The 72089-nt window shown below is 36.0% G+C and overlaps 3 protein-coding genes and 1 pseudogene across 5 annotated transcripts; 1 reads left to right on the top strand and 3 right to left on the bottom strand.

Annotated features, from left to right (window-relative positions):
- Window positions 1-7238: 7238 nt before the first annotated feature.
- Window positions 7239-7892, top strand: LOC116107771 (annotated as a pseudogene).
- A 21331-nt stretch (window positions 7893-29223) lies between these two features.
- LOC116107760 (vacuolar-processing enzyme-like) lies at window positions 29224-39890 on the bottom strand. Its single transcript, XM_031394054.1, has 9 exons — window positions 39615-39890; window positions 39382-39546; window positions 31010-31166; window positions 30670-30755; window positions 30397-30596; window positions 30186-30234; window positions 29871-30080; window positions 29560-29763; window positions 29224-29470 (listed from the first exon to the last, which is right to left on the bottom strand). The coding sequence occupies exons 1-9, from the start codon at window positions 39798-39800 to the stop codon at window positions 29288-29290; spliced, it is 1440 nt and encodes a 479-aa protein (XP_031249914.1). The 5' UTR covers window positions 39801-39890; the 3' UTR covers window positions 29224-29287.
- Window positions 39891-40989: 1099 nt separating this feature from the next.
- LOC116107758 (NADH dehydrogenase (ubiquinone) complex I, assembly factor 6-like) lies at window positions 40990-42581 on the bottom strand. Of its 2 annotated transcripts, none has more exons than XM_031394052.1 (2): window positions 42385-42581; window positions 40990-42308 (listed from the first exon to the last, which is right to left on the bottom strand). In XM_031394052.1, exon 2 carries the CDS (start codon window positions 42246-42248, stop codon window positions 41343-41345), a length of 906 nt encoding a protein of 301 aa, XP_031249912.1. In that variant the 5' UTR covers window positions 42249-42308; window positions 42385-42581; the 3' UTR covers window positions 40990-41342. The 2 variants fall into 2 exon arrangements, with proteins under 2 accessions (XP_031249912.1, XP_031249911.1); XM_031394051.1 differs by having other exon boundaries at window positions 40991-42270.
- Window positions 42582-43451: 870 nt separating this feature from the next.
- Window positions 43452-49662, bottom strand: LOC116107754. Of its 2 annotated transcripts, none has more exons than XM_031394045.1 (4): window positions 49259-49662; window positions 47509-47835; window positions 45833-46736; window positions 43452-45663 (listed from the first exon to the last, which is right to left on the bottom strand). In XM_031394045.1, the coding sequence occupies exons 2-4, from the start codon at window positions 47755-47757 to the stop codon at window positions 43625-43627; spliced, it is 3192 nt and encodes a 1063-aa protein (XP_031249905.1). In that variant the 5' UTR covers window positions 47758-47835; window positions 49259-49662; the 3' UTR covers window positions 43452-43624. The 2 variants fall into 2 exon arrangements, with proteins under 2 accessions (XP_031249905.1, XP_031249906.1); XM_031394046.1 differs by having other exon boundaries at window positions 43452-45570.
- Window positions 49663-72089: the final 22427 nt, after the last annotated feature.

The following is a 72089-nucleotide window of genomic DNA, read 5'->3' as shown; positions in this document are numbered from 1 at the left end:
GATGCAAGAATCGATAGTGTCCTCTAGTGGTCTGGGGTTCGGCTTGAATTTTGTAATGATCATTGTTTTTGGGTGCGGTCATTTCTGTACGACGTTTATAGCTCGATTGCAACATTCTCGAGATTCCTTGGTGCAGCTCCTAATCGTCACGACTCTCCCGAAAGTCAGAAATCTCGTCGCTTGACAGCGCACCGATGTTACTGTGCTTAAATCATCCAAGATTGGCCTTCCAAGGATGATATTATATGTGGTCAGGTAGTCCACCACCAGGAATTCAATCATCACAGTTCTAACCTTCGGCTCTACCCCTAGAGTTACAAGAAGGTCGATAGTACCCTTAGGAACTAGGTTGTCCCCAGTGAACCTATAAAGTAGCGAAGGGCACGCTCGCAAGTGCCTTTCTATGAATCCCATTCTTCGGAAGGCTCCCAAGAAAATGATGTTTGTCGCGCTCCCGTTGTCGACCATAACCCTTAACACCCTTGCGTTGCCAATCCTGGCCGCGATTACAATCGCGTCATGATTATGACGAGGGCATGTTTCGCACTCGTTGACTGTGAACCCCACCTCGCTTTCCTGTTTGGGCCGCTTGGGTGCCTTCTGTTCACAACTCATTATTTGGGGAATCGAGTCTATTCCGGCCTCTTGAGCGTATTATTCGCGAACTTGTCTCAAGCTTCCTGCCATATCCGATCCTCCGTAGATCATATTCACAAAGACCTCATTGGGGTTTGACAGGGCCTGTTAAGCAGGGGTCTGTACATGACTTGGGACCTGGCTACTTTGCTTGTCATGATTCTCTCGAGCTGGTCCTGCCTTAACGAATTCTTTCAAATGACCTCTCCTTATTAGGTCCTCAATGACATCTTTTAGAGCTCGACAGTCATTCATGTTGTGCCCGACATCCCTGTGGTACCGGTAATATTTTTGTCGATCTCTTCTGCCTGATGCCCCCTCATCCTTTCTGGAATGGGTAGCCTCTTTGCCTCTCGAGATACTTCATAGATGTGGGCGATGTCTTGAGTGAGGGGGGGTGTACTCTACATACTGCAGGAAAGGTTACCTGTCTCCGCGGTTATCTACTCTTTGTTTCTTTTTAAACCTGTTGCGATCCTTGTCGCTGTGATCTTGGCCCCCACGCTTATCCAAGAGGCGATCTTGTCTTCTGTCCGGGCCCTCCCGCGTTGAGCTTCTGGCTAATGTCGCTACCGAGCTTTCTACTCGTTGGTATTTCGCGGCCATCTGGTAGAATTTGGCCAGGCTCACATGATCTTCACTCAGAAACTCTTTCCACAGCTTCATGTTAGGTATGATCCCTGTAATCAGTAGAGTCTGAATGGATTTTTCAAGGGCATCAGCAACCTTTGCCTGCTCATTCTGGAACCTCGCTAAGTACAAGGTCAATGATTTATCCAGCTCTTGGCGAATGTTGCTCAAGTAGCTAAACGGCATTACGAACTGTCTCCTTGCCTGGAATTGTTGTAGGTACAGTGCAGAGAATTGTTGCCAAGAGTTGATAGAGTTCGCCCTAAGCTGTTTGTACCACCTCTCGACATCTCCGACTAATGTGACTATAAAGCACCGACATTTCGCTAAATCACTAACCTGGTGTAGCTCCATCAGGTCATTAAAATTATTGAGGTGATCATTGGGGTCCCTTCTCCCATCGAACTTGCTCTCTGGAACCTTGAACCCTTGCAGGAGCGGGGCTTGGCGAACTTCCTCCGCAAAGAGGGAACTTACTATCTCCTCCGCCAGATTGTTCTGGCAAGCTTTTAGATCGTCGAGCATCTTTTGCATGCGATATAAGTCTTCACTTTGGTTGCCCTAGTTGGCTCTGTTAAGTTGTACCTCAAGCAAATGAGTTCACAAGTTTGTTGCTTGCGAAGCTCCTCTGACGATGCACGAGGTTAAGTCATGATGGCTAGGTTGGTAGGTGTTGTCATGCTTGTCAGTGCATTGCTCACGTCGGTCATAACCAGAACTTCAATCATTACCAGATTGTCAGACATGGCTCGCTTTGCGAGCCTATGAAGATTGATCTTGTCTTGAGCATGGGTTAAAACCGGCACGTTGATGCTGGGGATATCGTCAAGGTTCTCGGTTGTGTCTATCGCCTTCGCTTTCCCTCGGCGGCTGCTTCCTTGGTCGCCTCCTAGGGTTTGTTTGCCCGCAGGACTCACGCTCATGCATGGAGTGCTACTTGCAAGGTTGGAGGTGTTAATCGCCCCTCGGCGATGATGAAGTGGATTGTCCACCTGCAAAATTCATACCTGTTGGGGTGGCGTTGGCGAAGCGCGGCTGGTAAAGGTTCTAAACAATTGGTTGTTGGTTCCTCAGCTCAGCCACGTTCTGTTGCATCGCCTCTGCAACCATTGTCCTAATCATCTTCATCAGTTTTCCGTTCTCAGGATTTGACATCCCTAGCCTCTGGTTGTTTGCAGCGTGCTGAGTTGGTGGCACAAGTGGTCAACGTCCAGTGTTCTCCTGTTGCACCTCCTGATGGGTGGTTTCCACGTTCTCATGATTTCCGATGGTAGTTCTTGTCAAGTGAACACCATTTTGGTCCTGGGACAAGTAAATTGCGATGAATGTATGTCAGAATCTTCGAAATATTGGCGGAGGCCCTCCTTCTAGCACCAAAATATTGATACAGAAATCTGCACCAACCAACGAGATCCAATCAACCTTGCCGGGATCAGAATTGATGTGTGCGTGATTAAGAATAATTAGCAATGTATTTAAAAAAAATGCAATAAAGTAAAGACAATGAGAGTTTTAAAGTGGTTCGGTGAGGTTTACTCTGAAGCCTACATCTACTGTTTTTGTATTTGCTGTGAGAGCTTACAATAAAGTTCCTATATGAAATTTGTAATCCTTTCCTCATCGTTTGAGGGGGTTTATATACAAGATTTGTACAAATAAAATAGCAAAATTAAGGGGATTACAATTGATCTAAATCGCAATTCCGATATTCTCGCAATTGGGCACTGCGATTGCGCAGTGATCGCAGTTGATCTAGTCATTCCTATAATATCTGGGATCTGAAGTAATTTGGAGGATGATTGAATGATTCCTTGAACTGTCCACAACTAGCTTATGCTGGGTCGAGCTTCGGCTCAACGAGCTTATGCTGGGTCGATCAATCATTGTTATCGAGCTCATTCTTGGTCGAGCTATATCCTCACGTTGGCCCGAGCTTGATGGAAAAGCCACACACAACAACCACTATGGGTGCACGATCATTAAACAAAACATGTTGTATGTGAAATAAACATGGAAACTATTGAAATAACAAAGAAAATAAGCAACTTACTTTAAACTAAAACCATATAAAAGTTATTGAAATTGAAATTATTGATTGAAAATATGAAAATTATTAAAACTAAATACTCTCAAAAGAAATTTGATTAAGACAAACAAATAGTTTTATTGAAGGTTAAAATATTTTACAGAGAATATTTTACAAGGATTTTAGGCAGAGAAAATAAAAAAAACACACACCCTAGGCTAGAACATAAAATTGTTTTTATATTAAAACCTAAATTAAAGTTAAAACAGGTTGGAGTTTGACATAATTTTAGAGATATACAAAATAGTCAAAAGTAATAAAGAAAATTATATAGAGGATAGACATCCTTATCATTTCTATCTTACTTTTACAAAAGTAATGAGAATAATTTGAGACAATGAAAGTGACAAAGTGAAGCTAAGTCATTGTTCTTGATAATATAATTATTTTCAGTAAACTCATCATCTTGATAATTGTCACCCGAATCTTGTGTACTGCTGCCACTATATTTGATAGCTTTTGACGAGCTAATTATCATTATAATTTTGTTGTGTTGTTGAGGTGTCTGGCATTGTGCTAATTTTGCCATAATTTTTTACCGCTGAGTAAGGGAAATTGATTTAATGATTGCATAATTCTTTACTTGATTTTCTTTCCGGTGAGTTTTTATGGGGAAAGAAAAATTTTAAAAAGATTGGTAGGCACTCCTATCAAGAAAGGTAATTTCAAAATTAGTCAAAAAGAAGCAAAAACTTCTCCCCAACAAAAATCGTGTTATACTATCAATTTCAGCTATCCTATCACTCCTCAGCCTCTATCAAAACCATCCAAAAATAAAGATAAAATTAAAATGTTTTGAAAATATCATGAATACAAATCGATTTCAATTACTTGATGAAGAATTAGTTCTATCTCCTCCAAATTATCAACAAGCCCTTCATGCTCCTCCTCAATTACCTTTTTACCCTCCTTCTTCAAAACCAGTTGTTATTAACCAAGTACCTCAATATTTCAAAAAAGAAATTTCTCAACCTATTTGCATTATTGAACCAGAATATTGAGGAAAAATCCAAGAAGAAAGGATATCAAAAACCTTTACCTCGTTTGTTAAAATGCAAAATTAAAAGAGTTTTGAGTCCTATAGACTGACAAATTAATGTTTTCCAAAAAAGACACCTTTTCTCACCCTTTTATTCCACAAGATTATTCTTACAAAGATTATCAAAAAACTTGGTTCAACACCTTTTGCTTATCGAACTTAACTCATTCATAGTTTTTATTTTTGAAAAATCTATGTCCAAAATCATTTCCAAAATGGTTTCATTATTTTGGATTAAATGAATCTACTTTACCCCCTACTATTATAGAGGGAAATCAAATTTTTGTCAAAATTTTAATCACAATGAAGAGCCTTTATTATCCTTTGCCAACAACTTTTTGATTACTTGGATAATGAGTTGGCAATTTAGTATTACTTCTACGCTTGCTCCACAATTCAGAAAATTACGAAGAAAGTTTCTTATCAAATGGTGGTCCAGCTTCTCAATTCAAAACATTTGTCCTCCAACAATTCAAAATTGGATTACAACTCATCAACAATTATGTGATCAGTCACGTCAATTAACTTTCCTTAATAGTAAAAAATTATGGAAGAATTAGCGGAATGCCAGAAAATTAGTGAATTAACTCCTTCGACCTCAAAGATTAATGACCTTACAAAAGTAGATTTTATAGATGAATTAGAACAAGAATTTCAAAATTGATCTCTTTATAAGATTAAATCACAATCTCATCAGTATCCCAAACTTAGAAACTATTATAGTAGGTCAATTATCCCTCTGATTTATTATATGAAGAAAGATCGCAATTGACACAACAAAATATGATGGTTTAGGGATTTATGAATGGAATTTTGATGGTTTAGCCGAACATCAAATAATGAATATATTACAAGAAATGACAGAATTAGAAATTCAAAATCGGATTATAACGCACCTGCAATTATACTATCAATCACATCAATCAACTTCCCTTACTCAACGGTAAAAAATTATGGTGGAATTAGTGCATGCTATACACCAATGTTCTGAAACCCGGGCTGGACCGGGTGGTCAAACCGGTCGGACTGGGTTTCGGTGAAATTTTTGGGTTGTAAAGGGTAAAAAATCGGGATTTTGAGTTAGACCGTTTTGAAACGCGGTTGGACCGTCTCACTGTAGCAAACCGACGATCCAACTGGTATAACATCCAAAACCGATCCAACCTCCCATCCGATCCACTAACAAATTGAAAACTATTTTAAATTTTAAATTTAAATTTTTTAATGAAAAGCAAACCCTAAAGTCAAAGTGTCAAACGACTCAAAAAGTTTGCTTCCCTCTTCCAGTTCAGTTCAGTCCTCATCCTCCATTCGCGATCTCCTTCAGCAGTTCAGCTTCAGCCTTCAAGTGTGAATCAACCTGCTTCTTCGATTTGCCTCCTCCAGTTCAGTTCGCGATCTCCCTGCGGCGCTGCTACTTTGCTCTGCCATCTGGGTGCGATCTCCTTCAGCTTGGCCCTCCTCCAGTTCAGTTCAGTCCTTCTCCTCCATTCGCGATCTCCTTCAGCAGTTCAGCTTCAGCCTTCAAGTGTGAATCAGCCTGGTTGATGGATCATGGATTCATATTTGATATTACTTTGTAATTCACTATTTTGTAATTTGTAATGCTTTAATGATGTTTAAAAATTGAAACTTTAGAGTTTAGACTTGAGTTGAGGATTGAATTTCAGAATTTGTAAACATTAAGTCATTAACTATCAAATTTTGATGGTTTTAATGTTTTTGCAAGGTTTGTTTAATTGTTTCTAGATTTCAGTTACATACAAAATCTGAAATTTTTCAGTTTTTTTTTGTTTTTGCTGATGTCATCGGTCCCACCGACCGGCGGACCGGTCCAATCATGCAAACTGGGAATCGGACATTTTTGCGGGTCGACTCCCGGTCCAGTTTTCAGAACATTGCTATACACCTCAACAACTCGACAAAATTATGATATAGTTGGCTTGTCAATAGCCACCAAATCTAGTGGCAGTAGTACACAAGATTTGGGAGCCAATTATCAAGATGATGACTTTGATGAAAATAATTCTTAACAAGAAGAATGACTCAGCTGCACTCTGTTAAAACACAGTCTTCATTATTTTCATTGTCTCAAATTATTCTCATCACTTTTGTTAGAGTAAGATAGACAAGATAACGATGTCTATCCTCTGTCTACTTTTCATTATTACTTTTGACTATTTTGTATATCTCTATAATTATGTCATCATCCTTCAAAATGATTAGTTGAATAGATTATGATCACAAACAACCTATAGTTAGCGATATTAAAAATATTCATAAAAAACAATTACTTCATACAATAAGTCAACAAATTAATAAAATAGAAGACCATACTTCTAACTTCTCATCCATCTTTCAGAATCCCCTGGGAAGGAATACAAAATCCAACTTCTCAATCCAGAACATCTGTTCACCAACAGTGGTGATGATGATTTTGATGTCAAACACATCAAAGGATAATGTCCTCGCAAACATGCTTTCTCGAACACGACAATCTAAGCAACTCACACCTTTCCATCAAATTCACCAACCTTCTCCCATCCCTATCATCTATGTGACAAATCATTTTTTTGACCAACCACCTAAAGTCTCTCCTTCTTCAAACAAATATCGTAAAACAACAAAGGATAAGCCTTACCATCACTATCAGCCACTCGTTATTAGGGGTGTTAAAAAAAAACAAGAACTGATAACCAAACCAAAAAAATCAAATTTGGTTTAGCTACGAGTTATAGTAAGGGAGATGCCCAAATTTTGGTTCGAGTACCTGCTTAACTGTGCAAAAAACCAGTTACCCAAATTGAACTGGTTTTTTTGCCTAAAATTAAAATTGAAATCAATTTTATGTCAACTATTGAATTAGTAATGGTAAACCTAACCTAGTTCTCTACTTCTCTTCTAAATCTCTAATCTTTTCACTTCTACCCAAATTCCACAACCACAACTCTCTCTCCTCAAACTCTTCCCCCAACAGATCCCTAAAAAACTCCATACTCTCTCTTCCTCCACTCTCAAATCCCTCTCTTTTATCGTTGTCACTTCCTTAATTTTCACACCTCTGTCTTTGGATACCGATATCGAAAAGGCCATGCTTTTTGAATTCAACTTAACTCTACCAATCATCATGGTTGAATTCTTGCTCTTCATGTTCGCTCTCGACAAAATTTGCTTACACTCCACTAAGCAAGTTCATGGACGAGAGAGACGTCGCTGTTAGAGAGACGCTTAATAGTGTAAAGGACACTTCTAAGAAGGTGAAACAGTTGGAGGAACAAGTTGCTTGCCATAATGAGAGTTGCGAGGGCTAAAATATCAATAACTTTGAGTAAGATGAAGAAGCAGACAAAGTTGGAAGTTAAGAAGAAACTGGCTAAAGCAGAGCTTCAGGAGGTTTTGGCTAATTTAGAAAAGCAAAAGGAAGATATTATCAAGTCTCTTGATTCTCAAATTGCTGTTTTTAGTCAGGAAATTGTCAACAAGGTCCTTCTTATTCAATAAATTGAGAGTGATGCTATGGGTACTAATCTGTGTACTAACTAAAGCATAGTACCCGTACTATGCGCATAGTACGGGTACTATGCTTTAGTTAGTATACAGATTAGTACCCATCCATTAGTACCCAAAGTATTATTCATAAATTGATTATTTGTTCTTTAGTTTTGTTGATTGTAATTAAACCATGTAAGTGTAGTAACACACTCCTCTCTTCTCTTAATTCTTAATATTCCTTGTCGTCTAATCTACAGCAGGGGCAAAATTCTAATTTTGGGATTTGAAATTCAGTTCAAAATCGGGTACCCACTAAACCTAACCAAATTTCCGGTTTAATCCAAAACCAAGTTAGCCACAAACCAATTTGGATTCGGTTCGACTTATAGCCTCAATCGAATTTCCATTTTGGTTAAGAAAATCGAACCGATTCATGTACTCGAATTTGAACACCCTTACTCGTTATTAAAAAAACTGAACTTCAGACTCCCAATGGACTCAACTTCCATCTCGATTATCCCTTCATGACTTTATTCCTGTTTGAGCATCGAACCACCTTCACTACGGATCTTTTGTACCTTTTGTGGTGCCTCCTTTTCCAATACATCATTGCCATAAAATTTCCAGTTGAGAGATTATCTTTCCCTAATTCAGCTCTTTAAACAACAAAGCCCAAAAGCATTTCCTAGAATATAATTGAAATAAATTTGAACACAATAAATTCAAATTTTCATTGAAAATAAAGTTTAATGCTTACTACTTGTAATCCAATTATCTCCTATGAATAGCTTGTGAGAGACTATTTTTACATGAGGGAGGTTTTGGTACAAGAGAATTTTGTGTTAAAAAACAAAAAAAACAAAAAAAAAATCATGTCTTCCATGAAATAAATTACAATATTTATAAACCTTGAAAATACTGTAACAACAGATGAGTACTATTTGATCACAAGTGAGCTTCCTATAACTTCAGATGAGTACTATTTGGTTATAAGTAGACTTCTTGTAGCTTTACATGAGTATGTTTTGCCACAAGTAGACATTACTTTTGACTTTTAAAGATATTTGCTAGCCATGTACCAAAATCATCCTTTGGTTTTTCATTATTTTTTACTTGATATTTCTCGAGGACTTTGTTGGCTTGTTCTTTACTTTCGATGATAATTTTGGCAACGATTCATATTTGGAAGGGCAAAGCATATAATGAAGAATCAAAGAAAGATTTCAGCACATGTCTAAAAAATATTTTAAAAGTAAAAAATAATATCCACTTGTGACCAAACAGTACTCATATAAAGCTACAAGAAGTCCATTTGTGACCAAACAATACTCATATAAAGCTACAAGAATTCCATTTGTGACCAAACAGAACTCATGTGATATTACAATATTTTTAAGGTTTATAAATACTATAATTTATTTCATGCAATGTACGGTTTTATTTTTTTACGCAAAATTCTCTTGTACCAAAACCTCTCTCTCATATAAAAAATTCTCTCACTAGCTATTCCTTGAAGATAATTGACTTAACAAATAGTTAGTGTTCAAAATTATTTTCAATAAAATTTTGAATTTGTTGTGTTCAAATTTATTTCAATTATACTTTAATTATGTTTCAATTTATTATATTTTAATTTATTGCATATCTCCTCCATTATGAATAGATCATGTCATAGGTGTGCAAAACCAAGTACCCGAACCAATTCGATTTTTTTTAACCGAACTAAAAATCTTGCTCAAGCAATCAATCGAACCAACACCGAATCGATTTGGTGTCTGAACTAGTTTTGAACCAAAAATCCAATTCAATTCAAACAGGTACCTGATTTTGAACCAAATTTGAAATTAAAAAATTGCAATTTTGCCTTTGTTATTGACAATTTGAAATATATGCTGAAAAACACATCAATTTGCATCGATTGAACATCAATTTACAAACAACATCTACATCTACATCAACATCAATTTAAATGAATTATAATTTACTCGTGTCACGTGGACCTGACAAAACAGGTAATTACCCGCGGGTGGACTTGTACCCATCAAAATATGAGTCTCATTCTAAACCCCTTTTTTTCGACCGATACTCGACCTAGAGATGGCAATGGGTCGGGTCGGGCCAAGACCAGGTACCCCTTGGCTCGGGCCCAAACTCGACCCCATGACAAAGGCCTAGTCCCGACATAGGCCCCTCATAGGGATGATGGGTAAAGTCCAAGCCCGACCCGACGAGCTTTTTATAATCTCAGTCCTGGCTCAAGCCCGCCCATTTTTATAATGTGAATTTTTAAATATTAATAAATTTTAATTTTTTTTATATTTTTAATTCTAGAAATAGTTTTTAAATATTAATTTATTTTTGAATACTCACCAAATATTAATAAATTTTAATTTTTTTTATATATATGTAGGATACTTCTACAATTTGATGTATAGTATATGGATAATTTAGTAAAATTAATAGTAAAATTGTTGAGTCGGGACTGAAGACATACCCATGTCCAACCTGTACCTAAGGGCAGGCCTTAAAATCAATCCCAAGGCCAAGCCCGCTAACACCGGGTAAAGCTCAACCTTTTCGAGACGGGCCAAGGTGGGTACCCGAAAATACCAGGCCCATTGCCATCTCTAACTCGGCCCGACCCATTTTTCTGTGAGTGGGCCAAGTATACCCACAAGTACCCTATAAATTTAAAGAAAATATATATGAATAACCTTAATTTCCTAATATCGATTCCAGCCACTACTTTCTCTTAGATTCCTATACTTTCTCTCTCAATTTTCCTTTGAAAATCACCATCCACAAAGCTCTTGGCACTCTCACAATCCTTTCAAAGCTTGATCTTTTCATCATATGTTCAATCTAAAGCTCAAGGTAAGACCTTTCTTTCTATTTTGGTGCTTAATTTTGACATGAGTTTGCTTTTTGGGGGGTTTTCTCTTCGATGCCATATAACTTAATATGTGATAGATTTGAAATTAGGTTGAAAGAAGTTGGTATTGGTGTTTTTAGTAGTACAATTATGGTTCATCCAAGGAGAAACAAATGGATTGAGCAGAAGAAAAACCCTAAGAGAGCGTTTGGTTGGCGATAATATGAGATTATTGGGATAATATCATCTTATATTACTTGATTATCACGTTTGATTATCAAGTAATATAAAATTCCAGTAATCTTCAAATACCAATAGTAGTTACTATTGGTAATATTGGAGGTAATCTAATTACCTCTATTTTCTTAGGTATTCAAAGATTACCAGAATTATCTTTTTTTGTTACAATTTTATCCCTTATTAATAAAAGTTTTGGAGGATAATGCCCTCATTTTAAAATAAATTTACATTAATACCTTGTTTCAATTTTACCCTTATTTAACTAAAATTTTGGACAATAATGTCCTTATATTTAAAATAATTTACAGACCACCACTGCCACTCAGCCACCACCACCACTGCCACCCAGCAATCACCGCCGACAACGGCCAACCACCATGGACCGTCGCTGAAAAGTCGCTAGAGTCTCTAAAAAAGAACGAGATTCGGTGAGAGGCTCCGGGAGGCTTTGATATGGCCGTTTCCAGTCATATTGATGGCCGAAAAAGGTCATATTAGGCCAGAAACGGCCAGATCCAGATCTGGGCTAGATCAAGGACATGGCCGTTCCGGCCAAGTCCGTGGCCATTAACGGCCAGATCTCGCCCAGATCTGGCAGCTAATGGCCAGGGATCTAGCCGATCTGGCCATTTCTGATCAGATCTGGCTTGATATGGCCGTTTTCGGCCATCAATATGGCCAGAAAACAACTATATCAGAGCCTTTTGGTCATGGGGACTTTCGGAGCTTCTGACGGTGGTTTGCGGTGGTGACAGGAGGTAGGGGTGATTTCATAATAAATTAAAGTTTTATATAAGCGGGGGTGTTTTAACTAAATCTGAAATATTGGGGGTTAAAAGAAATTATTCAAAAATTAATAATAAAAATAATATTATATTAATATTTGAAAAGTGGACAATTTAGTAATTTAAATAACATACCCACCAATTTATTTCCCATAACCAAACATATTAATATAACATACCCACTAACTAACCAAACACATTTTCCTAAAGATTCCTAGTAATCTTCCAAGGTAATCTATCTTTTCAGTAATCCAACATTCCCAGTAATTTAACATTCTTGAATCAAACACCTCCTAATAGACAAATATAGGGAGATGGTTGCAGACGGGACTTTAGCGAAAATGAAAACCTACGAAAAGAAATATAAACCGATTGCTTTGTATGTGAATTCAGTGCACCTTGTTTGTGATCCAATGGCTTGTAAATATTCTAGTTAATTTTTCTTGTAAATATATAGAACTGTTACAATGTTTATTATTTAAGAATACTTTACAATGAATTGAAACTACAAGAAGTTTAAAGGATTCTCTTTAAAATTTTGGCTTTCTTCAATCCATTACATCACTTCCCTAAGCCTGGAGTTTCCTATTCGTGTTTGTTTCTATATCCATGTAATTGTTCATTTTCCCCCATTTTTGTATGTGAGCTCACAAATATACAAACTCTTTCTCCATTCTTTTGAAAACTTATAGCTTCTTTTCCATCCTTTCAATTTTATGTTCAAATATTCCTTGGCAATGAACAGTAAACAGATACTCACAGATCCACTCGTACCTACATAGGGTAGGGTCTAGGTCTCATAGTTTGGACCCGCTTAAAATCAACCCATTGCACGGTCGTACCTGACCCACTCGCATGTTTTGCCAGGTCTAGTGTCATATAGTAACAATACTATGCTAACTAGGGGTGGGTAAGTAATTTCTTTTAAGGAACTGGAACCGATTAATTCTTAAAATTTGGAATCGAAACCGACTTGACTCTTGGAATTTGCAACTAGAACTAAAACCGACCGATTATGGATCCTTAATAGTTGGAATCAAAACCTGATAAACAGGTTACATTCTAATCCCGAGTACTCAAGAAAATTACAAAATGGTACCTATTAGTTACAAAAATGACAAATAAACCCTAATTGATTTGTTTTACATTATATTTCCACAAGTTGATTTATTTTACATTATATTATATTATATGTATAGTGTTTTTTTACTTTTGAAAAGGAATTGCATTTTTTTTTTAATTTATTTGTTGAATTTAGAAGCATACATTAAAAATTATACCCATTTAAATATGAATATAAAATTTTCTAATGTAAAATGTCAACTACTTTTATATAGAGCCGGTGGAGGGCCATATCATGCCTAGAAATTCAAGACCTATTATACCATGGGCAGTGCCGTACAAAAGCCCACAGAAATTAATGTCTTGTCATATCGTGCCGACCCGCCAAATCTAAAGGACGCAAGCTGTGTAGCGGGCCTAGCACACAGGCTGCCTCGCATGCTTTGTGGGTCGACCCACAATTTTTTCTTAATACTTATGATTTTTTTTATCAATTAAATTTTTTCTAATTTTTAATATTCTAGTTTACAAATATTAAAAATTAAAAATTCAAAGTAAATGATCTCTTAATTTTTTTGATCAATCATTTACATCTCCATTAGAAATACAAGTATACAAATACAACACAACTATCTCAACTTCGATTCTAATTTATAAATATTTAAAATAAATTATTTATAAAAAAAAATATTATACATTTTCATTTTGATTAATTTCTAAATTCTTAACATCTTTAAATATATCTTCAACACGATTTTGAAGCTTAAAATCTGTCGTCACCCAATCTTTCATATACATAAGGGTTTCAACAACACTTGGATGTAAGCTTGATTTTCTCTCGTCCAGTACACGTCAACCTACCCTAAAAGTCGATTTTGATACTATAATAGAAATTGGAAGCGTTAGTAAAGCATGTGCGATAGCGAAAAGTATAAGATAAGTATTTTGATGTACTTTCCACCATTGAAGAATATTAAATTGATCTTTTTGAATCATAAATTCAGTTGAGTGATCCATAGTTAAATAATTTGTAATTTCATTATATAAAGAGCTTATACCTACCAGTTGTTTATCTTTAGTGATGAGAGAACAAATACCGTTACTCCCTTGTGGGTAACGACTAATTTAATAATCTTTAAAGGGGTAACGATTATTTTAAACTAGTCATTACTCACAAGGGGGTAACAAATATTTGTTCTCGGATCACTAAAGATAAAGAACCAATGGATGCAAACTCTTCATATAGTAAAATTACAAATTATTTAACCATATATCATTTGGCTGAAACTATGATTCAAAATTACCAATATGATATTCTTCGATGATGGAAAACACATCAAAATATTTGTCCTATACTTTTCGTCATCGCAGGTGCTTTACTAACGTCTCCAATTTCTACTGTAACATCATAAACAACTTTTTATGCAAGTGCACGTGTATTGGACGAGAGAATATCAAGTTTACATCTAAGTGCTATTAAAACCCTTATGTATATGAAAGATTAGATGGCGACAGATTTCAAGCTTCAAAATCGTGGTGTTAAAAATATATTTGAAGATTTTAAGAATTTAGAAATTAATAATAATTAAGATATATGATATTTTTTTATCAATCATTTAGTTTGAATATTTGTAAATTAGAATCAAAGTTGAGATAGTTATATTGTATTTATATACTTATATTTTTAATGGAGATGTAAATGACCACTCAATCATTTACTTTAAATATTTAATTTTTAATATTTGTAAATTAGAATATTAAAAATTAATTGATAAAAAAATATATAAATATTAAAAAAATTGTGGGCTAGCCCACAAAGCACGCAAGCTGGGCCGCATGCACAACTCGCAACACGACACGCTATATAGCAAGTCGTCTCGTGGGCCTTTAGATTTGACAAGCTGACACAGCATGAATTTCTGCAAGCCTTGGCACGGCACAACCCATGACACGATAGGCCTTGAATTTTTAAGCATGACACAACCCACCGCCGGCTTTGGTTAAGAGGAATTAATCTTAGTTTGATGTGATTTCCGCATATCACAAGGTCGACAACTACCCCATTCTTTCTCTTCACTCTTCCCTTCTCTCTCTCTCTCTCTCTCATCTTGTCACTTGCTCCCACACCACTCCCACTACAACATCTCCTCTTGATGCCACCTCCACTCCTATACAAATAACTTAAATTCTTGATATCCTCAATGGTCACTCAAACATACCGTTTCAACTGTTTGCTCAAGAAACAAAACAACAATCCTTTCTCGATTCTTCTTCGTTTTCATTGTTGTTTTCATTCCCTCTTCATTCTAGAGAAATCCTCAATAAAACCCATCACAAACTACAAATCCCTACTCCAATCTCGACTTGACCAAGATTTAACCTGAGTTAACTCGTTGGTCACCAAACTCCAACATGCTTTGAGGAAAGATGAGGTGAAACCGACAATTTCTTTGTTCCCCAATTCCTAATCAACCATTTTATATTAATAAGTAAAATTACAAATGACCCCTCATTGTTTAATTATTTATCGTTTCAATCCCAGTTCCAAACAGTTCCTACTCGAGGTACCCAGACCTCGGTTCCTCCCCCAAGTACCCTACATGCAAGAACTGAAACCAGAACCAATCGATTCTTGATTTTAAGAACGAAAACCAACCAATTCCTGATTTTTAGAACTGAAACCTAGTGAAAGCTTGTTCCTAATTTTTAAAAACAAGAACTAAAACCCTGAGTATTTGCCGATTCTGGTTCCGATCAATTCTTTTGCACACCCTTAATGCTAACCAATTATGGAAACAAAATTTTGTAAAGAAGGATATTCCATTTATATTAAAGGTGTACTACAGGAAAAGCAATCAAAGGATAAAGCAGTGCAAGAAATGTGAGAAAAGGATAAAAGTTTAAATTAAATACAAGAGGATAAACTAAGATTTTTTTCCTTTAAAACCCGAGTGTAAGTGCATATAAATTAAAGAGTACTTGTAAATCAATATTTAGATATAATAACATTAATAATAATAATAATAATAATAATAATAAAAGGATTTTCTCTCATGTTTCTTCCATTTTCCTTCATTTTCTCACTCAAATTAATTTCATGAAAATCCATATCAAATATTTTAGGATCTTTTAGGATCTTGACAAAGTAGTGTTACTCCCCCTAAACATAGTTTAATATTTGTTAATTAATTAGTTATGATGTGATACATGGAAGTTATGGCAGACTATAATTACAGTTGTGTAATAAATACAATCCAAAGAACGCTTGTGTTCGTTTGTGACTCAAATTGGGAAGGGGCAGAATTATAATGGTTATGGAGAGGAAATCTGAGTCGGTTCGGTTCGAGAAACCACTTTTTAGTACATCTGACCCAAAAATTCAATTTTCTCCTATATTGTAACTCGTATCAGAACCGGACTTCCAAGTAACCGATCTTTCCAGTTATGTTTGATTTTCGGTTCCGATTCGAGTATTCAAAAATACTCGATACCCAGATCAGAATCGAAAACCAAACCTGTAGAATTATTTTTTCAAACTTATGTTCTATGTATGCACAACAGTTGTGTGTGTACATAGGTTGCCAAACTTACGTTTTTTACTTGTATCGTATCGAGTGTGTGCACAACAGTTCTATGCTTGCATACTCACATCAGATATTCTCAACTTGGCACAAATTATGTTTTTGTATAAAGCAACCAAGATATTTATTCATCTTTTAAACTGTCTTCTACGACCACGTACAAGTGTCAAAATACCCTTTTGTGGTCCAAGAGAATAACAATATTTTTTCCTGATTTAATTGTAGTCCAAAATTAAAGTAGAAACATTTTCCTTATTTGGACAAATATAAGTCAACCCTTATTTGCTGACTTGGCACAAATTATTGAGCAAGAAAACTCTTCTTTATAATATTCATTCTTGCGTATTTTAAACCTAACCTTTTGATATTTATTTTGGTTGTGCTCTGAAAATTCCAGAGAGTTTTTTTCTCAAAGATTCAACTTTTGTTTATCTATCAAACCTTCATCATGTTTTATACTTGATTCAATGGCGGCTGAAACTTGATTTCATTGTTGATGCTAAAGCACAATTTTGGCGTGTGAAGCTTAAGTGGATCTCAAGTGTTCTTTGAGTGTGTTTCCAGTGTAATAAAGTCCTTGAAGCAACAAAACATTAGAGATTCAGAGGGTGATGTATAATATAACTAGAACAGATAGTTCTCTTTGTTGTAACTAAAATCAACTTTGAACTATATTTTGTAATTTATGTTGTTTAATGGATTTACTTCGATCTGAACAAGGTCTCATAGATGTAACCTAAAAGTGGTTTTCAGCCGAATTATGTATATTATTGTATTCTTTATTTACCGCTTATGAATGTTAATTAGTTCTAACTTGACATTACTTAATCAACTTGGTAAATCTCTTCCTCTGCACCTTAAAAAAATGGGTAACAAGAGATTGAATAAAGTTCACCAACTCTAACAAATGGTATCAAAGCTTGTTCCGATAAGTTCTTTCAGTTGATCCTCACCCATTTTGCTTGCTTTCGTGTGCATTTGATTTATTTTAGGTTTAGTCAAAATCTTGTATGTTAACATGTTCTTTTTTTATCTGTTGCTTGTTTGTGTGTGCACTTCAATTTACTGTGCTCACGTTTGTTTGAGTTTTTACCGTCATGAGTTTCTTTATTGAAAAAGATTCGACTCATAGAGCACTTCTATTAAAAGATCTTAATTATTATACATGGAGACCTAGAATACGTGTTTTCCTTAAATCCACTAATAAAAGGGTTTACTCCATGGTTGTGAATGGTTAGACAACCCCAGTTATTATTGAAAACGAAATGTTTAGACCAAAATCTATTACTGATAAGACCACGGTTGAGTTAACTCTTGCAAATTATAACTCTAAAGTCATTCATGCTCTGTTTAATTATGTAAATGTTAATCACATTAAAATCATAGCCAACTGTAAACTTTGCTTGGGATAGGTGACAAGTAGAAAATGAAGACATTAGTGTTGTTAAATGAAATAGACTTAAAGATTTGTGACTAATTTTGAAAATTTGGTTATACATGTAGATAAGGCTATCCCTTATTTTTATGGTAGAGTTTGTAATGTGTCTAATGAATGTTTTGTCATGGGAATAATCTATTCTAACACTGAACTTGTCAAGAAAGTTCTTTGCTCTCTTCCTAAGAGATTCATGTCAAAAGTGACAACCATTGAAGAATACTATGATGTGGATGCTATGAACATTGATGAACTCATCGACTCTCTTCAAACCTTTGAGTTGAATTTGAAACAATGGGACAATCAAAAACCGAGCAAAGTTTTGGCTCTCAAACATTAGATAGATTCTGAACTTTTCGATAAAGATGATTCATGTGGCTTGGATGTTGAAAATTATGCTTTACTTACAAAGAATTTTGCCAAGTTTTTAAAGAAAAATATTAAAAGACCTTTTGAGAGCGGAAATGGTAGAAAACCTTATATGAAAAAGTTTTAGGACCAATCAACCCTTGGTACCTTTACAAAAAGATTTTCAAAAGATAAAGAAAAAAAAATATGAGTAACAAGTGCTTTGAATGTAAGGGATTTGTGCATATACAATATGAATATGCTATCACATTAAAAAGAAATAAAAGTCAGGTTACAACTGCCACTTTAAGTGAGAGTGACCAAGAGGAGAGTGAGACAGATGAGTCCGATTATAATGGGAATGTTCTTGCTTTTATTGTGAATCAAAATAATGATAAGAGTGAGTCTTTGGATAACACAATTGATATCTATGTTGAACAACAAGAAGCATATGATAAGATGTAAGATTATTGGTTAAAGGTTGTGAAAGGTTAAAGGCTGTGAAAAAGTTTAGCAATCTCTTGAAATTGAAAATGCGAACATGTTCAAGCTAAAAAAAAAAAAAAAAAACCTTATCAGAAAAAATTATTGTTTTATCAACTGAACTAACTGAGACTAAGGCCATAATTGATAAATTGAGTGCAAGTTCTCTGAAGCTTGATTAAGTCCTTGGGCAAGGAAAGTCTTTCGAAGATCAATATGGTTTGGGTTTCAATCTAGGTGTTAGCACATCTTAAACACAACCGTGGACCAAAATCTTTTATCAATGGACTTAAGGAAATCACGCATTTTAGATCTTCATGTATAATAATTAGGATCTTCTAACAGAGGTGGTTTGTGAGTTGACCCTCTTTCAATAAAGAAGCTCATGACAGTAAAAACTCAAACAGATATGAGCACAGCAAACTGAAATGCACACATAAACAAGCAGCAGACCAAAAACTTAACACGTTAACAGACCAAATTTCGAACAAACCTAAAACAAATCAGATGCACACGAAAGCAAGCAAAATGGTAAGAATCAACTGAAAAAACTTATCAAAACAAGCTCTGATACCACTTGTTAGAGTTGGTGAACTCTATTCAACCTATAGGTACCCATTTTTTAAAATGGGTTGATTTACCAAATTTATTAAACAATGTCAAGTTCTAACAAATCAACATTCATAAGCGATAAATAAATAACACAATCATATACATGGTTTGGCAAAAAACCACTTTTAGCTTACATTAATGAGATCTTGTCCCGATCGAAACAAATCCACTAAACAACAAATATTAGTTCAAAGTTGATTTTAGGTTCTCTTTGTTCTAGTTACACCATACACCACCCTCTAAATTTCTAATATCTTGTTGCTTCAAGAACTTTATCACACCGAAAACATACTTGAAGAACACTTGAGATCCACCCACACTTCACACACCAAAGCTACGCAAGAATGAATATTATAAAGAGTTTTTTTGCTCATTAATTTGTACCAAGTCAACAAATAAGGGTTAACTTATGTTTGTTCAAATAAGGAAAAGATTTCTACTTTAATTTTGTATCACAATCAAATTAGGAAAAAACATTGTTATTCCCTTGGACCATAAAAAAATATTTTGACACTTGTATATGGTCTTAAAAAACAGCTCAAAAGATAAATAAAATATCTTGACTGCTTTATACAAAAACGCAACTTGTGCCAACTTGAGAATATCTTATGCGAGTGTGTAAGCATAGAACTATTGTGCACACAAACAACATAAGTTCGACAAAAATATTCTAAATTCTCCCACTTTGTCAAACTTATTAACAAAGAAGCAAATCGATCAAGTGATCAATACAAACATGCCTCAATCAACCAAACAATCTTGTGAACAAAAATAAGAGAAGCACAAAATAATCAACCAAAGGCAACATTTACAACAATGTTAGCCACCAAAAAATCAAAGCAACATAACTTTAAAACCAAAATAAGTCAACCAACAAAAATAACTCTCCGAAAGAGAGTTAATTGCACATCAATGTTTTAACAGTTCATATAAGCCTAACATAAACATAAACATAAAAAGTTCATAATTAAACATAAAAAAATGTTCATCAAAAATCATCACCAACTCTACTGCTCAAACTCTAAAACTCCCTTTAACTCAACTCCCCCTCTTTGTTCATATGTTTGAACAAAGTCTTGCCGATTTTCAAGAGGGCAGAGATGATCTCTCAACTTTTCTCTTGATTCTCTTCTTTGAAAAAGTAGTGAGGATGACATGAGAATCTTCAACATAGACATCAAAGGCCAGAATATCATCAACAATAGCAAAAGAGATCTCCACGGCAAGAACAAGAATGGTCTCATCAACAACAGGGGAGGTAGCATTGTCATCGAAGTGGACAAGTGAAGCAACATCTTCATCTTCTAGAACAGGATCTACTGAAACTAGAGAGGCAAGTGCATTCTTCGACTTCTATACTGCTTTCTCCAGCTTGTCCAAACGAGCATTGAAAGAGATGCACATCAAATAACTTGAATTGTCAAGTGTTAGCTCTCACATGATCAGTAGTGGATGAGGATGGAACATTCTTGGAAGGCTGACTAAAAGAGTTCTTATTCACAATTTCAATTTTTAAAAATGGCTCTACTTCATGGCATTTTGGTTTGTAAGGAGCTATAATTTTGTGGATAAGAGTGGGAAAGGGTAAAACTTGAATGGCATGGGAGGTTTCTACAGCAACTCTTATGTTTGTGTAAGTTTGTGTAAATGAGGGTCTCAAATCAATATTCTTGCCTACCCCAATCCCGTAAAGGAGTTGCACTTTATCTGCCCTAACTGTGGAATTATGCATTGATGGGGACCAGTTGGTTAGAAAGATTTTAAACAGTAAACAGTAAAGGGATGTAAGCAAACTAGGCAGAAGAAATCCACTCCTAAGCCACTTGGCAATTGACCCACCAGTCAACACTTTAACTATTGTATCCAACTTCAAATCAAACAATTTAAAGGTATTCCCAACAATGGGAAAACCCTGGACATCTCTAATCACATTCTCACTTAAATGAACCCATTTACCCCTAACATAAACCTTGTCATTATGCACATTAGACTCGAGTTCAACATTGTCAATGCCAAAATTGGCATAAAACTCTTAAACAAGAGTTTGAATGGGAACTTCCAACTTTGTCACAAGCTTAACCCATTTTCATTTCTTCATCATCTTGGAAAACTCGAGAAAATCATCAAGATTCACACTTGCTTCACACACGATTGGCCTCTTGACAATGTGGTCTCTAAACCAACTTTCAACCTCAAGAGAAATAAAGGAAGAAGTTTTACTAAATAAGGAGGCAATTATGACAGATTTCCCTTTTCACTTGGCTTTCTCTACCAAAGTTGAAGACTTTAAAGGAGTAGTTTCTGCCAGAGCCTCTTTTCAGGATCTCAAAGTCGCGATTAGAACTCTGTCAGAGGTATTGTGGGATGCCAAAGAAGAGGACCCTTTAGGAGAGGAAAGATTCGACTCAGATGTGTGCATAGTCTTCAAGGTGGTACTGTAGTCTTTTGTCTACAATAATCAAATCCCGTAAACATGTAATGACTTCAACCATCTCATTGGTTAAAGAACGTCTTCTATCTTAAATAATGCGACCACTAATTAAAAATGTTAACTAAGATACAATTGTTGAAACTGGCACACATATTGAGAGTTGTGAAGAAAATAGGTGGAATTAGGATTATTTATAGATTAGGCATGGGTGGAATTAGGGTTATTTATAAATTAGCCATGGGGGAAAGTTTTTTTGCACTTCCCCCCAACAACGATCAATTTGACCGTTGTTGAATATTAAGCAACGATCAAATTTCTTTTTATTTTAATAATTTTTGCAAAATTATATTTTAACCTCTAAATTTATTATGTACTTCATATATTATAAGGGGTTTTTAATATTTGTCAGGGGGTTTTCGTAATTGGGTGAGGGGTTTTTTGAAATGAACTGAGATCAGGCCTAGGACTAATCCCAGGCCTAAACCTTGGAGGAGGGATAGGCCTGGACCTGATCACCCCTCCTTAGGGCCCGATCCGATCGCTGGACCGATCTTGGGACCTATTTTTGGGCCGACTCAAAGCCCACCTCTAATATTGGGTTTTGCTTTACTTTCTCCTATTTTTATTAACTGTGAATTTTTCTTTAGATTGTCAATCTCCCATCACTTGATTGTTTGATTCTTTAATTAGTATTAAAGCTAGAGAATTTAATACTTAGTAACACAATCCTCTTGGGTATATGTATACATACACACACTTTAAATGATTTGACAGGATTTGGTCTTTACTTGAGACATTATAGTGGACCATTATGTAATTTTTACTTATATGTCATGTTAAGTAGAAAGCTAATATTGTTGTACTTGGAAAGGACTATGTTGATTTAAAGACATGGAACCAATGATTTGAAAGGGATTGGCCTCTACTCTCTACTAGAGACATTATAGTGGACCATTATATAATTTTTACTTATAGGTCGTATTAAGTAGAAAGCTAATATTGTGGTACTTGGAAAGGACTTTGCTGATTTAAAGACAGAGATCCGCCATGACTCATATTAGTCTATAATGACATTATGATCTTACCAATTTTATATAAGATAAAATTATATGTTACCCATTAATATATAATTCATATTATTATGGTTTAATAATAAATTGGATATTATCCAATTATTAATTTAATAGTTACACACGTTGATGAGAGTTTATTTCCTAGAAACTTAGTCCTCTCTCTGCCTATTAAAGAAAGCTAGAATGTATTTTCTCCATCATTTAGCAAAACAAAATTCTAGAAAATTAAAGAGAGAAAAACCAATATTCTTAATCACAAAAGCCATCATCATCAACTAGTATCATGGCTTAAGGTATATTTTTTTCTAATTAACAGTTTATTATTGTTTTATAACATGTAAAATTCTTGAAATTCAAAGATCCTATAATTTAATGTTTCGTGTAAACTTATTTATATAAACTGCACAAGAAAATTTTCATCCACGCTCATCCCGAAGGACTTAAGTCTTGCTACAATGTTTGACACTTTAATAACATGCTCATGCATGTCACAATTAGGGGTGTTCAAAAGAACCTATTAGAACCGAAACCAACAGGTACCCGAAGTTTGGTTTCGGTTCCTACCCAGAACCATCCGTCAAAGGGTAAGTTCGATTCCAAATTTTTGGAACCGTTACTATGCGGTTCCGATTCCAATTCCTATAGTTAGGAACCAGGAACCGAGACTAATATAAAATAAAATTAAAGATTATGGAGGTTAATAAAAACTTTTGCAGAAAAAGTAATGTGAATACATTTATTTTTATATTTCATAACATTTAAAGTAAGTTAGTTTGACTTTTGAGAATCTATCTTTATAAAGTAATAAAGTTTGTAATTTTGAATTTATAATTTGTGATTTTATTTTTATTAATAAGTGCCAAGTGGGAGGGTATTTGTAAGTTTTTAAGGGTTTTTTTGCCATTTTAAAAACTTTTGGGAGGTCATATAATTTTACAGGATACCCAAAACTGGAACCGTTGTTACAGGTTCTGGTTCTGGGTACCAAAGAACCGGAACCATCGGTTTCGATTCTGGTTCCAAATTTCAAGGAACCGTCGATTCCAATTCCTTTAAAAAATGTAAGGTGCCCAGAACCGAACATTCATGCTCACAAGAACCATCAAACCTCATGGTGGTTAAAGTGGCCATTAATGTCCCAATAAGAGACTTATCAACAGTATTGAAGCAAAACCCAATAATAGAGATGGACCCAAAGCCCACCTCTAATATTGGGTTTTGCTTTACTTTCTTTTATTTTTACTAATTGTGAATTTTCCTCTAGATTGTCAATCTTCCATCACTTGATTGTTTGATTCTTCAATTAGTATTCAAATATATATATCAAGTCTACTCTTCCCAAAACTGATATATATGTCGATCCCTCCTCCATGTCTCAGTTCGACCCCTGGACAGGTCCTACAGGGATCAATCCTCCTTAGGCCCAACCCAAAGCCCACCTCTAATATTGGGTTTTGCTTTACTTTCTTTTATTTATATTAATTGTGAATTTTACTTTTGATTGTCAATCTTACATCACTTGATTGTTTGATTCTTCAATTAGTATTAAAGCTAGAGACTTTAATTCTTACTAACACTACCCTATATATATATATATATATATATATATATATATATATATATATGGAACAGTCCTTGAAGCCGAACCAAAGCCCACCTCTAATATTGGGTTTTGCTTTACTTTCTTTTATTTTATTAATTGTGAATTTTTGAGATTGTCAATCTACACCTTTGATTGTTTGATCTTCAATTAGTATTAAAGGAGAATTTAATACTTGTAACACTATCCTCGACTCTTAGACCTGGCAAAATGGTCTAGACCGCGGGTCGACCCTAAACCCTGGTAAAAAATATAGGGTGTGGGTCTTTAATATTAGACCCGTTTTTTCTACCCGTACCCGGCCCAACCGTTTTTTAACGGGTTAAACGGGTACACCCGCGGGTGCCGGGGCACCGTTTGTTTTACCCTTTTCATTTTGCAGGGATACCCTAAATTCTAAATGGGGGTTTGGCCATGTTTTTGCCCCAAATCACAAAATCTCTAACTCTTCAAACTCATCGTCGCCGTTCTCCTCTCAAACTCATCGTCGCCATTTCTCTGTCTTCGTTTCACTTCTCCTCTGTCACAGTCCTCCCTTCTCTGTTAACTTCTACGCCTTTTTTTGTGACCCAGATTCGTCGTCGTCGTTTGCCCCAATTTCCTCTTCTCTGGCTTCGTTCTTTTACCTTCAGACATCTTTGATAGTTGGGTATAATCTGAGGGTATTTTTATAAGTCTTTGTATTATATCTGTGAAGAGAGAGGCAGAACTCAAAAGTTGATATTGTGGCAGTGATAGTGATGAGGCAGGGGCAGTGATGAGGAAGGGGCAGCAGATGGCATGTGGGACATAGGGAGTGGAAGTGGGTGGAAATGAGGTGATTAAGTCAAAGTTATCTTTTGGTTGGTGAAGACTGAAGAGTGGAGAATCTGCGGTTAGAAGTTGCACTAAAAAAATCAACAGTAAAAGAGGATACTCAGATCTATTCAATTTTGCTTGTTTGCAGAGTCAATTCATTCTCAAACTATTGCTTTTCTTCTGTAAATTTTTTCTTTTTTCAGATTTTTTTATGTGGGTTTATTTGGTTGATGAGGAATGAAAGGAAATCAATAAAGTTTTTTAATTTTTTTCTTTGTTAGGTTCTGGGTTTCTGTTTGGCTGGTGAGAAAACTTGGGAGAAAACGTGGGTTTCTTTTTTCTGTTTGGTTGGTGACAAATTTTGCTCAAAAATGAATATTTTAGGAAGATTTGGGGGTGTAACTGCAAAAATTTAAAACTGGTGTGAACAGTACGGGCACCCGCGGGTCCACCCATACCCGTATAGGGTAGGGTGTGGGTCCAAAATATTGGGCCCGTTTAAATCGACCCGTTTTGAGCCCGTACCCGTGAGACCCGTACCCGTGAGACCCGGCCCGTACCCGGCCCACCCGCCCGTTTTGCCAGGTCTAGTCTCTCTCTCGCTATATATATATATCCTAAAAAATAACAAAAGCGTTGTAAACCAGGCAGAATAGTAACAATTATCATAGACTTGAAGGTCATAGTCGTTTTAAACTGATTTTAACACCAATTAATCATACAATAATACATTTTTTTGGTATAAACAGAGTAGACAACACCACAAATCACGTTAACATCAACATGCAAAACCAAAAACAGGACAAATAACCAAAAAGAATTAAATAATCAAAACACCCATCACAATATCGGACAAATCAGTAGCTATTAACATAAATTTGATGGTTAGAGTCGTTTTAAAATGATTTTAACATCAATTAATCATGCAAAAATAATTAATTTTTTATGGTATAAACAGAACAGACAACACCACAAATCACACAAATGTCAGCATGCAAACTCAAAAACAGTACAAATAAATAAACAGAACACCCATCGCAATATCGAACAAATTAGTAGCTATTAACATAGATCCGAAGGTCAGACGGGTTTTAACATGCTTTTTTAAATCAATTAATAATCAAAATATAATATTTATTTGTAAACACAGAACAAACAACACCGTAAATCAAGTCATCTCAACATGCAAAGTCAAATTAAGGTTTGAAGATTAAAGGGCAGAATACGCACCGTTTATGGTTTCCCTCAGCAAAATCAACAGGAGGATTTAACAAAGGAACACAAACAGTTAGCGCAAATTAGGGTTCATAAACAGTATAATATCAGAAAAATGGTCAAAAGTATATATAGAGTTCAGATTTGCGCCAAACCCGTCACAACCCTAAAGATTTCCCCCCAGATTTACCTTTTTCTTACCGATTTTAGAGATTTTACGCGAAGATACAGCGAGTACCAATGAGTACGACTTCCTCTCCCCAGCACCGAATGCCTCTAATCCAATATCAGCCACAAATTTCAATCTCAGACCATCATTACACGATTTAAAGCCACGCCGGCGTAGATTGGAAAAAATCTGCATCGGTTTCTCTCAAGCAGAGAACGGTATTATATAGAGGGAAAATAGGGTTTTGTTTCGCATTCTAGCTGCCTAATCGTTTTTAATGCGGCTAGTCTTTTGTCTATATTTTTCTTTGTTTTTTTCTTGGGGTAAATGTTTTGTCTACTTTTTATTATTGGTTAATGTTGGTGTTTTATTATAAAGTATATTATATTATATTAATAAAAAGAAACATCACCATGAAGATTAATGTTTAGAAAATGTATCTGATTAATTTAAATAAATTAGTGAATAATATATTTAATTGAGAGAATAAATAGATGAATATGTTATATAGATTATTAAATTGTCTTTTTTTTTAAAATATTAATATAATATTATTTTTATTATTATTTTTTGAATAATTTTTTAACCTCCTACCCACCCTAAGCCACTGTCGGCAGCCCACCAACACCATCGATGGCCGCCAACCGTGACGTTGACAGTGCCACAAATCTGGTCGTGACGCCGGTAGTGCCACAGATATGGCCGTAAAATGGTTAGGTTCACGGCCAAATCTCACCGTTTCCAACCATGGATCTATGATCCATGACCGAAAAAGGTCTCACCGGGGCACAGCCAGCCATAGACGACCGATCTTACTCCATTATGAAGACTTTCGGCAGCCTCTGGTGATGGTCAACGGCGACTGGCAATGGTAACCAGTTTTGGGTACAATGACATTTATGTAAATAATGACAAAAACAAGGAAAATGTTGTCCAAAAAATTTAAAAAGTGAGGACAAAAGGGTTTGCATGAGTTAATTGGGTGTTTTGTAAATCTTAACAAATATAAAGGTAATTTGGATCAAATACTCAACTGTTTAAGGGCAACATGGGACACAAAATTGGTAATACTCCCAATAACTTACCCCCCAAATGTCACTGTTTGTCATAAAATATTATGAGAATAATTTTTTACAAATCAACCAAATATCGTTATTTGCTCAATTTAAAAAATATTACCTCAGTTATCTAATATTTCCCCCATCCAAACGGGCTCATAGAAGTAAAAAACGAAACAACCCTTCCATGTAAATGGCCAAACGTGACAAAAGGGTGTGTAGGGTAGGATTGTCAGCCGAGCGGAGGTGCTCACTGATACTCGAACTCGGCTCGTTTTATAGCAAATCGAGTTCATTTGCGAACGACTCGCTATATGCAACGAGTAGAGATTCCTCCCTTTTTATCCTTTGGCTTGAGTATTCTTTGTGTCTATGTGTCTCCTTGACACATATTCAAGTTTGATTGGATCTTCTTCCTTCGTTTGAGTGTTTCTCTTTGGAAGTATGAAACTCTGGTCACCAAAATAGTGGTTGCAGGCGTTCTTTCAAGCTGGTGGAGTTGTTCTTTAGGTCTTGCTACTTGGTTTGAATTTGTTTTTGAATTTCCCTCCACTTATCTTCTTAGATTTCCCTTTGTTCTTATTAGCCAACTTGGTTTTTGTTTTATCCTTTAAAGCTTTGGACCAATTAATAACCTGTTGCATAAGTGAATTTCCCTCATAACCTTATCACCTCAAATCACCTTTTCAGTTCCTAGTAGCTCATTGGACTTTCTTATCCTATCTTTTTTAACTCAATGCTACAATAACCAAGCCGACTCAAGCTCAAGCTTGGTTTTCCAGGCTTGCCAGGCTCAAGCTCGAACTCGAGCTCAGTTTTGTTGTAATTGAGCAGAGTTTGATAAACTCAAAACTCAGCTCAACTCGACTTGATTACAATCCCAGTGTAAGGGGAGGCTTTTGATCAATCCTCAAAGCTAAAGAGAGGTTTTAGGGGTTTTTGTAACAGTTGGTGATATTTTGGTTTTTTAGTAAACCTCAAGGGAGGAAAGTGATAATAAGCCGATAAAAAACCAAATAAGAGTTTAAAAAAAAACACGATTAATTAATTAATTATATTATATTATTTCTCATCCATGATTAGAAAGAAAAAGATGAGAAATAAATTAGATAGATTAAGAAAATGATGATTCTGAAATAAATTAAAATACCTTTAAATGTAATATTTTTTAAGCGAACACTCGTCGCCAAATGAGTCATCTTAGTTAAATCTTTTGAGATAAAAATATGGGACTCATCGTATGATTTGAAAGACGTACTATGTGCACACACCAATCTTTTTCCAAGTGGAATGAACCAAAGATTTGATTTCTACTACTTCATGCATAATGGGTAAATTGGGCTTCAAGGCCAACATTCTAATGTTTTATCTCAAGTTCAGAATCTATGTTAATGTTACTTCAGAACAGAGCATTATCTCAGCCCAGCCCACTTCGCATGGCATTTGTTAAACAACTTGGAGCTGTAGATTTCAACAACAGTCCAGCAGAAAACATATATATTACACCACAAATACAATAGTAGCTACTGTTTTTGTATATAAGCTATGTCACACTAGGTACACAACAGTACCACAGACACAGTAAAACCACTAGAAACAAGTATTTTATTTTACATCAATGTTTCTGAATATTCAACTTTCATCAAGCGCTATAACCCCGGTTCCTAGGATGCCATTGCTTCAGGTCATGGCCGCTACATGTAGCCTCGCAAGCTTCCTCCATTGATCCTAGTGAGACGCCACTGTTACATATGTTGGCAAATGCCCTCATGTGTTTCATTCCATATTGTGTTAGTGATCCACAGTGAGTTTCAAATACACGAACCTGTTTAAATTCACACAACAACCACTTCAATTCTTCCATATACATAACATGATAAAACGAATCATAATCAAGGAAAAGATAAATATTACCATTGATTTCAAGCATTGCCAATCATCAACAAGAGGCAAACCAGGTGCTCTAACGGAATTAAGGATTCCACCACCCATTTTTGGTCCATATAGAAGCACTCCAATCATTTCAATGCTCCCGTCTAAGTGATTCCTGTGCCTCATTGTCTCTGTAATCTGGTCCAGTATTTGTGATTTCTCCCCTGATCCATCTGCTTTTTTGTACTACAAAGTAAACAAATTCATGTTTTCATCAAACAATTAACGAATTCAACTAACATGCCAATTTAAGCAAGAAGCAACTTCAAGTTCATGAAAGAGGCAAGTCGTACCATATGCCACATGAAGAGAAGATCGGCATCTCTTTGGTTCACAACTCCCATTTGAGTATCACTCCGAAGCTCATTTGGCGGGAAGTTCTCTGTGGCAGGATCAAAACCTTGATATAGATAAAGCTTCTCTGTTATCATGCTTGTGTTTCCATATTGCATCACATGGGATCCAGCACTGTAAGTATTGAAATTGGAAGTCCTTTCCTTGACCTGCATGAAAGGTAATGTTTCCATTTCACTTAGTGGGTTTGAACTCAGAACAATGCTAAGTTGAGTCAGAACTGCATAAAAGATTCTGAATTTTGTTCATCTTACAATGTTGTACTGTTGCTTTATGGTTTCTCTTTTCAAGTTGTGGGTCTCACTGCACAAAATAACGATTTTAGCTTAGTAAAAAGATGTCACAATAAACATGTTGGAGTATGCTGGTGAGTATAATACAAAGACTTATCTAGTTTAATCAAAATTGAGAATTGTGTTTAATAACGACATCATTTTCTAAAATTTTAAGGAATGACAAGGATACCTATCCTCCATCCAAGCAACACTGTACAAATCCCCTAAACAAGTGATGTACTCTGGAGGTGGAGAAGGATCCATTCCAGGGCAATAAGTCCCGAAACTGCTCTCTTGTGCATTTGATGCTGTTGTGACATAAATGTCTAGATCTTTGGGCATTATGCCTTCAAAAATGCTCCCACTCTCACATGCTTCTATGTATAGAACCTGTGTAAAATCTGTCAATAATCATATATTTTAACTTACCCCACAACTTCTAAAGTGAGCATGATCTCTTTACCATCTCTTTGTAGCCCTTTGATGCATGTTTCTTCTTCAAGACCTCAATGAATTCCATTGCATACAGATAAGGCATGTTTGGCATCCCTGCAATCACAAACGGAAAATAAATGAGCTATAATGGTTCCTCTAATTTTTTGAAGTTACTTGCTTCGCACTCATTAGATTGTCTTCCTCAATTTAGCAGTTGAAATGGGAACTCAATCAAACTTGTAGAGGGGATACATCATCACCAATGATGTAGCTATATAATACGATAAAACTAAATTTGTTTCTTCATATATAGAGTAATTTGGCTAAATTTGGAGTGATTGAAAAGACAACTTAAAGTTGAGATATACCCAGAACCCCAGGACCTCCATGATCTGAGTAGTAAAGAAAGATCCTGTCATTTGGCTTGCTATTCACGACTTTCCCACTTCCACCTTTCACAGCACTCTTGTTACCAAGAAGTACTGCATACAGATTCTTAGTTGTTACATGCTTGCCAGTGTAATCCTATCATGATCAGCACCGCTGATGATTTAGTTTGGTCAAATGAATTATAACATCAAGTGATTTGAAAGAAAAATAAATAAAAATAAATAGCTTCAACATTTCATCCCGTATCACGGTTTCATCAACTCAATTAGTTAGTATACTTAAGAACTCTTGACTTCTACAATAATTCCGATTTGGTAATCGAAATGCAATCATAAAGTGAATTTTATAGTTATTGACTACTTGTTGAAGGAAGGGATATATATATAATGGCGGATCCAGGATTTTTACCGAGGGAAGGCCTTTGCGGCGCCGCCATTTTTTGTCAAACAACTATTGAAAACTTTAAAAAATAACCAAATCTTAAGCAAAGAAAATAATACAATATCAAGAACTTGAGAGAAAATAATGTAATGACACAATACTTTCCTACTTGAGTAAATCTATGAGAAGCGAAATTTTGAGTAAATATGTTAAGTAAACCTTCAGCAAAACCTTCTTTTAATTTTTTTTTTTTTTTTAATTTTTGGCTTCCAAAGATTATAATATAAATTTTTATGACTTTGATCAGACATAGCCTAAGCTGAAGTTAACCAAAACTTAAATCAAGTCAACGTTACGTTGACTTTTAATATGAAATAGTAAAAAAACTCTAATAATTTTGAGCAATTGAACGGTGACATTTGAAATGTGGGAAAGTGATGGGTGAAAGTTGAAGAATAACGTCTTTTAAAATATAGTTAAGGTTTTAATTTAGGAAAGCAAGTTCATTCTTATACAAAACACAAAATAAACTCACAAGATCTATGTATTTTCCCCTCAAATTAGAATAAAAAACCTTCCAAAAAAAAATATATATATGATTCAACCTTAAAATAAACTAAATTAAAATGAGCTATACACATATCTAAGACCGATAAAACAAAAAACAGAACTAATTGTGACACTTTGAGTAGTGAAAACTTTAATAATTTTAGTTTTCAAAAGTTTTAAGAGCGAATAACATGAGAAAGAGAATTTGAGAGTAAAGAATTTTGAGGACAAAATCATAAAAGCAGGTAAAGCCCTGGAGAAAAAGAGCGAAGAGAGTTTTAAATTTTTAATATGATGTGAGCTTAGAATATATATCGACTCGCCTCAACTTATAGCAAGTCGAGTTCATTTGCGAACGACTCGCTATATGCAACAGTAGAGATTCTTCCCTTTTTATCCTTTGGCTTGGGTGTCTTTGTGTCTATGTGTCTCCTTGACACATATTCAAGTTTGATTGGATCTTCCTTCGTTTGAGTTTTTCTCTTTGGAAGTATGAAAATCTGGTCGCTGAAATAGTGGTTGCGGGCGTTCTTTCAAGCAGATGGAGTGTTGTTCTTTAGGTCTTGCTACTTGGTTTGAATTGTTTTTGAATTTCCCTCCACTTATTCTTAGATTTCCCTTTGTTCTTATTAGCCAACTTGTTTTTTTTTTTATCCTTTAAGCTTTGGGCCCAATAATAAGCTTGTTGCATAGTGAATTTCCCTCATAACCTTATCACCTCAAATCACATTTTCACGTGGCTTGTTCCTAGTAGCTCATTGGACTTTCTTATCCTATCCTTTTTAACTCAATGCTACAATACCGAGCTTGATTTGTAACAACTACTTTCTTTCTATCAATTCATAATCGATTATAAAAGATAGCATATTTATCAAACAATGGGCCCAAAAATTTCCTTTACTTAGAATCACATTCGTTACAACACAAACTCATATGTACAAGGACTTTCGAACCAAACGAACAAGGACGTGCAGCCAAATCTCCCCTCTTGCCGCGTCCATCCGACCAAGTCCTCCACTATTTCCTGTACAACAGGAAACAACGGAGTGAGCACAAAGATGCCCAGTAAGTAAACGCTCTTACTACGCTATCATCCCCGTGCATTACTCATCAATTCTCTTTGTATTCTTATCAAATTCTAATTCAACTTCTCTTTTTTTTTTCTTTCTTTTCTTTCTATTCTTTTCTCTTTCTCAATCTCATACCGCCTTCTCATGGCGGAAGCCGCTCTCTCTCTCTCTTAGCGGTTTACGTGTATTCCGCTCTCTCATCGGAGTCCGTCTTTCCATAACGGATCACATGCATTCCGCTCTCTCATGGCGGAAGATCGTCCTTATCATAGCGATTTACAAGCACTCCGCTCTCTCATGGCGGAGACCGTTCTTTCTCATAACGTTTACATGAGGATAACTCTATACTCACGAGTTCCCCATCGCACAACCTAGTTTCTTTTCTTTTCTATAGCACTTAGAATCATTTATCTTCTAGTGCTAGTTCTTTCTTTCTCTTTACTCTAAGAGAATTTGTTCTTTCTTTATCTCTATTCTAGAGTGTTCTTCTCATTTTCCATATTTCTTTCTTATGTAATTATTCATTAACATATGCATATGGATGACTCATGCATAAATCTTCCTTATATGCATCATGAACTGCAAATATGCTACGTTGCATAAGGTAAGGTTCTCTAATTCTACTTTGGTTCTTTTAGGCATTTCATCAAACATATGTGTGCATACATAAACTCTATTCTAACTTTAATCAATTTCTTTCTTAACCATCCAAAATTGGAGTTCAACTCCTTTAAATCATCACACATCCTGCAAAGAAACACACTTCAAAATTCCTCCAATTACTTCTAATTCTACCCATACTTCTCCCACAATTTCACAACACAATCCACCCTCCTCATGGTGGAAAATCCTTCATGTAACAACATTGAACCCATTCATGAATTCATCAACTCATTTCAACATACACATTTCAAGCATATCATAGATCTAAAACTCTCTACACCTCATTCAATCAAATAATCACAACTTAGATGATTTACTTACCTTGGACACAAATAGAACCCACTTAAACTCTCCACTCTTGATGGCTTAACACTTTCTCTTAACCTTCAATACAAAACTTAATAAGGATCCATTCTTTCAACAAATGAAAATTTGCTTCTAGAGTAAGGAATCTTACCTTTTAGTACTTAGGATCAATTTGTAACAAATTCTAGTCAAAAGCTCTTCAAGAATCCTTGGAATCTTGGATAAAAATTTGAGAGAAATAGGGGATGAAAGAGGCGGTGGTGAAAAACAAAATGAAGGGTTTCTAAAGCTAACCCTTAATATCACATATTTTTCTCCACTCTTTCCCAAATACCCTTACTCACTCTTTGAAATTCCATTTAAGACCTTTCATTCTTTCACAACACACCCACCAAACTATTCTCCATGATTTTTCCTTACAATTCACTCCCTACTTTTCCTGCTAAAAAGGGGTAGAATGGTCATTGAGTCTCAAAAGAGAAATCTCAAAAACTCAAGGGAAACATTCAGCTGAGTCTTCGCGCCGCGGCGAAGCTATTTTCTTCGCCTCGGCGAAAACTCACGAGGCCACCCGGGTTGAGCACTCCCTCTTCGCCGCGGCGACAAAACTCCTTCGCCCCCGGCGAGACTATAACCCTAAATTTGCTAAATCATACTAACCTTCAAGGAAAACACTCAACCAAACCAATACACCTTTTCATCCAAGGATAAACCAAACAATAACAACAACATACAGACTCAACTAAGGATAAATCGATAAACATTCGAACCCTTCCATCAATCTTAACTACGTACCTCAGTGGGGTGTTTACATGATCGAGCCGGCCAAGCTCAAGCTTGGTTTTCCAAGCTTGTCAAGCTCAAGCTCAACTCAAGCTCAATTTTGTTGTAATTGGCAGAGTTCATAAACTCAAAACTCGCTCAACTCAACTCAATTACAGTCCTAGTGTAGGGGAGGCTTTTGATCATCCTCGAAACTAAAGGGAGGTTTTAGGGGTTTTTGTAACAGCAGGTGACATTTTGGTTTTTTAGTAAACCTCAAGGGAGGAAAGTGATATAAGTCGATAAAAAACAACAATAAGAGTAAAAAAAAAAAAAAAAAGCACGATTAATTAATTAATTTTATTATTCTCATCCATGATTAGAAAAAAAAAAAAAGATAGAAATAAATTAGATAGATAAGAAAATGATGATTCTGAAATAAATTAAAATACCTTTAAATGTAATATTTTTTAAGCGAACACTCGTCGCCAAATGAGTCATCTTAGTTAAATCTTTTGAGATAAAAATATGACTCATCGTTGATTTGAAAGCGTACTAGGTGCACACACCAATCTTTTTCCAAGTGGATGAACCAAAGATTTGATTCTACTACTTCATGCATATGGTAAATTGGCTTCAAGGCCAACATTCTAATGTTTATCCAAGTTCAGAATCTATGTTAATGTTACTTCAGAACAGAGCATTATCTCAGCCACCCACTTCTCACGGCATTTGTTAACAACTTGGAGCTGTAGATTTCAACAACAGTCCGCAGAAAACACTATATTACACCACAAATACAATAGTAGCCACTGTTTTTGTTAAGCTATGACTACTACACACAGTACCACAGACACAGTAAAGAGCAATACTACTCTTACAAAGACAAAACAAAGAGGTCATACAAAGACATTTCCACCCTTCATCTTCATGATTTCTCTCTCCCTCTCCCTCCCTTTTTTTTCCGTTTTTTTTTTGTTTCTGTTTTTTCCTTCCTAGATGTCACTTTGTAGCTCTCTTGTTATTATCTTTGTAAGGATAGTATTTTTCTACAGTAACCACTAGAAACAAGTATTTTTATTTACATCAATGTTTCTGAATATTCAACTTTCTCAAGCGCTATAACCCCGGTTCCTAGGATGCCATCTCTTCAGGTCTGGCCGCTACATGTAGCCTCGCAAGCTTCCTCCATGGTCCTTGTGAGACGCCACTGTTACATATGTTAGCAAATGCCCTCATGTGTTTCATTCCATATTGTGTTATTGATCCACAGTGTTTCAAATACACGAACCTGTTTAAATTCACACAACAATCACTTCAATTCTTCCATATACATAACATATAAAACGAATCAATCAATGAAAAGATAAATATTACCATTGATTTCAAGCATTGCCAATCATCAACAAGGGCAAACCAGGTGCTCTAACAGAATAAAGTTCACCACCCACTTTCTGGTCCATATAGAAGCACTCCAATCATTTCAATGCTCCCGTCTAAGTGATTCCTGTCCTCATTGTCTCTGTAATCTGGTCCAGTATTTGTGATTTCTCCCCTGATCCATCTGCTTTTTTGTACTACAAAGTAAACAAATTCATGTTTTCATCAACATAACGATTCTTTTTTTCTTGGGTAAATGTTTTGTCTACTTTTTATCATTGGTTAATGTTGGTGTTTTATTATATAATGTTTTATTATAAAAAATATTATATAAAGATTATTATAAATGTTTAAAAAATATATTTAGTTAATTCAAATAAATTAATGAATAATATATTTGGTTGGGAGGATAAATAGGTGGGTATGTTATATAGATTATTAAATTGTCCTCTTTTTTAAATATTAATATAATAATATTTTTTATTATTATTTTTTGAATAATTTTTTTAACCCCTTACTTTTCAGATTTAGCAAAAACACTCTAACAATCAAAAACGTTTTAAACTTAACAAAAACACTCTTATCCACCCCAAGCCACTGTCAGTAGCCTGCCATCACCATCGATGGCCGCCGGCCGTGAAGCTGACAGTGCCACAAATCTGGTCGTGATGTCAGCAATGCCACAGATATGGCCGTGAAATGGCTAGGTTCACGGCCAAATCTCACCGTTTCCAACCATGGATCTATGATCCATGACCGGAAAAGGTCTCATCGGGGAAAAGCCAGCCATATACGACCGATCTTAGTCTATTATGACGACTTTTGGCAGCCTCTGGCGATGGTCAACGACAACTAGCAATGGTGGCCAGTTTTGGGTACAATGATATTTTTGTAAATAATGACAAAAATAAGGGCAATGTTGTCCAAAAAATTTAAAAGGTTAGGACAAAAGGGTTTGCATGAGTTGATTGGGTGTTTTGTAAATCTTAAAAAATATAAAGGTAATTTGGACCAAATACTCAACTGTTTAAGGGCAACATGGGACACAAAATTGGATTATCTGCATATCATCAGTTGCTCAATTTAAAAAATATTACCTCAATTATCTAATATTCCCCCCATCCAAACGGGTCCATAGAAGTGAAAAACGAAACAACCCTTCCATGTAAATGGCCAAACGTGACAAAAGGGTGTGTAGGATAGGATTGTTAGCCGAGCGGAGTTGCTCATTGATACTCGANGCAGCTACTAATGGATTGTTTATTTCTCTGATAGGGAAAGTAGTTTTCATAAGGTTAAAAGGCAGCGTTTTCAGCTCTGGCTGATTAGGATGCCTGTGTATAGTAAGCCACCAATTCCGTAAGTAAATTTACGAAACCTAGAAGCGTATTTATCTAAATGATATTCTTTTGTTTTGATTATTACCGCGCACTGTGAGATTGATAGGCCATCGGTTGTCTCATTGATGATTTTTATTGTGTTTGTAACGATCAAATCATCACTTGTTCTTTGTCCATTACTTCTTAATAATCCTTCAATGATGCAATACCAAATATCTCACTTTGATTGTTGCATCATTATGGGGTAACTAGTGAGGCTAATGGCCAAAATGGGCCGAGACTAATATGGTTTTTGGTTGTTGCATTCCTTATTTGTAACTACCAAGGCTAATGGTCAAATTGGCCAAGACTATCAGCATTGAGCAATGCTACAGTTGTCAAGCAGAGAGTTTTAAAACTTGGCCCAGTTCAACCAAGACCCGACACTTGTCAAGCACAGAGTTTTAAAACCTGGCCCAACCAATTCAACCAAGACCCCACACTTTTAATGGGTTGGGTTACCGATTTCCCTATTCACTGAAAAACTCTAGAAATTAGGATGATAATCAACGAACAATTGAAAACCCTTAATTGTAATTTCTAAGGGTGTATTTGCTGAATTTTTAAACTTTTTGACTCCTGGTTTGACCGGCCAGTCAACCCGAGACCCAACAACTTTGCCGAGTTTCATCCCGGTTGGTTATTAAAACATTGATCAAGCGCAATGCAGTCATGTGAATTTTGCACTATGCATAACAAGGACAAATGACTCTTAAGAAAACTTCCTAAAAGTTGAAGGAATGTTCATGTAACCCATTAATCACGAAACAAAGGTGATTATATATATATATAGAAGACTCTTCTTTAGAGAACCCTCCACAGAATTTCAGATAGTTTAACACATAAAAGCTTCTTGCAAGTGCAAATCGCCAGAAGTATCAAAAACTAAAGTCTTCAAAACTGGAATGCACTACATTCCAACCAAAAGTTGAGAAGAGCAGCAAAAAAAAAAAAGACTGGAATACAATCCCTTCACAAAGATACTTTTCACTGAAAATCATGCCGCAAGTTGTTTTGTCCAGCTACAAAACAAAGCTTATTAGTCCTCCCATCCCAACCAGTGAATTACATGAACTACGTGTCTAAGTCTACTCAGCCTAACAGTTCCGGTGCATCACTAATATTTCACTCTCATATTAAAAAAATTGTAATTGAAAAAACAGACCCTCTTAACCTCCACTTCATAACCGAGGAAAATCACCCAGTAATGAAAATTTTCAGATTTTGTGAGAGTTTAGGACCAATTTATAGGAAAAAATGGGAAAGAAAAATGATGAAAAAGACCCCTCCAATGGCTATATTTCAAGGGTAAATGGGTAATTTGAAAAATAAAATAAAAATTTTTATTTTTTTCGGCCAACCCACCCGGCTGTTGTAACCCGACGGGTTGGCCGTTACAACCCGCTGGGTTGCACATAGCCAACCCGACGGGTTACCGGGTCTCTTGCAAAAGAGACAAAATAGCAATCCGTCGGGTTGCGGGTTGCCATTGTGCAACCCGACCAGCTAGGGGTTATTGTCGGGTTTAACCCGCATTTTTTCAGGCTGGGTTAGGGCCCCACCTAACCCGACCCAAAATTTCCACCTCTAGTCGTTTCACCAAACTTGGGTGGGAAAAATCGTTCTCCCTAGGAATATTACATGCCTGGAAGGACTAACAAGTAACAACAATAAATGTGTTTATCTTATTGAGATTAATGCACATCACTATCAATATGTGGCAAGTGGCAAAAAGTCAAAAAAAAAAAAAAAAAGAAAAAAAAGAAAGGCATCCAACCATCTCACGCAGCACAACACTCTATCATTGACAAATTCACATTAAAAAAATCAGTGATTTAATTATAAGATTGTGAAAATTACCTTAGGCACACCAGCATAAACATTTTCACCTTGTGGATGGTTGATGATAACACCAGGCCTTGGATTTAGCTCATTCATAGCTATGTCATCATACATAAACACCACTATGTTCTCTTCCTTCAATCCTCCTTTTCTTAGCAATTGATATGCATGACAAACATCCGCCTGTATAACAACTTCTCCATCACTTTATTACCCAAAACACAAAACTAGTCTTAATTAAAAGTTTTTACCTGATGCCTATAATTTCCATAACCAGATGATCCAGCCACTAGAACAGCCCATCTCGTTCCAACTTCCTCCGCCGGTTCTTCTTTCTCTGTTGGCAACTTTATGATTGCTGACTCCCTTTGGTTCAACCCACCACCTCCAAAAACCGCTAAAACTAACAAAAGGAATAAAAAACGATGGGTTGCCATAGAGACTGAGAAAATCAGTGATGGTGAAGAAAAAGTAGTATAGGTAGAGAAAAGGAGAGACAGCTTAAAGGAGAAATGTTAAGGCTTAAGTGGAGGTGTTAAACTTAAAACTAAAGATGCCATCAGCCACGCAAAAAGAAAAAATTGACACGTTTGGACACACTCAGAAAAGTGGGTCCAAATGTCTTCTACTGTTGACAATTGGGTGTTAACTTAACTTATGGGAATCTTTGCAGCTACTAATTGATTTTTTTATTTCTCTGATAGGGAAAGCAGTTTTTATAAGGTTAAAAGGCAGCGTTTTCAGCTCTGGTATGCTTGTGTATAGTAAGCCACCAATTCCTTACGAAACCCAGAAGGGTATTTATCTAAATGATATTCTTTTGTTTTGATTATTACCGCGCACTGTGAGATTGATAGGCCATCGGTTGTCTCATCGATGATTTTTATTGTGTTTGTAACGATCAAATCATCACTTGTTCTTTGTCCATTACTTACTATAATCCTTCAATGATGCAATACCAAAATCTCACTTTGATTGTTGCATCATTATGGGGTAACTAGTGGGCTAATGGCCAAAATGGGCCGAGACTAATAGGGTTTTGGTTGTTGCATTCCTTATTGAACTACCAAGGCTAATGGTCAAATTGCCAAGACTATCAGCATTGAGCAATGCTACAATTGTCAAGCACAGAGTTTTAAAACCTGACCAGCTGGCTCAACCGATTCAACCAAGACCCACACTTTTAACAGACTGGGTTACTCATTTTCTATTCACCGAAAAACTCTAAAAATTGAATGATGATCACGAACAATTGAAAACCTTAATGTAATTTCTAGGGTGTATTTGCTGAATTTTTAAACTTTTTGACTCTTGGTTTGACCGCCAGCAACCCGAGACCCAACAACTTTGCCGGGTTTCATCCCGGGTTGATTATTAAAACATTGATCAAGCGCAATGCAGTCATGTGAATTTTGCACTATGCATAACAAGGACAAATGACTCTTAGAAAACTCCTAAAGTTGAAGGAATGTTCATGTAACCCATTAATCACGAAACAAAGGTGATGATATATATATATATATATATATATATAATTATATATATAGAAGACTCTTGTTAGAGAACCCTCACAGAATTTCAGATAGTTTAACACATAAAAGGTTCTTGCAAGTGCAACTCGCCAGAAGTATCAAAAACTAAGTCTTCAAAACTGGAAGCACTACATTCCAACCAAAAGTTGAGAAGAGCAAAACAACCAAAAAAAAAAAAAAAAAAGACTGGAATACAATGCCTTCACAAAGATACTTTTCACTGTATATCAAGCCGCAAGTTGTTTTGTCCAGCTACAAAACAAAGCTTATTAGTCCTCCCATCCCAACCAGTGAATTACATGAACTACGTGTCTAAGTCTACTCAGCCTAACAGTTCCGGTGCATCACTAATATTTCACTCTCTTATTAAAAAAATTGTAATTAAAAAAACAAACCCTCTTAACCTCCACTTCATAACCGAGGAAAATCACCCAGTAATGAAAATTTTCAGTATTTCCCCCTCAATGAATACCACTTCAGTTTCAATTGGTACCATAGTGGAGGAACACCCAGAATTCCTTGTGATAACCTTGGATCAAACACATCAAAATGTACCCGACGCAAGGAATCCAAAAGAACTTGTGCAGGCACAGCCTCCAAAAGAACTTTGCGAGCTTCATCAGGCACCTTTCCAGCTAATTCACGAGCCTTAAGTAAATGAACATTTGCTACTGATGCCATCTCAAAAACAGCATCACATAACCCCTCACGAGAATCCAACCGGATTTCTGACCGATCCCCTTCTTTAACCAGCAAACCATGTTTTGCCGCCACTTTTGCTGGTATATAAGGAAAGTGACGATTGCGGCTAGCATGATAAGGTAAGGACTTAAGAAGTAAAAGAAGGCCACTAGCCTTACCAACATGAGATGCTACATGATCAGCAGCGGTGGACATTACACCACCCGCTTGCAGTGTCATATAAAGAAGCGTTGATACAGTGTCTTCCGCATATTTCTCCAGCTCTTCAATGTCGTCTGGGATGTCCGTAGCCTCTCTATTTGCATCATTAATCCGAGCTTGAACGGACCTTTTAAGCCATCCTTTACTAATTTTATACTCCGATACAACCGATGCAAGAGCCTGAGCAGTTGGGTGTTCAATTCGCTTATTAGTATAGATTTTGTCTATGGCTTCTTGCCACCAAACAAGGCGCATGAGACCAATTCTTGGATCAGAAGCGACATCCATAGCTTTGGAAGTTTCAACATTGAAGGCCCGGAGTGCGAATGCAGCTTTCCGCATACTAGTGGGGAGTTCAAGGAGGCAGAGGTAGTGATGGTAATCATAATTTCGCACTTGCTGCACACAGTGGGAGAAAGCTGCACGTAAATTACTTGAAGCACCACTCATCAAATCCTTCTTGTGATTTTTCCTACATATGCATAATACATTTCAAGAATAAATAATCATCTGAATCAAAGAAATACGATCAGCCATGTTTTTTGAAACAGGTTGACGAGAATTGAGTAGGGAAGGAAGACTGTACCAAATATACAGGACCGCGATGCTCTGTGTTTGATATGGGCAGCGGCTTTGGATTAGGTAGGGAGAGAGGGGCAGAGATTGGAGAGGAAGGGAAAGAAAGGCGGCTTCGGGAGATTGACTTGATTTGGGTTTGCAGTGGTGCGGGGAGGGGGGTCGGTTAGTTTTAGGGTTTTCAATTTGGGTAAGCGACTTGGACGGAAGAGTGGATAACCCCAAATTGATGATTAAATTAAAAAGATGTTTCTTCTCCTTATTACCAAAATTCCATCCGTAAGTTTGACACTGTTAAATTGTTTTAAATAACTAAAACCAATTTTCTTTAAAAAAAATAAAAAATCAAAGGTTTTTTACAGTAAACCCCATAGATTTCTTGTAAGCACCCGAAGCCCCTATTTGTAACGGTCCGTTACCCTGATCTATTGAAAAGTCAAAAGCAGAGTTTAATGACATTTATACCCTTTTTTTAATAATTTGTTTTCCTAAAATGACCTTAATTATATTATTTTATTTGAAGATATTTTTTATTCATTGTCAAATCATCAAGTTACCCCTTACTCTAACAGATCAGGGTAACGGTACGTGAAAAATGGGAGCTTGCTAACGAGTACTCTAAAAGGATTATACGAAACCGATGGGGTTTACTCTAAAAAAGCCTTGAATCAATTATGAAACTTATAAAGCATCCTTAATACATGCATAACTTTTTTATTTTATTCTTTGCTTCCTCACTCTTACCTTTGAATTCAAAGAATCAAATTGGTAAACTTGCTTCACTAAAATTCTCTTCTGAACTGGGATTATAATTAAGCTCATGGTTATGGGGTTATGTCAATGAATTTAAGTTGTAATTCTATTTTATAATTCTTCTACTTGGTACATGAAATTTATCAGAAAAACAAGTCAAATTAAATGATACACGAGTACTCGCATGAATCACTGGACCATCCCAAATTCATGATTAAATTTATTTTTATTTTCTTTTTACCAAACTTCCACCTCTATTAATGAAAATTTCGACAACAATAGCTTCAATTTTGCCTTTAAATCTCATTTGGTTTTGGAAACATCTACAAATCAATCACATTGCTCAATATAATATATCACTGCAAAACCATGCAAGTTTCTATTCTCCTGTATGAATGTTAAATTGCATATACCATATTGGAGTAGATATGTACATGAAATCCCATGGTTCAATATTTCCTCCACCCAAAAAACCAATAAACATATCTCGCTTACTCTCAATGTACTTGCCCTTGAATAAGGCGAGGATTACTAGCAGGACATCTTGGCCCCCTTCGCCGCCTTGTTATCTTCCCCCAACCAATGAGTTTTCCCTCCTCAACTCCCTTTTCCAGACAACTAATCTCCGTTAAATTGGAAGTAGAAATGCCTGTGCGCCTCCTTCCCCTTGCCCGGGAAGTTCTGCCCATGTTTCTTGTAGAGCATGTTCCCCAAGTGTAATTAGCAGCTTCAATTAGCCCTTCTATTGTCTGCAGATCCTCAGTCACTTCATATCTTGACAGAGAAGCAAGACTTGGGAGAATTTCACTTTGGAAGTCCTGCTGCTGCTGCCTCCTCCTTCTCATCCGGCCTCTCCTTGTCTGACTCATCAAAAAAGTATCAACTGTTTCTTCCTCTTTATGGTCTTTCTGGTCATTGCTCTTATTAACCCACTGTTCTTCGACCTTTGTCTCAGTCAGCTTCAGTGTCATGGCCTCAAAATAGTCGAGACCATCAGACAGGAACTCATCGTTATCCTGACTGTTCTTACAACTCAGAGCTACTCCAAATTCACAATCAGGATCATCAACCACTAAAGAAGCTACCCCGGCAAACCAATACAGCTCGTCACTCCAACAAGGTTCAAATGGCTCGCATGCGGCAGTTTCTGAACAAGTTTGAACCGTAGATGAAGATATGGAAACTATAGCCTTTGCTGCAGTCCCAACAAGTTCATCTAGCACAGCCCCACGTTCTTGTCCTGACACTATAGCCGTCACTGCATTACCAACAAGATCCATTTGCACATCCTCATCTTCCTTTCCAGAGAATCGAAAAGGTGTCCCCACATGGTTTTCATCTGATTCTCCTCTCGGTGGAGATCTCTCCTTATTTTCTGGGCTCACTGGCGCTTCCAAATCCATTTCTGTTGAAAGAGTGAGTGCTGGTGAATAGTCATGCTCATCTATGCTTGAGTTCAGGTCAATAGTGACTCCAAAATCTGAAGTTCTCTTATGAAGTCCACCCCCTGCAACATCCTTACTCAAAAATAGCTGTATTTTTGACTCAGTCACAGGATCAGAATCCACATTAATATCAGTTACTCTGATATTCTCCTTAGTCATGATGTATTCATCTTCAGATGGATACTGATGGGATGAAGAGTGGCCATTGGACACATGAGGAGGCTTATTATATATTTTTTGAAATCCTCGAACCGCCTTGTCACTTGAGTTGTTGCTTGCATCAACCTTTTTCAGCTCTACATCATGGATGCATGATAAATTAGCTCGTTCTAAGACAGATTCCACTCGAGTTGACAGCTCACTTCTTTTACCACGTTTCCTCTTACATATTGAATTTGTTTTAAGCCAAGGTAACCCCCTAGTTAAATCTTCAAGCTTCTTTTCTCTATCCGAGGAACAGTTATGTGACACTGAATTAGAATTAACATCCATTGCAGGCTTCACTTCCACGGAAAGGCTAATGAATTTTGTAGGAAAATGGTGCTTAGATGCCAAATCATCGTTATTACAGTCCGGACCATCAAAACTGATCAATGGTGTGTTAGACTTCTGACCAGTAAGCCAAGGGCTTGCAGCCGATGATTTAGAACGTTTCCTCAATGGTGCAGATGTGTTAAAGCACGGGAGTGCTTGAACTGCTATAGGGGTCCGCATAATGTCATGTACATGTTTTCTCCAAGATGAAACTGAGGATGCCTCAGAATTCCCTACATCAGCCAAAGAAATAAGCTGACAAGTATCCGTGCCAGGAAAGCTATTAGAGGAGACTTCTCTTCTAAGGCTCTCTGAACCTTCACTGCAAGATTTTTTCTCACTCTGATCCATGAGACCAGACCTTGGAAATTCTTGAGTTTGCTTGAGCTCAGCATCTTCTAAAGACATGGATATCTCTCCACCAAAACCTGGAGGTAAAGACATGGAATCGCTTCCACTTTGTCCTTCAGTTAGCTTGAGCTCAGCATCTTCTAAAGACATGGATCTCTCTACACCAAAACCTGGAGCTAAAGAAATGGAATCACTTCCACTTTGTCCTGGAAAATGAGGTACAAGATATTTAGTCATCTAACTAACAATAACTGCTGTTTGAATAAATAAACCTGTGGATGATAAGCAAACAAATAGTGACCAAATGCCAAACAGTCAAACAAAAATGTAATTAATTTATATATTTCTTATGCAACCTGACGACAGGATTCTCACCTGCTTCATTGTCAGAAGATGGCCACTTTTCCTTTTTGTTTGTTTCCAGGTGTAAACCTTCAGAACAAGTTTCAAGATCACTTCCTTTCTTGGTAATTTGCATCAACTCTGTGGAGAAGACTTGAAGGCCTGAATTAGACTTTTGAGACAGATCCAGACAAGGGAACTCCTTGTTGCCAGCAGAACTTGGAAAATCACTAGACACAGAAGCTGCATCTTCCGCGGGCTTGATGGGTTCATTCAAATCAGCCAAAAACTTGAATCTAGGAGCTGCCTCTTCCTCATGCTTGGTTGGTTCATTCAAGTCAGCCACATACATGGACGTGGAATCTACCTCTTCTTCAGGCTTGATCGGTTCATTCAAGTCAGCCAAACAGATCTTTTTTACAGAAATAGAACTGGGAGTCAAATTATCACCCTGGAAAGCTGAGTTGAAACTGCCAATGCCATGATATGGTTGTTGATTACTCTTGGGAGGATAATCTAACACCATAGTTGCCTTTGGTAAACATTCCTCTTCTTCGCTATCAATGTACTCATAAGGTGGAAGTTCAAGATCCAAGATCTTCTTACCAAACTTCTTGCACTTAGACTCTAACTCACAGCCTTTTAAAGAGAATTTAGTTTGAGCAGGTTCAGGACCTGCACACATGCTATTTCCTTCTTTAAAACATGACAGAGGTAGGTTGTTTTCAGCAGTTAAAACAGATGATCGGTCGCATGCAGGGTTCATTTGGGGCAAGCTGTACACGTGGCATGTCTTTTGGGCATAATCACAAGAGTTCTGAGACAAAAGTGGATTTGATAGTAAGGTCTCCAGCTGTAGGTGATGTTTTAGCAACTTGGTTTTCATTTCATCCATTAATTCCCTCTGTCTCCAGTAAAGGCGATGTAGTTCACGAATCTGGACAGTCAAAACACTTGAGTATTTAAGAAGTGCAAATAGATAAAAAATGTTAACAAATTCATTGCATCAGAATCATGAATAAGATATGCTAAATGTAAAACACAAATGCATATACACAAGTACACAACACACCACGAAAAAGAAATGATTTATAATTTGGTTCAAGACAATGATTCCTAGAGGCCTAATAATAGGTCTCCTTCCCTCTCAATTTATAGATAAAAACAATGCTTTGACATTCATCTTTAAGAAAATAGATCTACCATGCACTTTGACTCAAACTTTAATTATCTAAAGGAGTTGGTTACACCTGCTTCTCTTCAGACGCTTAGCTACAGTAGTACATTTAAATTTTATCAGAATGCATCATAAACTAGAAAATTCCCACTTCTCAGGGATCTCTGAATAAATTGTACTGCATGCCATAGAGGCAAACAGAAATTATAGTTCTTTATCTTGGCAAAAATCAATAAATTTCCAGAGCTCAAAGTTAATTTACAAGAATCACAGCATGAGAACAGAGTGATCAGAGAAATGCATACAATCGTCTCGAAGACATAAAGAAATAAAAACATCTAAAATTCTATATATTTAGACAACAATTTAAAATATGCTGACCCCATGTATTTGTTCCTCAGTACATGAAGGTTTATCCAGAAACTATAGAGATATGGATTTTAACTTCTATTCAACATGGAAATGAGCTTTTAAGTTAATGAGATAAAATAAGCTAAATTACTCAAAACTGAAAGTTGAGACACAACAACACCTGATCCTTGAATATAGCTTCATGCTTGAGCATTGCCTGCTTCAATGTATCCTTGTTTTGCACCAAATGCTGATGAGGAGAGGGAAGTAACAAGGCACCATTATAGTCATGTCCATTCATAAAGATTTTATCAATATTATTTAAGGGCCATATAGAGCCATTGGCATCCAAGTTAAGATCCATAGTAGAATAATGTCCAGGAAAGAAACTTTTATACTGCATGTCAGCTTGCATTCCCAGCAGTGCCATTAGTGTTGGAACATTAAGTTCATTCAATAAGATAGCACAATTCAACTTGGTACCCTCAGTACCATTAAGAGACAGCACCTGCAACAAGGTCAAGAATAGATTAGATTTTTGGCATACCCGACAATATTTGGCTTTTTCACCATTCTTATTGTTCTTTTAAATATCAGAACTCTCGAATAAAATTTGCTACTATCATAAATATTTATACCCGTATAAACATTTACAAAAATACAATCTATCTTGCTGAGGAACACTAAACATACGGAGCAGAAAAAGACTATTTCACAAAAGGGTGCCCCATGAACAGGTGAAAACCTTGATCCTGTTGGCAATGCTGTTATGCGTCTTAAAATGTGGCAATATATATGTTCGGCAGTTCTTAAGGTAAACTTTTGTTAGTAGACAAAAAGAAGTTTTCTTTGGTACTATTGCAAACATCAACTCACAACTTGGTTGATCAAGACACTGAAACAAAGATTCTGAAAATACTTGAAATCAACAGTATTTTTCTGCATTTGATGGCGTTTCATTTGTACTGCATATAGAAATAAAGTCTTAAATGGGAAAAAGAAACTGAATGAATAATGTAGACTCAATCAGAAGTCCAAACCACAGTCATAAGAGCAAGCACATTAAACAAATTACTAAAATCAAAGTTGCAAGTATGAATTCAATGCAGGTTAACAAAAGCAAATCCCTCTGAACATAAATGCTAATAAGCAGCTAGAATCACCCGGATCTCAACTAGTATCATATAAACAAAACCCATTAATAAATGCCATTGAAAAACTGTAGATACAAGCACACAAACTCAATTAACACATACAAGTTCCGGGTTGAAGGCATAAAACACAAAACTAGTTCGTGCTAGTTCTTCCAGCAGCAAATTTTTTAAGAAAGCTAGAAGGATCAAATTAAGAGAAATCACAACCCACATTAAGAGGAGGAGGAAAAGATAAATAAACAAAAACAAGGATTGAATCTATGGCTACGTGGGAAAGGAACAAAAAGGTTGGCAAATCCAGAAATCAGTACTGCTCAAAGCCAACAGAAAATGTTGACTAAATTCATTATTAAAAGAGATGAACTAATAAAGAATCTACGGCAAATATGCAACCAAAATCAGATACCCAGAAAACCAAATTTATTACTTCAACCAAACGTTAAGCAAAGCATAACCCAGTTATAAAATAAGGAAAAAAGAAAGCCCAAAAAAAAAAACTATAAAACAGTCTATTGAAGCCATAATACACGATGACTATTATTACATCATTTAGTCAAGCTTCTTCGATGAATATTTGATGCAAGAAAGAATGGTAAAGTATTAAAGTGATGATTTAGTCACCCAAAAAAATAAAAATAAAAACAAAAACAAAAACTTGCAAAAATCCAATAACTTGAATCATAAAAACAGGAATCCAGCTGAAAATACAAAGAAAAAGACAATCAAAACCATTAAAAAAAAAAAAAGTGATCTTCAATCACATCTTTATATCATTACCTTCTCAAAAAAAACACCAGTGATTCACTCTCTCTGGCTCAACGTTTCATAAAATTTGAGCTCTGCAACTCCAAGAATCAACAAGCACAAAGAAAAAACATCAAAGCGAGCATCTTTTGAAAAGCTTTGAACGAAGATAAAGGCTGAGAAAAGTGTTGAAAAAACAAAGTGGGTATTCTGAAAAGCACAGAAAATGTGGGATTTTTGGATCTGCTTGCTTACAGCTTACTGGGCCATTGTCTCAAAGAAGATATTGAGAGAGAATAGAAAAAAGAAGAGTTTGTTTATGAAAGAGAGAGAAATCCCAGAAAAAGAAAGGAAAAGAAATTCCACACAATCAAATGAAACTTACATGAGAAGAGACATCAAAAACCTGTCACAAAACAACACTCTTTCTCTTTCTCTCTCCCAATCTCTTTACTCTCTTTTTTTTTTTTTTTTTAATTTCTTTCTCTCTTTCCTCCTCATTTAATGTGTTTCTTTTTTGTTTTTTGGTTTTGGAATTTTATAAGTAAAATAATAAATTTCTTGGAGAATCTCTTCTCTCTAAGGTCTATGACTGTCCATCACTCTTGTCCTTCGGTTAAATACTTTGAAGTTGCAGTTACTTTTGGTCCTTAAGGTTTGGCCTTATGGACATAAGGTCCAGTAGAATCTGATAGTAACCACTTATGTCCTTGTTATAAGGTAGCAGTTTTATAATTTATATTTTGTAAGGTCTAAAATACCCTTGATCTTAAAATTAAGGGTACTTTAGACATTTATAGAAATTTTAAAAAAAGTTGATATCTCATAATAAGGATCTAAATGTTACTATCAGATTCTATTGCAGGGACCAAAATGATTTAATTCTTTAAAAGTTGATTTTTTTTTTCTTTTAAATTAATTACATTAATTATGATGAATAATTAAATAATAAAAATCTTCTAGAGGTTTAAGATAGAAAGGTAATTTGGTAAAATTAACAAACTTTTAAAAATATAAATTTTTACAACTCACTAATACTTGATTATAACTTGGTATTAATTTAACCATTTCTTTTATTAAAAGTTTAATAATTTACTTTTTGTGTTATTTATTTTTGTTTTTTTTGGAAACAAAAACAAATCAAAATCTTACAGCACTATACCACACACTTGATTACTGCCGCAAGACACAGAGCCTTGATATTTTCAATTTAATATTTTAATTAAAACAATAATATCAGTGGGCCCTATTAACACACCTTAATAAGTTAGCAGATCATGTTATTAAATTAAACTTACCAAATTCTTTTGCTTCTTTAATTTTTTTTTTTTTTTCTTTTGCTGAGGCGTTTGGCAGTGGAAATGTTTTATTATTAAAAATACGATTACTTTGGAAAACATGAAAGAATATTATATTATATTATATATATTTAGTTATATTGTATTAAATTTGTGTGTATAAATAATTAATATATTCAGTAGGGGAAATAAAAGAAATCTAGGAGATTCTTTTACCGGATTACCTTTCTTTTTTTTAATATTAATATTATTTTATTATTTAGATTATTACTTTTAATCTTTTAAATTTAACTAAAACACTCCGATCACAATAAAAGTTTAAAATTTTAAAGAAAACTTCTAACCAGCTAAGACGACTGTTGGTCGTTGATCGTCGTCGAAAGTTATCGGAATGATGCACAACAAAAATGTCTCTCATTTTACATAAATTAATCTTAATTTTGATACCATTTTTCCCTCAAGTAATTAACTTTTTAGATAATAATGCCCTTATTCTGAAAACTATTTACATGTATACCACCCAAAACGATTGTCAGTCGCCACCGAAAATCGTTAGAACGACGTACAATCGGTCAAATTTGGCTAACTATGCACTGATCTGACCGTTTTCAGCTAGATTCATGGTCGTAAATGGTCAGATCCATGAATCTAGCTAGAAACAACAATCAAATCAACGCACAATCATTGGCCTAAGTAAGCTTTTGAAAAAAAAAAAAAAAATCTGTCAATAAATAATAATTTATCGAAAACTCTTGAGAAAATTTGTTAATAACGATTTTAACAATGACAATAAATAAAACATTATGGTAAATAAAGAAAGATTATGTTAAGTGGTATAAGAAATGTTAGTACTATAAATGAAAAGAAGAAGAATAATTGACTTGATTGTTCAAACAAGCCTCTAATAAAAGAGTTGACAAATAAACAAAAAAAAGACAAGTTGTTGGAGTCTTGGAAAATTAGGAAGGTGAACCATCAATTTACTAAAAAATGTTAAATATCTCCTTCAACTCATTTGGTCATTTTCGTCTTCAACCACTATTATGACCCCACTTTTGCTCTAATTACCATCTATCCAACCCAATTATGACTCTTATTGCTTTACCTTCAATTTTTTTTTATTTTTTTTTTTTTTGGATAAGTGGGGTGTCCCGACCAACACCTAACTAATCCCTATGATCCATTAAACATCTGAAAAACTCAAAAGACCAGGTAAACCATAATGGGTGCATTTGTTTTACTTTGTATACCATATTCCCAAAATACCTGTTTGTTTAATTATTTGGGAAATACTATTCTATTTTTTTAATTTCTTTTAGACCCTTAGTTTATTAATTTAATTAAACACCTCTAGAAAAAATTTTAAAATTAACAAAAACCCCCCCACCCACTCATAGTTGCTGGCGTAGAAACGACCAAACTAGCCGGTAATTCACCGATCTAGCCTTTTCCGGTCAGATCCACAGTGGATCTGGCCGAAAAAGGCCAGATCTGACGGCCAAATCTGGCCTTTGCGGGCTTTCAACGGCCAGATCTGGCCGTAGATCTAGCCTTTTTAGGCCAGATCCATGTGATCTGGCCAAAAATGTCATGTCGACACACGACCGGCTAGATCCGACCAGTCTGCGTCTTAACGCCATTTTCCGGCCAGATTCCGGCGGTGGCACTATGGTAGTGGGAGTGTTTTTATCATTTAAAAAAAAAATTATACATTGGGGTGTTTAGTTAAATTAGCAAACCTATGGGGTTTTTTTGTTAATTTTTAAATTTTACTTCGTAAATCCTCACCCTATTCAACTACCCAATATTATTCACAAATCATATCCAATAAATGATTTTGGATATGATTTGGAACTTGTTAAATAAAAAAAAAAACATAAATTTTATTTTTGAAAACTTGGTCAAATTTTTAAGTTTAGGATGTTTGAAAAATTAATCACAGTTATAAAAATATATTTTATTTGGTCCGCAAGCTGTAAGCATAGAATATTTCTTAAAATTGTTGAATTCTCCCGATACATTTGATCAAATATTTATAATTGTTGGAAACACGTTTATGTTACAATAATAATAAGGAGACTTAATCCCAAAAGTTAAAAGTTAATCTGTGGTTAAAGAGGTTTGTCTCTTTTTAGTTTTTTGGTTCAAACCATAGGATCACTTATCATAATAATATTGTAGTTTTTTTGATTTGATTTTGTAAGATGTCTATGAAACTTCAAAGATTAGTTGAGTACCTTGACTAAAAGTAATATATAATAGGAGAATTAATTAGGAAATTTATTAGGAGAAAAAGAAGATTCTTAATTAACCATTAGCATTGTGAAAACATTGATGGAGTGACCTAAAGTCAACCAAAAACTGCGTGAATTTCATTGAATTTTTTTTTTTTTTTTATTAAATACGACGCATGATTCCCATTACAAAGAAAGATTATACTTTAATTGTAAGGGGTGCTATGATAATATATAACTAAGAGGGCCCAAAATGTTTTTACGTAGTTAATATACAAAAATTTGAGGGCAATTATTATATATAACCTTATTTCTATGGGATAATTAAAATAATGCGTTGTGCTTAAGTTTAGAATAATACTGCTCTTCCGAAACGAAATTCCAAATTTTCCATCATAAATGATGTGTCGCTCAAGTGATGTTAACATATTATTTAACATTTTAACTCCTATTTTGTAACAATTCTATTCTACTCATATTCTTTTAAAATATGCATAGTAAAATACATGTAATATAGCATAAAAAGTTGAACCCAAATTTTTCTTTTATTAAACATATACATTCTTTATACAAAAAGTTATATCATGTACAAAAGTATCAAAACAAGGTGGACAGTGTAGCCATTTTCCTTCGCTTGTCGATGTCCATCCGACTGTGTCCTTACCTAGATCCTGCAAAAACATAGGAAACAACGGGGTGAGCACAACTAATACTCAATAAGTAAATCATCTACTCATCTATCCCCGTAACTCTCTCTAATTCTTTCTTTACAATTCTCATTTACTCTCTCTTTTATACTTCTCTCTATTTTCTCTTTCTCTTAACTCTTTCTACTAACTCTCTTTTGTAAGTCACGGCCGGGACTCGCTCCCGCTCTCTGTGACTTCTACTCATTCTAGCCGATCGGACTCAGTTATGCATGGATTCGGAACCCTTGGCCATATGAGCGTATAAACTCTCTCTCAGGTACTCTTGGGTATAGTCCTCATCCGCATGCACTCTCACGGGCTACACCACTTCTCTCTCTCATACTCATGCCGCTCTCTCAATGCAGCGTACATGCGGGAATACTCTACCCATTACTCACGGGTTCCCCATCGCACAACCTACTCTATTCTCTTTTTCTCTCTTAATAAAGCTCACACTCAAAGTTCTCTACTCCTTTTTTCTACTCTTTCTCTAATGCATAATTAATGCATATGGATGATTCATGCTCATTAATGCACTCATGAAAAGCATAAATGCAATGTTGCATCAAAGACAGTCATTCTGCGTAGGTCACACTTAAGAAGGCATAACTTGAGTTATACATATCGGATTGCTACGATTTTTGTCTCGTTTTAAAGTTTAGAGATAGGGCTATAACTTTTATGTTTTGGTCTAAACCCAGTTAAATCTGTAAGATGTCCAAAAATCACTCGAAAGGTCACAGCTGTGACAGGACAGTTTGGTAACATGTTTTCACTTAGGCATTTCATCAAGCAACTCATGTGCATATAAAAACTCTACTATAATTACTACTCTACTTCATTCTCTAGCCATCCAAAATGGGAGAAAACTCCCTCATATAACCATAATCCCTATCAAGAAAAGCACTTCCAAATAGGTTTACACAACATCTCTCAAACTTCATCTCAATTTCCATTTCTCAATACACATTAAAACACTTCTCATACATGAAGTGTATCCAACAACCACAAAATAGCTACTCATCTCAACTCAATTTCTCAACAAGCATAATACATATTTATACATGCATACATATCTACTCAACCTTTAAATCTCTACTCAAAAGCTTATTCAAAACTCAACTTGGTTGGATTTACTTACCTTGTGAAAAGTGACTTCTCTAGCACTTTTCCTTCCACTTGTTGTCTTGTCTTCTCTCTACAACTTAAAACAAGAACAAGAACAATAACAACAATATAAGACTTCAATATAACCATAAGCAAACTCACATCTAAAGCAAGAATCCTTACCTTAGGATGCTTTAGATGAAATCTCTATTAAAATTACCCAAAAGCTCTCTTAAAGTCCTTAGAAATCTTGGGAAAATTGAAAGGAAAATTGAAAGGAAGTAGAGAATGAGAATGGCGGTGGAAATGGATGAAATGAAGGGTTTATTTCACTTAACCATTTTTTAGCTTATATTATAACCATCCTTTCCCAATTTGCCCTTGCTCTTCCTTGGAAATTCTATCTATATCCTTTAATTCATTACACTCACACCCCCACACTCACCTATTCTCCATGAAATTTTCTTACATTTCACTCCCCACTTTTCCTGCTAATTAGGGGTAGAATGGTCATTTTACCCTAATGGAGAAATATCTAGAAACCTCAATACACATTTTAGTCGACTCGTCGCTGCGGCGAAAAATTACAGAGCCGATACCGCCATACACAAAGCCAACGTCGTCGCGGCGAAGACTACTCTTCGCCCGGCGAAGACTACCATTCCAAAATTCCTCAAGTTTCAACCAATTTCAAGGCAAACACTCAACCAACTCAACATGCAAACTCAATTAAAGCTGAATCAATGAACATTTAAACAATACAATAAATCTTAACTACGTACCTCAAGTAGGGCGTTACATCTTTTACACATCAAAGTTATATAAGGGAACACATTACTTGGTAGGGGTAGAAAAAACCAGTTAATCGAATCGATTTGATCATTTTTTTTAACCAAAAAACCAATTCAAACAAAATTCAAACCGAAACTAGACTAAATTTATTCATGAACTGGTTTCTAACTGAACCGGTTTTAAACTAGTTTTTAAATAAAAATTTAATTTTTAATTTTTCCCTTCTTCAAATTAGGATTTGATTAAGATAAAGAAGAATGATGTTAGGAAAAGAGAACCCACATGGAAAAGCAATCAAATTCTATGTTCAACATGTAAAGTAATCAAACTTTGAATCAAGCAACGAGGAAAATAAAGTTTATCTTTGAATTGACCAAATTCTCGGCAGGGTAGCTTCATGTTCATGTTTCAAATTTCAATGAAAGAACCAGGACAAGAAGAGAAAGAAAACTTAAGCTAGAAAAGGTCAGATCTACAGCTGGATCTGACTGTTGACAGTCACATCTGGCCGTCAACAATAGCCAAAGATATGATTGTCGTTGATGGTCAACGACAATCATATATTAGCCATTATTGACGATCAGATGTGATCAAAGATCTAGCCAGATCTTTGGTCGTGGATCTGGCTGGAAAAGACAAGATCGGTATACTATTGGTCAGATCTAGCTGGTAGTGTATCATTATGCCAGATTTCGATCACCTTCCGATAGTGATTGTCGAAATTTGACAAATGTGGGTATGTGGAGATGTTTTTGTCAGTTTATAAAAAAATTTATTGGGGGTGTTTAATTAAATTAATAAACTTATGAGAATTTAAAAAATTAAATATTATAAGATATGATTTTGAAAATAGGAAAACAAACATGTATTTTTTCAAGTATAGGAATAGAGTATTTTGAAAAAAACTAAACAAATGCAGCCATTTTCGGAGAAAAAAATAAGTACAAGAGAGAAGCAAGTTAAAGACTTTCAGTCTTCAAGTTTACCTGAACAGAGGAAAAGACAAAATAGTTGGTATAGTTTCGGAATGAAAACTGCTCCTCCACCAATAAGCAATCATTCTAAGAACCAAGGAACAGCATCAACATTTCTACCCAACATTCTGTCATAGCAGCTGCAGTCTGTTGACAATCATTCTACCCAACATTATAAAAGAAATTGATAATTCACAATTTAAGCAACAACTTCATGGCAACTTCAACTTAAACAATTTTTACCCTAAAAACAGAAATTGACGAAGAAAATGAAATTAAATTAGAACCCGAGAAATTGAAATTAACCTTGAAACAAATTAAGCCAACAAAAAGCACAAGCTGAAGCCGAAGACTGCAGATTGAACAAGATTTTGAAGAGAAAATGAAACAAGAGAAGATGAGAACTGAAGAACTTAATAGCGCTGCAGACTTCGACAAATCGGCATGCAATGGTGATTGGTTGTGCTGTTGTGGTGAAAGAGCAACGTTGTTAGTGAAGATCGAAGACAATTCTGGTCATGGGTATCGACGATAAGAAACTGACGGTTAGATAAAATTAGTTGACCTAGATAAAAAATACAAATTAGAGTTAGGGTTTTCTTTTAAAAAACCGGTTTTGTAAATCCCCTAAACTAATAACCAAACCAAAAATTTGGTTCACCTATTTGCCAAACCGAAACTGAATTGTTTTTAAAGAAAAACTGATTTTTGGTTTAGTTTTCTGGCTAGGTTTGGTTTGCGAGTTTTTTTCCACCCTTATTACTTAGGATAGAGAAATTTGGGATATCATTTGGAGAGAGTAATAAATTCCTAAGTTAATACATATAAGGGCAATTTTGTCAAAAAAAAATTAGAAGAGGAATGCAAGACTTTTTAAAAGAGGCTACTTTTCGATTCAAGAGAAAAATAAGAGGCTATTTAATATAATTTTACAAATTTTTATTATTTGAATCTAATTTTTATTTATAATAAAATTTAAAATAAAAAAATTTGATTGATAATCCCTGATATAAGTGCGTGTCTTTTGACTCTTGAGTGGACATAATTTTGCTCAAATTACCAAAGTACCCTTTCCAAAATGAGCTCATCATTTTATATTTCGATCTTCTAGATACCGTGGGACCGTGGGCCCCTACTTGATAAGTGATTAGGAAACTTTCCCAATTCTCAGTTTCCCACGCTAGTAGTAACCTTACTGTAGACGTTATATCCTTTGATCATGGTCCAACCCGGTCTCAGGTACCCCAAATAAGGTTACAGCATGCACAATCAAATGCCAAAGTGTTAGATCTAGTAGCAGGAGATCCAAAGGCCGATAAATTGAGTAACTTTATTTTTTTTTATTTTAAGAACAACATATTCAAAAGAGAACATAGGGAGAACAACGCTTTCCCACCAAGTTTTGGCCAAACAACACTTGTCACCCGAAAAGTTTCAAAACGACACTTTCCGCACTCATCGTTAAGATCCATCCATCAATTTTAACTAAAGATGTTAAAAACCAGCAATATAAATCACTCAAGATCAACATGTATATATTCTTATCATTATTCATATACATGTTCATGTATTCATGGAAATTTGTGGAAACAAAATAATTTAACCACCAACCTTCAGCCATAACAATTTTGTTCTTGCTGTGTTCTTCAAAAGTTACAGACTCTTCCAATGCATTGTAATTCTTAGAACAATGGTTTTTGGGAATCTGAATAATTGCGTGTATTGGGGACCTGTAACTGTTCCCCTTTTAAAGTATGCATAAGTCTTTCCATCAAAGACAACTACAGGGGATAACTATTGAAAACTACTAAGCAGTTTAATTTTTTTTTTATATAAAACTAATATATATAAAAGTGAATGACCAAATAGTAATTTTAGGGCAATGAATTTTAATTAATTAAAATTCTAACATTCTCCCACTTGGTCCAAACTTTTATACACAATCCACAACATAGTAGTTTTATATTCTTTATGTTTAATTAGAAAAATAGAATTGCATGAATCATAACGGTAAATTCTTTTTAAACAAGTATTATCTTCTATGTATTACTATGCAATTTTCTTCTTCTAAATAAATGTTTAAATGTGGAATATTACTTTATGAACAAACCTCAAATGTTTGTTTGTCTCAAACCAAAATGTATACAACTTAAAAGAGAAAAAAAAACTAAATTACAAAGTTTCAGAGAATGAAAGTATTACCTCTCACAGTGACAAAGCGAGCTTTGGTGGCATGCCTTTTGTCAGAGGATTATCAATCATCTGCTTGGTGTGTATGTGTTCAATGAGCACTTGTTTGGCTTTAATGTGCTCCCTTAAACTCCCACTCTTATTGTTCTTAGCAAAGAACACAATAGTGGAATTGTCACAATACAACCTTATTGGCCTAGAGATAGATTCAACAACTCCAAGCCCATAAATGAAACTTCTAACCAAATATCCTGTGTAGTGGCCCCAAAACAGGAAACAAACTCAGCTTCCATGGTAGAAGTGGCAACCAAAGATTGTTTGGTACCTCTCCAAGATATAGCAACTTTGGCTAGCATAAAAACATATCCGGATGTTGATTTTCGAGAATCAACACAGCCAGCGAAGTCTGAGTTTGAATATTTGATGACTTCTAAAATGTCAGACCGTCTATAAGTAAGCATGAAACCTTTAGTTCCTTAAAGATACCTCATGACCTTTTTTGTAGCTCTCCAATGATCTAAACCTGGATTACTTTGATATCTTCCTAACAAGTCAACTGCAAAAGCAATGTCAGGTTTAATACAGACCTGAGCATACATTAGGCTTCCAACAGCTGAAGCATAAGGAATAGTTTTCATTTGTTCCTTTTCAATCTCAAGTGTCGGACATTGGTTCAGATTGAACATGTCACCCTTAACAATGGGTGCTACATTGGGTGAACAATCATTCATCCTAAATCTCTCAAGAATTTTATTAATATAGGCTTTCTAAGATAGTCCCAAAACATGTTGGGACCTATCCCTATGAATCTTAATGCCAATGACATAAGACACCTTACCCATATCTTTCATACTAAATGTTGAGAGAGAAATTGTTTCACCTCATGCAGCAAACCCAAATCATTGGTTGCAAGCAAAATATCATCTACATATAACACAAGAAAGATGATTTTGCTCCCACTGATCTTGTGGTAAACACATTGATCCATGACATTCTCTACAAAATAAAATGAAGAGATAACATTGTGAAATCTTAAATACCACTATTGGGAGGCTTGTTTAAGTCCATAGATGGATTTCTTAAGCTTGCAAACCAAATGCTCACCATCACTTGAAATGAACCATCAAGTTGTTTCATATAAACCTCTTCCTCCAAATCTCCATTGAGGAAAGCTGTTTTCACATCCATTTGATGTAAATCTAAACTGAAGTGGGCAACTAATGCCATAATGATGTGGAAGGAATCCTTTTTAGAAACTGGAGAAAATGTTTCTTTATAATCTATCACTTCCCTTTGCGTGAACCCCTTGGCAACAAGCATAGCCTTGTATCTCTCAATGTTGCCTAATGAATCCCTTTTGGTTTTAAATACCCATTTACAACCAATAGATTTCTTTCCAATAGGCAACTCAATAAGGTCCCAAACTTTATTATCCGCCATAGAATTCATCTCCTCAATCATGGCATTATACCACAACTCAGATTTACTACTGTCTATGGCTTGTAAAAATGTGTCTGGGTCATCCTCAACACCTATGTCACAGTCAGACTCTTGCATATACACTATATAGTCAGTAGGAATTGTTGATTTCTTTATTCTAGTAGATTTCCTTAATGTTGTATCAACAGTCTCTTGTTGAGATTGTTGCATAATTGGTTGTTCCTCCTGCGGTGGAGGTTGTTTAGAATGACCTTCTAAAACAATCTCATCAGAACGTGGACTTTGATTGTTTGGTACCTCATTGTTCACCCTGTTTGGATGAACAACCAATCTTTTACTTGATGTAGGAGTATTATTTGAAACATCAATTTTCTCAAGGATTAAGTCTCTGATTTGATCACTCCCACTGACCACGTCATTCTCAAAAAATTTGGCATTTATTGATTCAACAATTCTACTGGAATGGTTCGGATAATAAAACCTATATCCCTTGGATTTTTTTGCATATCCAATAAAATATGCACTGATAGTCCTAGGATCTAACTTCCGTTCTTGTGGATTATAAACTCTAACTTCAACTGGGCAACCCTAGATGCGTAAATGACTTAAACTTGGTTTCCAACCTTTCTATAACTCAAATGGCGTTTTGGGAACCACCTTAGTTGGAACTTGGTTTAATATATACGCTGTAGTTTTAAGAGCTTCAATCCACAAAGAATGAGGAAGTTTGGAGTTACTCAGCATACTCCATACCATATCCATTAATGTTATATTTCTCAGTTCTGCTACACCATTCTGAGATGGTGTGCCAGGCAAGGTGTATTGAGCCACAATATCTTGCTCCTAAAGAAATTTAGCAAATGGACCAAGTGCTTGTCCTATACCAGTGTATCTACCATAATATTTACCACCTCTATCAGATCTCATGATCTTAATTTGTTTTCCACATTGTTTCTCTACTTCTACTTTGTATATTTTGAAAGCATCCAATGTTTCATCCTTGTGATGAAGCAAATAGAGATACATATATCGTGAGTGATCATCAATAAAAGGGATGAAATATTTTTTACCGTTAGAGCTCATGTTAGGGCAACAAATATCTGTGTGTATGATCTCTAAAAGTTCAGAACTCTTCCTGACACCTTTCTTGGATTTGTTAGTCTGCTTACCCTTAATGCAGTCTACACAAGTATCAAAGTCAGTAAAGTCAAGAGTTTCCGAACTCCAACATTTACCAATCTTTTAATCCTATCAATGGAGATGTGTCCTAATCTCCTATGCCATAGAAAAGAAGAGTTTTCACTCATAATAGTACGTTTAATACCAGTACTAGCATGTGAAGTCGTTAAACTATAAGGAACAGTATTACTTAAATGAATTTTAAATAAACCATCAGCCATAGTACCATTTCCAACAATAAATAAGTTCTTAATTAAATTAAAAGAATTACCATAAAAGTTGAAAGAGTATCCACAAGGTACAAGTTTAGAAACTGAAATTAAATTCCTAGAAAAACTAAGAATATAAAAGGTTCGTTCCAAATCCAAAATAAAATTAGTGCTTAAAATAAGTCTATATGTTCCAATAGCTTCAACATGTGAAGGCATCTTGTTTCTCGAATAGAAGCTACATTCACTTCCCATCGGTTTCCTTTGATCCAAAAAACCCTGCATGGTATTAGAAACATGGATTGTAGAACCAGAATCAATCCACCTATCATTATGAGAAATACAAATCATATTAGATTCATAACACACAAGAGATGTGAGATTACCTTTCTTGACAAGCTAGACCTTTCTTTTAGGACAATCCTTCTTGATGTGTCCCTTCTTTTTACAGAAGAAACACTTGATGTTGTCCTTATTTCCTTAGCTCGTAACCTCATGCAACTTGCCTTTTCCCTTCCACTTCTTATTTTTGTTTGAAGTGTGCTTGACATTTCCTGTCACCAGATGTGTAGTTTCATTCACTTCCTGAAGCAATCTCTCCTCCTCTTGAGCACACATGGTCAAAAGCTCATTGATTGACCATTTAGCCTTTTGTGTGTTATAAGATATCTTGAAAGGAGTATAATGAGATGAGAGAGAGTTCAAGACATAATGCACCAGGAAATCATCATTAATCACCATATGAAGGGATCTCAACTGAGCAACGATGTCCCTCATTTTCATAATGTGCGCACGAACTCCTTTAATACTAGTGAGCTTCATGGATGTCAATCTACTCATTAGGGTGCTGCATAATGCCTTATCTGATGTTTCAAACTGAGCATGAACTGCATCCATCAGATCCTTAACATTCTCACACTTCGGTATTGACCCACGAATACTACTCATAATGTGAGATTTGATAAACATCATGCTTAACCAGTTGGATCGCTCCCACCGTTCATACAAAGCAATCTCAACCTGAGTGCTCATATTCGTAGGTGTAGGTGACTCTTCCTTACGAAAAGCATAGTCAAGATCAATGCACCCTAAATGAAGAAGGACAACCTCCCTCCAGGATTTGTAGTTATCACCATTTAAATAAGGAACTTTATTCTTGTTAGTGTATATTAGTGTATGCCCTAGAAATCATTCGTGTTGTCGGTTTCAGAGCATTTTATCTTGTATCTATATATATCATAAATAATAGAAGAAAGAGTTCTTCAATTCATATATATAAATTGCTTCCTTTATTCAGTCATGCATTTAAAATAAAGTATGTATATAAATTGTCCAGATGATTCATTTAATCGGTAAATGAATTATCGAAAAGAGTTCCCTACGGAAGCAATATAATTTGGGAAATTATATTGCACAGTAGACATATCAGATGCTTCCGAAAGATATCATGAGTTGATATAAGTAAGGATGACGATGATAGTCATGTCACTAGGGCATTGGTATGGATTAACAGTTGGTGAACTGTTTTTCGAACGTGACCGAATAACGACAAATCACTTGGAAAAGCATGTAGTCAATGATTTATCGTTTGGTTATATCAGTGCACGATGTAGTCCTTTGACCTGAGACATTGTAGTCGGATCTAATATGGATGCGTATGGTTCATACGGTATATAAGTATGAGACAATCATGTTTCGTATAATAAAGCCTATTTGGTCATGCGTTTTTCATATGCGGAAACGAACGATGGTTAAGAAGGGATCCATTGACTCGAAAATATAGGATCGGGAGTACCGCTGACTCCATCTGGATTCGAGTTCCTAGATGAACATCGATAAATGTCGAAAAACAGAATCTCTGGCCAGAGTTTATTATTAGTCATACAAAAGCAAGTTTGTGATGACGAGTTCCGGACATATTGATCGACGATTCGGTAGAAGATCGAGTTTAGGATTTTGACGTTCCATGAATCCATGCTCGATCAGGATATCTCAATGGAGGGACTTTACCTGCATGGTACGTATGATCTGAAATGGGTTCGATGAAGTATTTCTTCATCGTGGTTTAGGGACTATGGCACATTGCTAGATGTTTACCATAGTCGTTGGGCCTCCGGACAGATTTCTGGATTCATCCAGAACCAGCTCACGGCTAATCCACGGTGGACCTACGTGGTCACACCAATAGCCTTGAGAAGTTAGAGAAGGATGAGAGAGAGAAATGATTATCCAAAGAGGGCTAGCACCTTCCGAGGGTAATGACGAGATTTCTATGGTGATAGTTACATAGAAAATTGTTTGTGACATTTTAAGGGTTAAAATGGTCAAGCAATAATTAATTATATTTAATCATTATATCTTAAAGCGTTAAGATTAATGAGATGAACGAAAATTACCTTTTAATAGTTAAAGGGTAAAAAGGGTAAATTTATGGGTTGTTAATGTAAATTAGTTTAGTTTATATGGGCCCTTGAATAATATTGATTATTCAAAGGGTAACATAATAAATTCGTAAGGTCCCTTTTTAAAATAAGATTTTATAGGGGCTTAGAAGTGAAAAATAAATAATTGCAAAATTGCCCAAGTATATATAAATGCAAAAGGTTGCATTTTAGTTCATTCTTCACTTGTTCACTCAAAAACAAACTAAAACTCTCTCTCAAACCCACGGCCACTCTCTAATTTCTCAAGGTGGTGTTAAAGTGTGGAGGTCTCATCTTTTTTAGGCTAATCTTTATCAATCCAAAGCAAAGGAGTAGGTATAATCTCATTTCCATGCTTTGTTTAAAAACCGTTTTTTTGAATCCATCATTTCATGCTTTCTTCTCCATTTCCACCACTCTTCATGCATGCATACTGTTCTTTCAATTCTCAACCACCATCAAAGTTTGATCAACTGTAGGTATATCAACAGATATGCTTACTAAATAAATTATGAGGCACAAACTATCAACAACAGTTGTAAGTTTACAAATGTAAAACAAATAACAAATCATAAATGAATCGACATATCATAAAATCTCTCTGCGGTTAATGACATTACATATTATGATTCATTATCCTTTAATGATGAAACTAGAAATTATTAATATTTCGTAATACATATGGGCTAATTAAGAAATAAGAATAATTTCTATTTCATCCTAATTAATCATGAAAATATAACATTCCCTGTGGGTAAAATTATTATGTTAACATGATTAACTGCAAAACGATGTTATTAACTTTATATGATCATAATTAATATTACTTAATGCATATATTATCATAACTTAGGTGCTATGGCTACTCTAAATTAATCAAATATATACGATCATAAAACATTAATAGTTTAACATGAATTATTGTATATAATACAACATAACATAAATCAATACAAGAATAACACATTATTTATGCATAACAGATTAATAAATGACATAAAAACCATCATACGTGCTGTCACCGACTCCCACGCGCCACCGTGACTCAACCACGCGCAACCAAGTGCCGTCACGTGCCTCCAGAAGACAACACACTCTTGCATGCACCTTCACGGCTCTCCCAACGCTTTCACGGCTCTCCCACGCGCCTTCACGGCTCTCCCACGCTCCTTCACGACTTTTCACGCGCCAAAACACACCTCCCCACGTGCCTGACACAAGCACGTGCACCTTCACCCGGTTTGTTGACTCGATTTGACCGCCTTGACCAGTTCGGCGACCTGGTTTGACTCGTTGACCAGGTCAAGTTGACCCGTCCGAGTCATTGGGCGTGTGTGACCGGGTTAGTTTGACCCGATTTGACCTTTGACTTTGGCCGGGTCAATTTGACTTGTTTTAACCTTGACTGGGTAGATTTGACCCAATTTCTGCAACTTTTAAGCTTTTTGTAGTTTTTAATAGCCCGATTCCAGCCATTTTTATGGCGTTTTAGAGAGGAAACTTGAACGTGGATGTATGGCCTATGTCGGTGACATCGCAAATGACATTTTTGTCCAAATCGATGCCGTAAATGGCTGCCGAAATCACCCAAACGGTAATTTTAACCGAAACTTTAAACTAGCATAACTTTGCAACCACAACTCCGTTCTCGACAAATAATATATCATTGGAAAGCTTTTTCAACAAGGATTCCAATGACACTAGAATCAAAAACAGATTTGATTTATTCAAGAAGTTATGTAATATTAAAGTTACAGGTTTAAATAAAAAATTTCTAATTTTATGCAATATTCTCTAAATTTGCAACAAACAATTACATGCCAGACAGCGATTAAAAGAATGGCTCTAAAACCACATGTTAAAAACCTGCAATATAAATCACTCAAGATCAACATGTATATATTCATATCATTATTCATATACATGTTCATATATTCATGGAAATTGTGGAAATAAAATAATTTAACCACTAACCTCCAGTTATAGCAATTTTATTGTTGTTGTGTTCTTTAAAAGTTATAGACTCTTCCAATGCACTGCAATTCTCAGAACGATGGTTTTTGGGAATCAAGATAATTACGTGTATTAGGGACCTGTAACTGTTCCCCTTTTAAAGTACGCAGAAGTCTTTTCATCAAAGACAACTGTTGGGGATAACTGCTGAAAACTACTCAGCAATTTGAATTATTTTTTTTATATAAAATAATATATATAAAAGTGAAGGACCAAATAGTAATTTTAGGGCAATGAATTTTAATTAATTAAAATTCTAACAGAAGAATGATAGAATAGTAAATCACTCCAATGCCTATCCCAATTCCACATCCACCACCAATTCCATGCCCTCCACTAATACTACATACTACTCCTCCTCCAGCACCACCACCTACACCTCCATCAACTCCAAACCTATCACCATGATCTAAACCCCCACTTATTCCTCCTCCACCCTTGCCTCCAACTACTCCTCTGCCACCTATGCCCCACCTCTTACACCCCCATCAGCACCAAAGCCATCCCCGTGTCCAAATCCTCCACCTCCACCTCCACCCTCACCACCATCACTTCCTCCTCCAACAACACCACCAACACCACTGCCCACACCTCCTCTAGCACCAAAGCCTTAATTGTAGCTAGAATCACTACAAACTCCACTTGCTTGTCCTCCTGCTTCGCCAATACCACCTCCAGTCCTGCCGCCACCACCACCCATAGCTCCAAAGCCTCTACCTCCACCTACACCTTCAGCTCCAAATTAACATTTTTTTTTTTTTTTTTTTTTTTTTGCTGCAGCCAAACCTCATCCCAATCCCTCTTTCACAAACAAAAATCTTCATCACCAAATATATAACAATTCATTTCAAATTTTTTTTCTGCAACCAAATCTCTAACAACTTACCAAATCAAAGATTTAACCATGTCCAAACTCTCCAAAATGTCAAAACACATTCATAGGATCTGTTACCTCAAAAGTGAAAAATTAAATTATAAGAAAAATGTATTAAAAATTGGTGGTTGGCCAGATTGGGTGACCACGATTTGGTTGCTGCTTGGCCACATTGTGTCGGCATGATTTGGGCAAGAGGCGGCCATATTGAGCCGCCAAAGTTTGGGCAAATAGGGTCTCTTGGAGAAGGGAAGGGGGAGAAAAATACGAGAAAAAGAGAGAAGGGGAAACAAGAAGAAAGGTGAAGAGGAAGAAAAGAGAAGGAGAAGAGTGATGGCGGAGGAGAAAGAAGAAGAGAGAAAGGTATTTTTGTCTTTACATTGTTTATATCATATCAATTACTTAACAATGGGTGAGAAAGTATCATTTTGAAACTTTTCATGTGAGAAAGTGTTGTTTGGCCAAACCGTGGGTGGGAAATTGTCGTTCTCCCATAAAACTTAGCTGGCCAAAGTTGCATTGCTAATTGCTATTACTGTCTAAAAAATTGTATAAATAATTAAAAAAACTTTTAATCTTGATTATACAATGTTCTTTTTCCATTTTAATGAAGTAAAGTTTTTCTTAATTATAGACTAATAGCCCATTACATTTGAATCTTCAATAATACCATTTTTTGATTACGAAAGAATCAAGAATCTGAATCCTCACATTACAGCCTTTTCCCCCTTGATTTGAAGAAAATGTAATAATTGTGAATATCATCATCTCCATTTCTAGAAGATCTGGGCATCATCCTGGAGTATTAACCTGAAACTTGAAAAGAAAGATTGGAAACACAACCATTAAGCAACTTCCCTGAATTATTGGCCCCTGATATCCCTGTTTTCACATCATTATTAAATGTTTCATTTTCATCATTAGCACTATTTATTTTCAAAAGCCTAAATAATTTATTAGGAATATTATATTAAATCCAGCATCTTCCGTAACTATAATCCTATTTCCTCTCACTCTATTCTTCACATTCAATATAATAATGTACACTAATACATTTGAGTCTTTGTTTTTTGTTATGCCTGGAAAAGTAGGGCTGACGCAGAGCCCTGTCAGCGTAAGCGGTCAGAGCTTAGGTAAGTCCTACAGTCATTCAGACGCGGCCACAACGCACGTTGACACGAGCAGCATGCTCCTGCTAGTGCAGTGGGTGCACGCTAGACTGGTGAAAGGCTGGAGACGTTCCACATGTCCAATCCCTGCACACGTCACATAAATCACTCGAGCAGGTGAGCAACAAGACATAAGAAAGGATTTGCATGACAATCTGACCCACTCACAGATTTAGTAATCATTACCTTAACTCATCCCACTATAAATAGAGGGTTCTTCTCCCGTTTGTGGGATTAGCTAATTTCTCTCTAGAATAGCATATATACTCTCTCTCTCTCTCTCTCTCTTTGATAATCTCTTGTAAGTCAGCTCGTTGAATGCGACCTGATCTCATATATTAATACGATACCAATGGACATAGGACACGCTTACTTAAGCATCTGAACTACTTTAAACATTGTTCTTCATCTTCTATTCAGTTCAATACCCCTATACATCTGTGTCTTCTGAGTTAGCTCAGCATTTCCCACGTGCGTTTAGTTGGTGTCAAAATCACGCATCAATAGTTTAGCGCTAGAATGAGGACCTGATTTAGTATTCGTCCTTCATTAGAAGAATTTCTGACTAATCGGTCCCACCAACAGCAAATGGCTTACCGATTCGAACTTGAGCAAACCAATCATGGTGAGGAAGAGATCCCCCAGGTACAAGAGGACACTTCTTCCGAAGTGCCCCCAATCCCGCAAAATCTCGTGGGGGATATCTCTTCAAGCTCATGGCTTGATCCAGCCATCATAAGCTACATGGAAAGGCTGGACCGCTTGGATCGGGTCGTCCCACCCGAATCAAATGAGGCGGTGCCATCGCAAAAAAACGATTGTAGGTCGCATGAAAGCGTGAAAAAGGGTGATAGCCCGTGTCGCGCGTACTGCAGCGTGTCAAAAAAAGGGAAAGCAGGTGACGAACAATGGGCCTAGAGGCTTTGAGAGACCAGCGAACACCGACCGCACCCCGAGTAGAAAACCCGTGGCGCAAAGACTCAATGACATATCACGGCCCGAGCTGTCCTGTGCCATGTCGCGCCAGCACTCTCACAAAAGTGCAAGGCGGGGAGATTCCCATTATCGCCAAAATGATGACTCTGATCGTCGTCGCGCGGGAAGTTCCCACCGTCTGCGGGTTGGTTCGCACCACCGCGGAGGTCAGGAAGGTTCCCCGGACCATTCAGCACCATAGCACGACTCTAGCCAACGTGTGTCAAGAGCGACCGAAACTACCGGTCGAGGAGAGGAGGAATCTGACCTTCGATCTTTCCTCAACCGCAACCGCAACCGCAACCGCGAGGGTCGAACCCGCGTTGGGGAAAGCAATACCTAGATGACCCTACTGCCTTAGATTAAGGAACTACAGCGAGCTCTGGATCAGTTAAAGGCTCAGCGAAATGAACGAGGGCAGGTCGTAGAGGCGTCTCCCTTTTCTCCGGCTATGTTAGCTGCCCCTCTCCTATCCAGATTCAGAATGCCCGATATGCAGGCGTTTGATAGGAATTCTGATTCGCAGAATCATTTGTACGAATTCAACGACCTGATGGAACTTCACCAAGTTTCTGACTTGGCAAAATGTCGTTGCCTGGCAGTAACTCTCACATCTCATGCCAAGCAATGGTTCAGGTCGCTTCTGGTGGGATCGATCAACTTGTGGAACCAGATGAGCTCGACATTCCTGAGACACTTCTAAGCGAACATGAAGTTCTTACTGCCTTTGAGCTACCTCAGCAACATAAGGCAAGAGAGGGATGAATCCCTCCAATCTTACATCGACAGATTCCACAGAGAGCTCCATAAAGTAGCTCACACTCCCGAAGAGTCCGTTCGAACTCTCATCATTAGGGGTGGAAAAAACCGGTTAACCGGTAGCTTGAACCGAACTGGTTTTTGGTTTTCAAATAAAATTAAATCGAAACCGATCTGGTTTCGATTATAAATCGGTTTATAAACGAACCAAAAATTCGGTTTGGTTAACCAATTTTAAACCGGTTAAATATGATGGGCTGGATTTCAAGATTTTTTTGGCCCAATTCCGTCAAACCCTCCACTTTGGCCCTTTTTTTTTTAATTTTTCCAAGTTTTTTTTGCACTTGAATAATTTAAAATTGCAATTGAATAATTTGAATTCATGGCATTTTAATGTACATCAAATATTAATAATTTAAAATTGTAATAATTTCCAGGTTTCTGGATATCTTCGTTTGAGTGGTTTATGATTGCGAATTGTTATCTATTTGACTGATATTGTTTTGTAGATTGATTTTAGTTACTTCAATTGATGGTAGATAACTAGTACCTGGAAAACCTATAGAGGCCCAACAGCAGTGACAAAGAACTACACCATGTTGTTAAATAGAAAACATTAGCGCCAAATGCTGAATTGGTAAAGACACATTGTTTTTGAAAAGTAGAACGTCTATAACAAGACAATAGCAGGAGATAGAAATGAAAGAACCCCACCTAACTCTCAATAAAAATGAGAACTTTTGTTCAGCGGAATTTTAAATCTGGGTATGTAAATAAACACATATTGCACCCCAACCAAGTGTTCTCAGCACAAAATCAAAAAGGGTCACCAGTTTATCATCCGACCAACCATTTCTATACCAATAGAAGTAACTTAATAAACACAACACAAGATTAAACATTGAAACACCTAAACAACAAACAAAAGTCTGCTTATACCATAAAACCCCTCGGTTCTTAAACCTCTCATTCGACTCCTTAGTACTATGACTAACACTCGCTCGCAGTTTCTTCCAAACCCACGAGAGAAATAACATAAGTAACAAAACTAAGTGCAATGAAGCGGAGAACCCACGTAGGAAAATGGGTTTAAGAAGAAAATTAGTACCTGAATACATGAATGAAGAAGAAGAGTGTGTAAAGAAAGTTAACAAAACAACTTTTGTTGAATCAAAAAGTTCCATTTTTTAGAGGGTTTATAGCAAAAAGAGGTGTACTTCGAAGCTTTGAGGTTTCTACTTGTGAAGATTAAAGACTTACTTCGATGTGTGTTTATATATCAAAGGAGCCCAAAAGAGACAAAGAGAGAGTCAAAGACGGATTCTTGGAAGAGAGACTTACGTCTGCCGTCTAGTGAGCAAAGATTGGTGACTGGTGAGCTTTCCGGTGACTGAGATAAAGAAGAATGGTGAGTGATGACTGCAAGTCTGCAACTGCCTAGTGGAGTGGTGTGACGGTGTTTGTCGTTTGGTGAGCAAAGATCGGCGACGTGAGAACTGAGAAATTTGTGATTTTGTGTGGCTTAGGGCCTGAGGCAGTGAGGCTTGACTGCATGAGAACAGAGAGTCTGAGAGAGACAAAAAGTGAGAGTGAGAGACTGAGTGAGTGAGTGAGAGTTAGCCAGTTAGGGTCTTACACTCTTACTTAGGAATTCCAAAGTCAAAAACCTAAAATGCATATTTGTTTAAAAATTCGGTTCAAAAACTAATTTTCGGGTAATCGGAATTCATTTAACTAAAAACCGAAATCGAACCGGATATTCGGTTTTTTTATAAAACCAAACCGAAATCGAAACTGAAACCGAAACCCAAAAAAATCGAATTTTCGGTCCGGTTCGATTTTCGGGTTTTTTTTTCCACCCCTACTCATCATCGTAGGAGTTTATCCACAGACTTATCCATGGAAAGAACTGCAATCAGAGGACAATGTTTCTCTCACCCGCTTCTACAGCCTTACGGAGAAATACCTCCATATTGAGAACTCTGTGGCAGCGTTCCACCACCACGACCCCGACACTTCAGGCAGTGCACCTGGTCGGGCAGAAAATAGGAGGACTGATCGCAAATAGGCTAATGACGATCAGCGGAAAGGAAAAAAACCACGGTTTTAGCCCAAGAAGTCTTATGCTCTAGTTCCTCGTCGCGATCGCGACAGGAATCAGTTCACCCCTTTGAATACATATGTCTCGGCCATTCTTGACAAGTCAGAAGAGGCCGGCCTGCTCGGAGAACCTGAGCCCATGAAAAATCCCCTCTTAGCCAGAAACAGTAAAAAGTACTGTTGTTATCATCGGGACAATGGGCATCACACCGATGAGTGCCGAGCTCTCAAGCAGGCAATCGAAGACCTTATCAAGCAAAGGCATTTCAAAGAGTATGTTGATGACTTTGCTCCCGTAAGGGAGAAAAATCGAGAGGAACCGGGTAAGAAGCGTTGTGATCGCAAGGGTATCTGTAGCGTGGGGATAATCTTTAGGGGACCACACCTCGGAGGAAACTCGCGAGGTGCCCTAAGAAAGATATGCTCACGCAGCCCATCA

The sequence above is a fragment of the Pistacia vera genome, unplaced genomic scaffold, assembly GCF_008641045.1.
Source record: "Pistacia vera cultivar Batoury unplaced genomic scaffold, PisVer_v2 Contig548, whole genome shotgun sequence".
NCBI lineage: Eukaryota > Viridiplantae > Streptophyta > Magnoliopsida > Sapindales > Anacardiaceae > Pistacia > Pistacia vera.
This window is presented reverse-complemented; position numbering and strand designations above follow the sequence as displayed.

What these genes read in the sequence shown, in the direction of transcription:
- LOC116107760 (XM_031394054.1), bottom strand. Translation starts at nt 39,800, where the DNA reads ATGGCAACCCATCGTTTTTTATTCCTTTTGTTAGTTTTAGCGGTTTTT. An exon ending in ATGGAAATTATAGGCATCAG is followed by an intron (nt 39,547 to 39,614) that starts GTAAAAACTTTT and finishes GTTGTTATACAG; the next exon opens with GCGGATGTTTGTCATGCATA. An exon ending in CAAAGGGCTACAAAGAGATG is followed by an intron (nt 30,597 to 30,669) that starts GTAAAGAGATCA and finishes GATTTTACACAG; the next exon opens with GTTCTATACATAGAAGCATG.
- LOC116107758 (XM_031394052.1), bottom strand. Translation starts at nt 42,248, where the DNA reads ATGAGTGGTGCTTCAAGTAATTTACGTGCAGCTTTCTCCCACTGTGTG.
- LOC116107754 (XM_031394045.1), bottom strand. Translation starts at nt 47,757, where the DNA reads ATGGCACTGCTGGGAATGCAAGCTGACATGCAGTATAAAAGTTTCTTT. An exon ending in AAGCTATATTCAAGGATCAG is followed by an intron (nt 46,737 to 47,508) that starts GTGTTGTTGTGT and finishes TTGACTGTCCAG; the next exon opens with ATTCGTGAACTACATCGCCT. An exon ending in ATCTTCTGACAATGAAGCAG is followed by an intron (nt 45,664 to 45,832) that starts GTGAGAATCCTG and finishes CTCATTTTCCAG; the next exon opens with GACAAAGTGGAAGTGATTCC.